This window comes from Brassica napus, unplaced genomic scaffold (genome assembly GCF_020379485.1).
Source record: "Brassica napus cultivar Da-Ae unplaced genomic scaffold, Da-Ae ScsIHWf_2276;HRSCAF=2934, whole genome shotgun sequence".
NCBI lineage: Eukaryota > Viridiplantae > Streptophyta > Magnoliopsida > Brassicales > Brassicaceae > Brassica > Brassica napus.
This window is the reverse complement of record NW_026015668.1, coordinates 229346-301434: the sequence shown is the minus strand read 5'-3', so window position 1 is coordinate 301434 and position 72089 is coordinate 229346. Positions and strand designations below refer to the sequence as shown.

General features: G+C 35.5%; 7 protein-coding genes and 2 non-coding genes across 11 annotated transcripts; 7 read left to right on the top strand and 2 right to left on the bottom strand.

Moving 5' to 3' along the window:
- The first annotated feature begins 8113 nt into the window (after nucleotides 1–8113).
- Nucleotides 8114–8220, top strand: LOC125600477. Its single transcript, XR_007333812.1, has one exon. It is a non-coding gene; the product is annotated as a small nucleolar RNA R71 (small nucleolar RNA).
- An 11430-nt stretch (nucleotides 8221–19650) lies between these two features.
- On the top strand, nucleotides 19651–19757 carry LOC125600476. The gene has a single exon (XR_007333811.1). It is a non-coding gene; the product is annotated as a small nucleolar RNA R71 (small nucleolar RNA).
- Nucleotides 19758–22414: 2657 nt separating this feature from the next.
- LOC106377337 lies at nucleotides 22415–23786 on the top strand. Its single transcript, XM_013817555.3, has 2 exons — nucleotides 22415–23030; nucleotides 23322–23786. Exons 1-2 carry the CDS (start codon nucleotides 22652–22654, stop codon nucleotides 23747–23749), a joined length of 807 nt encoding a protein of 268 aa, XP_013673009.3. The 5' UTR covers nucleotides 22415–22651; the 3' UTR covers nucleotides 23750–23786.
- Nucleotides 23787–37563: 13777 nt separating this feature from the next.
- Nucleotides 37564–38347, bottom strand: LOC106359673 (CLAVATA3/ESR (CLE)-related protein 2). The gene has a single exon (XM_013799330.3). The coding sequence runs from the start codon at nucleotides 37985–37987 to the stop codon at nucleotides 37748–37750; it is 240 nt and encodes a 79-aa protein (XP_013654784.2). The 5' UTR covers nucleotides 37988–38347; the 3' UTR covers nucleotides 37564–37747.
- Nucleotides 38348–39209: 862 nt separating this feature from the next.
- On the top strand, nucleotides 39210–42702 carry LOC125600460 (the record flags this gene model as incomplete). The annotated part of the gene is given in 2 exon segments (XM_048773167.1): nucleotides 39210–39249; nucleotides 42569–42702. Coding segments are annotated over 2 exon segments (174 nt in total), but the record flags the coding sequence as incomplete, so codon positions are not given.
- Nucleotides 42157–42595, bottom strand: LOC111213608. Its single transcript, XM_022715399.2, has one exon. It carries the CDS (start codon nucleotides 42535–42537, stop codon nucleotides 42235–42237), a length of 303 nt encoding a protein of 100 aa, XP_022571120.1. The 5' UTR covers nucleotides 42538–42595; the 3' UTR covers nucleotides 42157–42234.
- Nucleotides 42703–48294: 5592 nt separating the features above from the next.
- On the top strand, nucleotides 48295–50911 carry LOC106407082 (adenylosuccinate lyase-like). Of its 2 annotated transcripts, none has more exons than XM_048773177.1 (9): nucleotides 48295–48648; nucleotides 48721–48873; nucleotides 48961–49176; nucleotides 49257–49439; nucleotides 49534–49755; nucleotides 49844–50104; nucleotides 50180–50281; nucleotides 50358–50426; nucleotides 50494–50911. In XM_048773177.1, exons 1-9 carry the CDS (start codon nucleotides 48481–48483, stop codon nucleotides 50704–50706), a joined length of 1587 nt encoding a protein of 528 aa, XP_048629134.1. In that variant the 5' UTR covers nucleotides 48295–48480; the 3' UTR covers nucleotides 50707–50911. The 2 variants fall into 2 exon arrangements, with proteins under 2 accessions (XP_048629134.1, XP_048629135.1); XM_048773178.1 differs by having other exon boundaries at nucleotides 48296–48648; nucleotides 50358–50367.
- Nucleotides 50912–54500: 3589 nt separating this feature from the next.
- On the top strand, nucleotides 54501–56003 carry LOC125600464 (ras-related protein RABA1e-like). Of its 2 annotated transcripts, none has more exons than XM_048773170.1 (3): nucleotides 54501–54580; nucleotides 54858–55064; nucleotides 55298–56003. In XM_048773170.1, the coding sequence occupies exons 1-3, from the start codon at nucleotides 54540–54542 to the stop codon at nucleotides 55728–55730; spliced, it is 681 nt and encodes a 226-aa protein (XP_048629127.1). In that variant the 5' UTR covers nucleotides 54501–54539; the 3' UTR covers nucleotides 55731–56003. The 2 variants fall into 2 exon arrangements, with proteins under 2 accessions (XP_048629127.1, XP_048629128.1); XM_048773171.1 differs by having other exon boundaries at nucleotides 54521–54580; nucleotides 54948–55064.
- Nucleotides 56004–63301: 7298 nt separating this feature from the next.
- On the top strand, nucleotides 63302–64111 carry LOC106359674 (protein DMP4-like). Its single transcript, XM_013799332.3, has one exon. The coding sequence runs from the start codon at nucleotides 63404–63406 to the stop codon at nucleotides 64046–64048; it is 645 nt and encodes a 214-aa protein (XP_013654786.2). The 5' UTR covers nucleotides 63302–63403; the 3' UTR covers nucleotides 64049–64111.
- The last annotated feature ends 7978 nt before the right edge of the window (nucleotides 64112–72089 follow it).

Genomic DNA, 72089 nt, shown 5'->3' with positions numbered 1-72089 from the left:
CAAACAGATCAATACAACAAGGTTTTAATCAATTTAGACAAGTGAATCCATGGGTATTGGGAATTGACTTCAAGTAACTAAGATCCAATCTAGGTGACAAGCTTTCAATCAGAGTAATCTCTTAAGTCTAAACACAATTTTAGACAAGTCCTATGTCTAGGTAAATGTCCATTTGCTTAGAAATCATTAAACATCAAATGTCTTTGGCTTAATTCAATCAAGCAATCTTTAAGTTCAAGTTTAATAACTATCTAGCAATTTTAACATCAAGTGTCCTTGGCTAATCTCACTAGAGCTTAGTTGAGTTGATTCAAACACTTCATCTAATCATGTCTGATGAGAAGTGTTTAGAAATCAGGTTTAGAGTGATCAAGACTAAACAAGCATTAAAAATACTCAACAAGCAAGTTCATACAAGGATCTAATACAATAACACCATAGATCTTCACTAAGTTACTCTAATCTCCCTAACCCATGAATTCTTAAGGAAACTACTCACTACTCTTCATGATAAACCCAAGAATCAAAGATGATTTGGTGTTAATCATGATTGGTGATCAATCAAACAAATACAAGAAAATAAGAAGAAAAGATACTAAAGATTCAAGCTTTTCTCTTGGTAGAGTTTTTGTGTTCTTTTTCAAAAAACAAGATAGATCCCCAATTTTTGTCTGAAAAGTAGTTATAGAAGACTAAAACTCGAGCTGGGTTAACCCAACAAGCCTGGGTTGACCCATAAAAACAGATATTTTTCTCCGTAGTGACCATAAAAGGTCGCTACCATAGGTCACTACGCTCTGTAGCGACTTGTCATGCCCGCTACGTGTGGCCGCTAGGATACTTAGACGATTTTATTTCGCATTCTTGAACTCGTAGCGACCTCATGAAGCCGCTACGCCTGGCCGCTGTAGAAGGCGCTTGAAGTCCTGAACTCGTAGCGACCTCATGAAGCCGCTACGCCTGGCCGCTGTAGAAGGCGCTTGAAGTCCTGAACTCGTAGCGACCTCATGAAGCCGCTACGCCTGGCCGCTAGGATACTTAGACGACTCATCTTCATTCTTTGGACTCAAAATCCCTCCAATGGTCCTCTAACTCATCCATGGTGCTCTCCAACACCTGATATGTACAAATGCAATGATATGCAACCTAAATGTGCCTAAATGATGCTCTAAATGACCAAACCATGCAAGAATAAGAAGTTAAAAACATGTAAATTCACAAGATATCAACTCCCCCACACTAGTCCTTTACTTGTCCTCAAGTAAACTTTCAAGTCCTAAGAAGGAAGAAGTTTGAAAAAGGGAGCTCATAGCCAAAAGACACACATCCTAGCTCTTCTACAACATTCCAAATGATCATAGCAAACAATCATTGGTCATTTTTCTATCAGTCTAGCTTCTCAATGCCTATTAAACTCTTTTTATTTCTTTATACAAAGTGCAATGCTCATCAATCAACAAGTAACTTCAACCAATTCTCACATTCATTCACACACACACACACAAGGTGGATTCTCACAAATGGGCACATGATCTCAATCACTTGGCTTGGTAGATTAATGGTCTTTTATGAATGAAAAGAAAGGTTCAAATACAATCTTTTTAATGGTGGTAATCACTCAAGAACAAGGAGCATGATCATTATGCAAAATTTATCTAAGACTAGGAGCAATTCATGCATACATAGCTCATTCTCATCATTCTACTCTTCTTCCTAAGTGATTACAAATTCTACCCATCTTTTATATTTCAAAACCCAAGTATATACACTTCACTCACATTTCTCACCAAGTGAACTCTCTTTTTTTTTTTTATTTACATGATCAACCAACTAAGAACTTGACACTCTTTTTCTTTCCCCATTATGATCTTTCATTCATTTTTTTTTTTACTTTGGGGAATTCTAATTGACACACTTAAGAGTTTTTCTTCTTTTATTTTCTTGGTTCCTATTGGTTTTCTTTTCTTATTGACACTCTTTGATCTTTTTTTTTTTTTTTTTCTCAAACCCAAGATATAACAACTTAAAAACACACAAACTCACTCACCATCCTAGATGCTAGTTCAAATGAGGATCTTATGCTAGCAATAGATGAGAACAAACATATGTCGCTCCCAATACTCTCAAGATTTTGCACATGACAAGCTATCAATAAGAGACCTCACTCAACAAATCAATATTGGTTTCAAAGAATGGCAAGGGTTCAAGGGTAGGGGAGTGCCATTTGGGTTAATCAAAGGATAATACATGGAATAAGATAACCCAAATGTGTATGAAATCCATGATCAAGTATGCAAGTGCCCATATGCAAGAGAGATTAAATTCATTATGCCCAAGTTCAGTTTGTAATTGGTTTCAAGAACAATGTCAATATCATATGAGCCACATGTTTCAAAAAGAGTTTTCAAGGCTCAAGAGATGCTTGTAGATATGTTCTTTTCATGGCAATTTCAATCATGGCTCCCTATGCATAATTCAAAACACACAACTTTATTTTTTTTTTTTTTTTTTTTTTTTTTTTTTTAATTTTTTTTTAATCAAAATTAAAATCACAACAAAATCCAAAATGCAAAGTGCTAGATATGTCAAATGCAAATCATCCAAATAAAAACAAGCAAAATGATCAGTTTTTATAGTACCTCCACCACACCCGAATCACACAGTCTCTTGTGTGACTTTGAATTTGGAGTGGTTTACATGATAGGTAAAATAAAAATTACTAGAGATGTGGAGAGATTTTAAACCGGATTAGAGTAGTTACCTTGTGATGAGCATGTCACTATGGATATGTCGCTACGGTCCTTAGCCAAATATTGCATTCTCCTCGTTTGGTCGTAGCAACATGAGTATGTCGCTATGCACGTCGCTAAGGTTGTCCGTAAAGGGTTATAGCGACATGTGTGGGTCGCTATGAGCATGTCTCCACAGCACTTGTGTTTCTTTCCTAGCCTCTTTTGAAACCTTTCCTTTTCCTGAGCACCTTCCAAACTGAAATCACACACAATTCACACAAACAAACACACAAACAAGGATAGTTCACACAATTTATTAAAAACATTCACACATATATACAAAGGATACTCTTGGGATTTCCTCCCAAGTGAGCTTGTTTTAAGTCTCTAGCTTGACTTTGCCTCCTTTAGGTTAGACTGTGGTTGGATCGGAAAGTGGAACTGAAGTTCCCAGGTCTTCCGATTTGGTTCCCAAGTAAAGCTTAGCCCTTTGTCCATTGATGGTGAACTCTCTTCCATCAGAACTCCACAAAACTATTGCTCCATAAGGTTTAACCTCTTTAACCTTGAAAGGACCAGACCACCTTGACTTGAGCTTGCCTGGAAACAACTTCAGTCTGGAGTTGTAGAGAAGAACTTGATCTCCTTCTTTAAAGTCTCTTTTCAGGATATGTTTGTCATGGAGAGCCTTTGTTTTCTCTTTGTAGATCTTTGAACTTTCAAAAGCTTCAAGTCTTATCTCATCAAGTTCGTTCAGCTGGATCAATCTCTTCTCCTTGGCACTCTTGATGTCAAAGTTCAGCAACTTGACTGCCCATAGTGCCTTGTACTCAAGCTCAACTGGTAGATGGCAAGACTTTCCATAGAGAAGGTTGAAAGGTGTAGTTCCCAAAGGTGTCTTGTAAGCTGTCCTATAAGCCCACAATGCATCATCAAGCTTGATGGACCAATCTTTTCTTGTAACCCCCACAATCTTCTCCAGAATGGACTTGATCTCCCTGTTGGAAATCTCAACTTGACCACTTGTTTGGGGGTGGTAAGGAGTTGCAACCTTGTGCTTCACACCATTCTTCTTAAGGAGGTTTGCAAACAGTTTGTTGATGAAGTGAGACCCTCCATCACTGATCACAACTCTTGGAATCCCAAACCTTGGAAAGATTATGCTCTTGAACATTTTTAGAACCACCTTTGCATCATTGGTTGGACTTGCAATTGCTTCAACCCACTTAGAGACATAATCTACAGCCACCAGTATGTACTTGTTGCTATAAGATGAAGGAAAAGGCCCCATGAAGTCAATACCCCAGACATCAAACACTTCAACTTCTAGGATGGGGTTTTGAGGCATTTCATTCCTCTTGGTGATGTTTCCTCTTCTTTGACAAGAGTCACACCTTGAGACAAAGTCTTGGGTGTCTTTAAACATGTGAGGCCACCAAAATCCAGCTTGTAGCACCTTTGCAACTGTCTTAAATGTAGCAAAGTGGCCTCCATAGGATGATCCATGACAATGTGTAAGGATCCCATCAATTTCTTCTTCAGCCACTGCCCTTCTATAGAGTTGATCTCTACAAAGTATGTAGAGGTAAGGCTCATCCCAATAATATCTCTTCACATCCTTATAGAACTTCTTCTTGGCATAACCTTCAAGGTTCAATGGCTCTTTTCCACTAGCTAAGTAGTTGACTATATCAGCATACCAAGGACCCTTCTCATCAGCGCCTTCACCTCTTCAAGTTTCTTTCCTGTCTCACAAACAGCTACCACTGCATGAATAGCCATCATTTGCTCTTCTGGAAGTCTGTCATCAATAGGGATTCCACACTCCACCTTCAACCTGGACAGGTGATCAGCTACTCCATTCTCAACTCCAGGCCTGTCCTTGATCTCAAGATCAAACTCTTGTAGCAGCAGAATCCACCTCAACAGTCTTGGTTTTGCATCTTTCTTGGCTAAGAGGTGTCTCAATGCAGCATGATCAGTGTAGACAGTCACCTTTGACCCAACCAAGTAGCTTCTGAACTTCTCAAATGCAAAGACAATGGCCAATAGCTCCTTCTCAGTTGTAGAGTATTTAGCTTGAGCTTCATCAAGGGTTCTACTTGCATAGTAGATCACATGTGACTTCTTGTCTCTCTTCTGGCCTAGGACTGCTCCTACAGCAAAGTCACTTGCATCACACATGATCTCAAAGGGGAGATCCCAATCTGGCGGTTGAACTATGGGTGCACTGATGAGTGCATTCTTCAGGTTTTTGAAAGCTTCCATACATTCCCCATCGAAGTGAAATGCAGCTTCTTTGCATAACAGCCTGGTCAATGGTCTAGCTATCTTAGAGAAATCCATGATGAATCTTCTATAGAAACCGGCATGACCCAGAAAGCTTCTTATATCCTTCACTGTTCTTGGTGGAGCTAGACCAACCATGACATCTATCTTGGCTTTGTCCACTTCAATTCCTTTCTCAGAAACTTTGTGTCCAAGAACAATCCCTTCCTTGACCATGAAGTGACACTTCTCCCAATTGAGCACCAGGTTAGTGTCCTCACATCTCTGTAATACCCTGCAAAGATTTGACAAACAAGTAGCAAACGAAGAACCGTATACAGAAAAATCATCCATAAACACCTCCATTACATCCTCAATAAGATCAGAGAAAATTGACATCATTGCTCTTTGGAATGTTGCTGGTGCATTGCACAGTCCAAATGGCATCCTTCGATATGCAAAGGTACCATAAGGACAAGTGAATGTCGTTTTCTCTTGGTCATTTGGGTGTATAGGGATTTGGAAAAATCCAGAGTATCCATCAAGGAAACAATAATAAGGATGGTTAGCTAGCCTCTCTAACATCTGATCAATGAATGGTAAAGGGAAATGATCCTTTCTAGAGGCTGCATTCAGTTTTCGATAGTCAATGCACATCCTATGTCCAGTTATTGTTCTTGTTGGTATTAACTCATCATTTTCGTTCTTAACAACTGTTATGCCACCTTTTTTAGGAACTACATGCACAGGTGAAACCCAATTGCTATCAGAGATAGGATAGATCACACCAGCATCTAACAATTTGATTATCTCTTTTTTAACAACATCTTTCAAATTAGGATTTAATCTTCTTTGGTGTTCAATTGAAGTTTTAGATTCATCCTCTAGATGTATCCTATGCATGCACAAAGATGGTGAGATTCCTTTAATGTCATCAAGTGAGTATCCTAGTGCTTTTCTATACTTTTTAAGTTCATTTAAAAGCATAGACAATTCATTCTCAGTCAGCTCACTACTCACAATGACAGGATATGTCTCATTAGGTCCAAGGAAAGCGTACCTTACACCATGGGGAAGAGGTTTAAGCTCCACTTTTGGTGCCTTGAGCTCACTCCAATCAGCTTCATGGAGGTTCTCTTGAATGTCTGCTGAGGCAGCATGTTGAGTCATTTGTGGCAACTCCATGAACTCATCTTTCCATCCTCCTCAAGGTGAACATCTAGCCTTCTTACTAGCTCATCACTCTCTTTGTTTTCAATCATTTGGGTCTCTCTTTCAATGGTCAGGGCATGTTGAAGAGAGTCCTCAATCGCTAACTCCTCAAGGAAATCATCAGCCAAGGCATCCATCTCATCAATGTAGAATATTTCTCCTTGAGTTGTGGGCTTCTTCATCATCTCCTTGATATCAAAATGGAGAATGTGATCTTTTCCAAGGTGGAGATCAATTGTGCCATCTCTCACATTCACCATTGCTCCAGCAGTTGCCAAGAAAGGTCTTCCAAAGATCAAAGGATCTCTAGGCTCTTCATCCATCTCAAGCACTACAAAGTCAGTAGGCACTTCACAATTTCCTATCTTGACAGGAAGATCTTCTAGGATGCCAATGGGGAGCTTGACAGATCGATCAGCTAGCACCAAAGAGATCTTGCACTTTTTATATTGTGTAAACCCAAGCTTCTTGGCAATGGATAGTGGCATGAGGCTGACACTTGCTCCCAAATCACATAGACATTTCTCAAATGTCAAAGGTCCAATGGCGCATGGCAGGGTGAAACTACCAGGGTCTTCTAGCTTCCTTGGGACAGTCAGTCTCTGAATAATGGCACTGCACTCATGAGTAAGAATCACCATCCCTTCCATCTCTTTCTTCTTTTGTTCTACAGCATCTTTCAAGAACTTGCTGTATTGTGGAACCAGCATAAATGCATCAATTATGGGCATGGTGAGCTGAACTTCACTCATTTGCTTGTCAAACAAGGCTTTGTACTTCTCTAGGAGTTGCTTCTTGAATCTTCCAGGAAAGGGAAGCTTTGGCTCATAGGGAGGAGGAGTGAACAATTTCTCCTTTGTTGATGTAGCAGCCTCATTTTTGTTCTCAACTTTCTCCTCTCCCATCTTTCTCTTGCCCTTAGCTTCAACTATCTTCTCCAAGATTTCCTCATTAGTCTTCTCATCCACAATCACCACATCATCATCTACATTGATGACCACCTCCCCACCTTGTTTCTCATTATCCTTAATGAGAACTTTAGGAGGCAACTCTCTTCCACTCCTTAGGGTGATTGCCTTCATTGTCTCCTTTGGGTTTTGTTCAGGCTTTCCAGGTAGGGAACCTTGTTGGCGACTTGAGCTGGCTGTCATAGAGACAAACTGGTTCTCCAAGGCTTTGAACTTGTTGTTTAGATCATGGTAATTCCCATCAATCTTGTTGTGGAGATTTTTCAGCTCATACCCTAATTGTTTCTCACTTCTTGTTTGTCCCTCCAATAATTGTTTCAGCATAGCTTCAGTACTACTCTCTTGTGGAGGTTGTGTTGATGATCCAGCTTGGTCTTGTGCAGGTTGACTTGGTTTTGGTGAGAATCCAGGAGGGAAGTTCTGTTTGGGTTGGTAACCACCTTGGTTGTTGTTGTAAATGGCTTAGGCTGATTGTTGTAGAATGGTCTTGGCTGGTAGTTGTTGAATGGCTTCTGTTGGTTGTTGTAGAAGGGTTTCTGTTGGTAGTTGTTCTGGTATTGATAGTCAGGCTCCTTCTTGTACCATGTACCCTGAGCATTGACATAGTACATATCTTCTTGGCATTCTACTCCATCAACTTCAGCAACCATATGTAACTCCTCTTTCTTGGTCTTTTCTGATAGTAGCATGTCAATCTTGTCTTGAAGTGCTTTCAGCTCTCTCTTTGTGGTCATATCTTCTCCTCCACCACCTCTGTCTCTTCTATCATATTCATCATTGTAGACAGAGTCACTCTGTGCCATGTTCTCCAAGAGTTCTAAAGCATCTTCGACAGTCCTCCCCAAGAAGTTTCCATTGCTTGCAGTGTCAAGCTGGCTTTTGAATTTAGGCAAGACTCCTCTGTAGAAAGTGCTTAGCAAGCTCTCATTGTTGAAGCCATGGTGGGGACATTGAGACAAGTAGCTTCTGAATCTCTCCCATGCCTCTGAAAATCCTTCAAGTCCTCTTTGTTGAAAACCAGAGATCTGATTTCTAAGGTTGGCAGTCCTTGTAGCAGAGAAGAACTTGTTGAGGAAGGCCTTCTTGCATTCATCCCAAGTGGTGATAGTATCACTTGAGATGTTTTTCTCCCAAGTGTGAGCCTTGTCTCCCAAAGAGAAGGGAAACAATCTGAGCTTGAAAGCATCCTCTGAAACTCCATTTGTTTTTGACAAGCCACAGTACTTATCAAATCTGTCAAGGTGATCTAGTGGGTCTTCCAAGGCAAGTCCATGGTACTTGTTGTTTTCAATCATGTTGATGAGGCTGGACTTGATCTCGAAATTATTGTTGGCAACTGGGGGTGCCCTAATGCCCAACCTATTCCCATTTATGTTCGGTTGATCATATGTACCGATGGCTCTAGCTTGGCGTTGTGGTTGTCTAGGTCGAAGGTTGGCAGCTCCTTGACCATTGCCCTCTTCAGCTTGAGGTTGTTCTGGAACTGGTTCCATCATAAATCCCAATCTGTGTAGGTGAGCCTGTTGCTCTTCTTCTCTTCTTCTCCTTGCGATCTGCCTTTCAAGTGCTTTAATGTCTTCAACTGGTGGAACTAGGTTTGTTGGGCCTCTGCTCCTCAAGTTCATGCACCTGAGATACAAATGGCTAGGATAGAGTATCAGTAACTAGATATAATAAAAGTAAGACTTAGTCTCAAGTAAAGGCCAAACTCAATGTCACAATCAGACTAGGATTGGCAACGGCGCCAATTTGGTAATAGGGTTTTTGCCTATTGCAAATGTTGTAGTATAGTGGGGTGAATGTCGAACCAGTCCTAGTGATGTGAATCAGTGAGAATACAAGTCATTTCTTAAGCTAAGCAGATTCAATAGTGGTGAGTGTGTGACAAGTAGCAATAGCAAACAGAGCAATACAACAAGGTTTTAATCAATTTAGACAAGTGAATCCATGGGTATTGGGAATTGACTTCAAGTAACTAAGATCCAATCTAGGTGACAAGCTTTCAATCAGAGTAATCTTTTAAGTCTAAACACAATTTTAGACAAGTCCTATGTCTAGGTAAATGTCCATTTGCTTAGAAATCATTAAACATCAAATGTCTTTGGCTTAATTCAATCAAGCAATCTTTAAGTTCAAGTTTAATAACTATCTAGCAATTTTAACATCAAGTGTCCTTGGCTAATCTCACTAGAGCTTAGTTGAGATGATTCAAACACTTCATCTAATCATGTCTGATGAGAAGTGTTTAGAAATCAGGTTTAGAGTGATCAAGACTAAACAAGCATTAAAAATACTCAACAAGCAAGTTTATACAAGGATCTAATACAATAACACCATAGATCTTCACTAAGTTACTCTAATCTCCCTAACCCATGAATTCTTAAGGAAACTACTCACTACTCTTCATGATAAACCCAAGAATCAAAGATGATTTGGTGTTAATCATGATTGGTGATCAATCAAACAAATACAAGAAAATAAGAAGAAAAGATACTAAAGATTCAAGCTTTTCTCTTGGTAGAGTTTTTGTGTTCTTTTTCTGGAAAAACAAGATAGATCCCCAATTTTTTGTCTGAAAAGTAGTTATAGAAGACTAAAACTCGAGCTGGGTTAACCCAACAAGCCTGGGTTGACCCATAAAAACAGATATTTTTCTCCGTAGTGACCATAAAAGGTCGCTACCATAGGTCACTACGCTCTGTAGCGACTTGTCATGCCCGCTACGTGTGGCCGCTAGGATACTTAGACGATTTTATTTCGCATTCTTGAACTCGTAGCGACCTCATGAAGCCGCTACGCCTGGCCGCTGTAGAAGGCGCTTGAAGTCCTGAACTCGTAGCGACCTCATGAAGCCGCTACGCCTGGCCGCTGTAGAAGGCGCTTGAAGTCCTGAACTCGTAGCGACCTCATGAAGCCGCTACGCCTGGCCGCTAGGATACTTAGACGACTCATCTTCATTCTTTGGACTCAAAATCCCTCCAATGGTCCTCTAACTCATCCATGGTGCTCTCCAACACCTGATATGTACAAATGCAATGATATGCAACCTAAATGTGCCTAAATGATGCTCTAAATGACCAAACCATGCAAGAATAAGAAGTTAAAAACATGTAAATTCACAAGATATCAAAAGGCTCATCCATTTGGTGCTTTGTCGCCTCTGCTTGTGATGCCGAACTTCGGATTGTTAAAGCTGCTTCTGTTGCGGTTTCAATCCCGGGCGTTAGACCAGTACTTGTGCTCTCCAATTCCCAAAGCTTCATTTCACTTCTTAGCACGATTGGAGTTGAGTTTCGAGGACTGCTCAGCGACATTATGTGTTGTTTATGTGTTATGTTTGCTCCTATCTTATGGTGTTATATCTCATTGCTTTGCTTTGCTATGGTAGCAGCATATGTTTTAGCCGGTTTGGCTTTGTTATTGCTTAATGTAAACAATTTCTCCAGCAATGGGGACTAATGATTTATAAAGCTGTTGTTTGATCAAAAAAAAAAAACCCTCTATACTTTAGAATAGGAGGCCCATCGATGTTTGCTGGACAACCAATCTTTGCTCTGAGGCTTGGGACGACACTGTATTCCCATACTTGTAGAGCTTGAACAAACCCATCTAATGTGTATGAGTTAGCATTCAAGTTTACACGCTTCACTGAAGCAATCAACCGCTTGAAAGCCTCTCTTCCCCAAGGATGTTTCTCAAATTTTGGCAAGTCAAAAACCATTCGAGAAAGTTCAAGCGGAAGCTTCTTTTTATCATCTTCACCTATAATAATAGTTGCTAAAATAGACAAATACGTAAAACGGATTTTGTCTTCTGTTGACCAAGAAAAAACATCTTCCAAGGCTCCTTTCAACTCTTTCTTGCAAGGGCTTTTCCTCTTTACTTTTAACTTCTTCCACAATCCTTTATGCACCTTTGTTTCAACGACATCTTCATTCTCAACAAAAGGTGCACAGTTCAAGCAGTTATGTTTTCGAACTCTGACAAAGAGAACCGAGCCGGTGTATTTCCAAACAAGCACCACATCTCAAGCTTTTTCTTGCAAACAAGTTGGTTCACCATAAGATGCTCGACGACCTTAGACGACCAAGTGACTTTATTTTCTACAAACCGTATAATTACTCCATGAGGTGAACCACGAACAATATTCCACACTTCTTCTCCAACAGAATTTTCCACATCTTCTAAAAACTCAGTCTTACTATGGTGGTTGATACTTTTCTTGAGTTTTGGCTCACAACCAAGTGAAAACAATCGTAATGGAAATCCTAAATCCACATTTGTTTGAATTGACATCCTGTAAAAAGAATATGAGTCTAATAGATTAAATGAAAAAACTCTAGCAAAGAATTATTCAACTTTAACTAAAGACTCTCAAGATAATAAAAGAAAACAATCTTGTACACATGCTCAAATATAACTATAGGAAGATTTACGACAGAGTCATTGGCTGAGAGTGAAGGTAAAATTAGAGAATGATGTTACTAACCTGTTTTTAAAACCACGCCTCGCTCACGATCTGAGATTCACTGGTTACAAAGTATTTTTGCCAATAGAATTGGTGCAGCAAGAGGAAGACAAAAAAAGAGATTTTGTCGATAAAATTGGTGAATTACTAGAATTTTGTCGCTGAAATTTATTTGATTTAGAGTCAATATTCTTGTATATTCTAACTTTCCTTATTTTACAATAAATGTAATGAGATAATTAGTATTAAAATAATTATTTGATTAAAACAATATTAAAAGGGTAGTTTAGGTATTAAGGAATTACTTTGATGATTAGTAGGTTATCTTAGTAATATTAAATTTTATGAGTTATTCAAACAATTTCTGTAAAAAGATAGGTTATTGTAGGTAATTTTCTCAATATATAATTATTTATTCCACATCGAAAAGTAGACTACATGTTTATCATTGAAAAGTTAGAGAAATTATTAATCAGTTAGTTTCATCTCCATTCATTTTGTTAATCCGCCCAGTTTAGTAAAAGTAAATCTGATTAGTCAATCCATTCGGGTCTATCGAACTAAAACATAAAACAGAAAAGTCCAAACATCATAAATTTTATTTAGTATAATTAAAGTTAGATTGTACCGTTCCGGGAATAAAAAATACTTCATCCGCTTCAAAATGTTATATATTTTAGAATTTTCATACATTTTAATAAAATGCATTAGCATATTTTTTGTGATTTTCTTTTTTCATAATTTTAAACCAATAAAAATCTAATAAGTGCAATTAATAAAGTTTACAATTAGTTAATAAAGCATGCATTGAAAATGCAAAAAATAAATATTTTTGAAATAATTTTTTTCTCTAGAATATGTAACTTTATGAAACGGCGAGAGTAATTATTAGCTATAACAATTTTTAGATGTTTTTTTTTAAATTCTGTATGAACATAAAAAATAGAAAGTATCAAAATGCGGCACAATTTTTTTAGAAAATTCCTCCAATTCAACTGCTAATAAATATTAAAGGAAGACGAAAATCGAAGATGGCCATCAAACACTTCAATCATTAGCTTCATTTCCTTTTTTTTCCATACACCTTTAGTCTGAATTTTGATACAATCAGGTTTTGAAAGTATATTTTATGCGCACAATGAATCACATTAGTATTTCATGAATCGAATCCACTAGGACCAAAGCTATATATATTACAAATCTTCGAGAAAAGAGCTAAGCTAAGACAAAATATGTTTTGTGTGTTTTCAATTTCAACTAGTAAGAAGCTAAAAAACAGAAAATAAAACGATGTAAAATAAATGGATTAAAGTGTTAGCCAGGCAGGGAATGCATTAAGTATCGTTCTCAAACTCAAACAATGCCATTAGATTAACCTACTTTCGCAGCGTTAAACCATATGATTAAAATCCTAAAGATTAACTTCTGTTAAATTTCATATTCTAAACATGCAATACGATCGAGTTTGTTAAGTTCACGGAACTCTCTAAAATCAACTTCCATTGGTTAAGAATATTTCGATTCTAGGTTCATTCAGGCATTTAATCAAACAGTTTCGATGCGTTAAACAACCAAAAATCTAAAACAAGGTCATAAATCTAGTTTCAACAATAAGAATAACCTAGATAAAGAACGGAGTGCATAAATTCCTAGTCTAAAAAATAAGTTTCAACAATCCATGAATTCCTTTGAACACCCCTAAGCCTAACTAATTGACTACTCAGTCATTGATGTAAGCCTAAGCTGACAAAGGTTCACAAGACTCTGATGGACAGATATCTTCAGCGGCGGATGGATAGAGGTGATTGACTCTCTCAATCTATGGGGTGATTGACTCTCTCAATCCTTGATGAACCAGACTTGTTTGAATCTCACAAACAATCCTAATCCAGAATTCTATAGAGCCAAATGAATCTAAAGACAAGAACAACTCAAAGACACATTTCTTTGAAAAGAAAACAATACTTTCTGATTAATACTTAGATAAAACGTGCCTCTACAGTGGTGATGCTAATGAGCTTATATAATGCCCAGAATAAAAGAAATAAAACAGAAAACTTGCAAAACTAAGAAACTAGCTGTTGGAGTAGTTTGGGGGATTTGGCTGAATGGGTGGGGTTGCTTGAGTCTTGACAGCTTAGGCATGAATTGATGATGCCTGGGAATGTCCTGATTCACTGAATGTATCTTCAAAGCTCCACAGAATGATGGAAAGAGCCGTTGGAGATCTTTGACAAAAATGCTTCTTGAATCCAAATACGGTAAACTGCTCCATATTCTTCTCCTCTCGATATTCTGCGTTTTGAATGCTCTCATTATGTCTTCAGGCTCTTCTGGTAAATGCAGTGTTTTGAAACCCGACCCGGACCTGCGGTTGAACCGGTAAACTCGGTGACCCAGAAAAAATCCGCTTTGAGTTTTGTAAAAAACTCAATATTTAGAAACCCGTAAAAACCCAGTAAAACCCAGAACCCGATACTGGTTGAACCACCAGTTGAACCAATAAATAACTTTTACTTCTTCTTTTTTTAGCTTTTAGTTATGTTTTTATTTTATGTTTTATATTTCTAATTTACCAATTAAGAAGTTAGGTGCTGACAAAAAAAAGTTAGGTTTTCTCTTTTCAGTTTTATATTTATGATTTTTAGATTTTGATGAAAATTTCACTATGCCACCTAAAGAAAATGAAATAAACGATGGTAGACCGAACCAATATTAGTTGATGGATTTGGTGTTAGTTTATTTCCGTTATTGACAATTTATTACAATGATATTTTATTTTTAGTTTATTTTGTATTTGAAATTTAATTTATTATTCACATTGGACATTTAAATATTTATAAATTTTATGTCTTGATTTTTTTTCTAGTTGTCATAACTCTTATCTTATTACAAAACATTTTAAATAGTCTAAACTATTTTTTTGATATTGTGTATGTCAAATGAAAATAAAAATATAAAAACTAAAGTTAAGTATTTTCTAAAGTTTTTAAACATAAAATATATACATATCCAAACTATTATTTAATGTTTTAATTTTTTTAAAGAAAATATTAAACTTTAGATTCTATATTTTTATTTACATAGCTAATATATTATTATATAATAAAATTAATTCATTTATTAACCCGCAGTTCACTCGCGGTCGACCCAGTGACCCCGCAACCAAGTAAGTCATCCGGTTCAGTGTCTGAGTCGGGTTTAAAAACATTGGGTAAATGTAAGATGTCTCCTGGTCGCCATATCTTGGTTTGGTAATGATCAAACCAATTATTTGTTCAACTTTCCATATTTAGCTCCGGCTTGATTTGATTGTATTCTTCAAGGATCCGCCTGATCCAGTGTGTGCTGGTGCTTCTTAAAGGGCTGTGGAGTGCTTCTAGAAGTAGCACAAAGTATCCTGGACGCCAACATTGAGTTTGAGTATATGCTCCTGATCTTCTAAATAAGGCATGTCGAGCCACCTTTGACTTGAAAATGGCATATCTTCGAAACCATTAATCCTTTTGATGTGAAACCAATTCGCTGCATGCTCTTGTTGAGTGTAGAATCCAAAAAAAATCGGTTTCATGAATAAATTCCTCATGGTTTGTAAGATATGGCGTTTTGATTGTACATATGTCCTGGTTGGCTTCTTTAGCTCTTCTCAATTTCATGTTCTCCAATGATTTGCTCCTGGTTCCTTTCTCATTTTCTGATGATGACTTGATGTCCTCATCAGTAATTGAAGAAGAAACACAATAAATCACTGACTAAATCATGATAACAATGAATATCAATAATAAAGGGGATTCGGAAAGCTTCTTCGAAGCAGAGTATGAAGTCATCTCTCCGATAGAAAAAATCTCAAGAGGGATGTAAAATCTAATGTCAAATAAATATTAAGCCTAAAAATGGCTGAGAAATATCCAATATAGGTCAAAACTCGTCAGACTCAAGTTCCTAGGCGAAAACCGGACCAAAAATAAAAGAAAACCAAAATTTTCTAATTTTCCGTGCAGACCAGAGTTGGGATCGACCAGAAGATCAACCAGAGTGGAAAGAGATCAACCGATCTCCTGGGATCGAGCATAGGATCGACCGATCTTGGCCAAAAAACGTCCAAATTGCTTCATTTTGCTCAAATCCTTGTTCATTGTGCCCAAAGCTCCATTCGAACATGTTTTAACCTGAAAATAATCAACAGACTCCAAAAATACTCTATGAATAACTTAAAACAATGGTTAGAAATCCAAAAAAGACAACGTTTATCAGATTTTCAGAACCTTCTCATTAAACTTATAAAAAAACAGTAACGTGAACCATACAAACGTGGTTGAGTGGTATAGTGAACTTGGAAAAATGCTAATAACTCCGAGTTTGAAACTTACCATCTCATATATTTCCGTTGATGTGATTAGATGATATGGATCTCTAATTTGTGATCAACCGGGTATGTATACCACTAGTGAACAGACTCTCAGAAGACTAGTCGGTTTGGCTTCGCCCCACCAAATATCCTCAGAGTTAAAAAAAAAAAACAGTTATGTGAAATCCCATATTCTCCACTTCAACCAACTTTGAAGTTCAAGATAAATGCTAAACAAGAGATGACAACGGTATTTAAAACATTTCCAACCCATTTTTATATTTCTTTCTATATTTTTTCTACAGATAGAAAAATTCTATTCTAAAGATGAATTTTCTACAATGTAGTTTAATATAATAAAGTTTTTCATTTTTAAGAAAACATATAGAGAAATGTTATTTTTTCTCTAATTTTTTTCATAATATAGTAGAACCAAAACCATATCTTAGTAGATGGTTGATTTGTAAGTATTTAATTATCATGTTGTCACTAGTATTTATAAATGATGACCAATTTTTTGCTTAAGAAAATATTAGGGGTGGTGGTAAGTTAATTATTCATACTATTCAATGTTTTGAAGTTAGAACCTAGTTCCAATGGACTTTTCTACATATATGGGTATGTGCAAAATCTCTTTAGCTTTACTAAAATCCCTTGTCATAATATGATTTAGGTCTGAGTCTGACCATTCCAGTATTGGTTCGAATTCAGATTGATTTTTCATATTTTAAATATTTTGTTACCGCAAGTGCATCTCCTATTCAGATATTTCTGATAAAGTTTAATTCGGGTCTGATCGGATTCAAGTCGATTAAGATATTTGCTTGATTGCTAGTAACTACCTATATATCTATTGGATATACTTTATCGGATAGATAACCAAATATAAATTTGGTCTATTTTGTATTCAAATACTTAATTTTATTCAAAGTATCAAAAACTAATATATTTGGATAGCTGAGTTTTTATAAGTATAATAAAAATTAGTTTTTATACCTATATTTTGAAAAACAAATTGGATACTCGTTCGATTATTAGTTCTGATCGAGTTTGGTAACGGTTTTTAAGTATAGTAGTCTACCCATATTTATTCAAATATTTACACCGATTCTGTTTGGTATCTTCATGTTAAGAGTTTTCTCTAAGCAAGCTCTATGTCTAGATGAATGCTCATTTGCTAACATATCTCAAACATCAAATGTCTTTGGTTGAATAATGTGAAAGCAATCATAACTAACAAGTCTATTAGCTATCTTACCACCTTTAACAACAAATGTCTTTGGCAAAGTATACTAAAAGCCTAGGAGAGTTGTCTCAGGCATTTCAGCAAACACCTTTTGGATGGAAAATGCCTATTGATCAACTTTTGAGTGACCAACTCAGAAGATGCATTATGAATACTCTACTAGCAAGGAACAAGAATGATCTACACTAAAACATCCTAGAACTAACCTAATCACCTTTGATCTCCCTAACCCATGAATTCAAAAGTTGATTACTCATTAATCTCCATGATTCCTCTTAAACCCATATTGGATTTCAGATTAATCATGTAGAGAAATATATAAGAAATCAACAAGAACACAAGATGAAAGCAATGAAATATGAATCCAAAAGAAGTTTTACTAGTTGTTCTTTTCAAAAAGAGATATCTTGCCTGCTGTGGCTTACAAAAGTACTTAACTTAGGTTTTTGGCAATGTAAAACGTGCATAATGAAATGACCAAAAGGCCCTTAGAAAAACATGAGTTCGACAGGCAAATAGACGCGGAGCGACCTCGGCATGTCGCTCCGACAAGTCACTCCGGCCTTCGGGAGCGACCTCAGTGGGTCGCTCTGAGAGGTCGCTCCGGGCTTCATTTTGTGTCGTCTCGCCATGGAAACGCGAGCGACCTCGGAGCGTTGCTCTGGCAAGTCGCTCTGGGAGAGGTGTCTCGCGATAGAAACGCGAGCGACCTCTCCATGTCGCTCCGGGAAGGTCGCTCTGGGAGGGGTGTCACAGAGACTTCATGTAGTCGCTCCGGGAAGTCGCTCCAGGCAGTGCTCGTCCAAAGATCACTCTAATCACCTCCCTTGAGCTCCAAATGCACCCAAATGTCTCCAGGAACTCAATGTGGTACTCCAATACCTAATAGAGACATATGTATGCAAAATGCAACCTAGACATGATTAAATCCTAATCTATATGATGAAAATGCACATGAATAAATGGATAAAACAATGTGAATATGCAAGATATCAACTCCCCCAAACTTATTCTTTTACTTGTCCTCAAGTGAACTTTCTAGAACTCATAGGGAGAGAAGTTTGAAGGTGGGAGCTCATAGCCAAAATAAACACACAAAGCACTCAAATCAACATCTAAATTCGGCATTAGTACACCCTCTCTTATTATACTCTAATTTCTCTAGGCCTATCTCAACTCTTTTCATCCCTATACTCATCATCATGCATTCACACATGCAAATCAGCCAACTCTCAAGTTCATTAAGCATAGCATCAAGTGAATTCTTGCAAATGGTCAATTGGTCCAAATCATTTGGGTAAGGGGAGGCTTTTTAACCAAGTGAGTCAAGGGGTTCAAGATATATGACATTTAGGGTGGTATACTCTCAAAACAAGTAGCCTTGCCATTGCACATAATATATCTAAGAAAGTGATCAACTCATGCATACAATGCTCAATCTCCATTGTTCTACCATTTTCCCAAACATATATGATACACATTTATTTCCCCATTCCAAACCCAACTCACATCTCTCACCCAAGGACTTCAAAAGCATTTCCCAACATAAAACTCTCTTTTTTTTTTACAAGGGATTTCTTACACTTTTTGAACACCTCTTAACTCATACTAATTTTGCTAGCCCCCTTTCTTTATTCTTTCTCTTCTTTTTTTTTTTTTTTTTTTTTTTATGTTTGGAGGCCAAGACTTTTCACAAATTTAGCTAGAAGTTTCTCTACTTATCCCATAAAGACTGGTCAATTAAGCACAAGAGTTCACTCTTTTCCTTCAACTTTCTCATACTCCCAAATCAAACTTTACAACACTCACCCCCATCCTATGGCTAGACAATAATGTGTCTAATCTAGCAAGAATGAAGATCAAGCATTGTCGTTCCCGATACTCTCAACATTATGTGCATGGAAGACTTTCCGAAAAAGACCTCACTCATCAATAATGAAAGCTCAAAAGGAGGGAAGGGTTTTGGGAATGGTGTACCACTAGAGTTTGTCAAAAAAAGATTGGCATAAAGGATGTGACAACTCAAGTGTGTATATCCATGACTCAGTACACAAGGGACCATAAGCAAGAAGCATTAAGTTCGTTCAGTTCAAACAAGGTTGTAGTTGGCTTCAAAGGTTGAGTTTCAGCAATCAACAAGTTGCTCTTGGGTAACTTTTTCAGCAATGAGTAGGTCGATCTTGTCTTCCAAAGCTTTGATCTCTTTCCTCGTCTGCTTATCATCACCCCTACTGCCTCTGTCATGGTCTGCACTGCAGACTGCATCACTTTTCACCATGTTGTCAACCAGCTCTTCTGCATCGTCTTCAGTTCTTCCCAAGAAGAACTCATTGCTAGCTGTATCCAGTCTGACCCTGTACTTAGGAAGAGCACCACGGTAGAATGTGCTCAGCAAGCTCTCTTTAGAGAAACCATGGTGTGGGCATTGAGCTTGGTGGCCCTTGAATCTCTCCCAGGCTTCACTGAATCCTTCCAAGTTCTTCTGTTGAAAACTGGAAATCTCATTTCTCAGCTTAGCAGTTCTTGAAGTAGAGAAGAACTTCTCCAAAAATGCTCTCTTGCAGTCATCCCAGGTGGTTATAGAGTCGCTGGGTAGAGACTTCTCCCACTGACGTGTCTTATCCCCCAAAGAGAAAGGGAATAACTTTAGCTTTAAGGCATCCTCTGACACACCATTGGTTTTTGACAACTCACAGTAGCTGTCGAACCTGTCCAAGTGATCGAATGGGTCCTCTAAAGCCAAGCCATGATATTTGTTGTTCTCGATCACGTTGAGGAGTCCTGACTTGAATTCAAAGTTGTTGGCTGCCACAGCCGGTGCTCAGATTCCTAGTCTATGACCATGAATGTTGGGCCGGTCATAAGTACCAATGGGTCGAGCTGCCCGCGGTTGGTGTTCTGCCCCTTGCGGTGGATCTGCCATATCAATATCCAATCTCTGCAAGTGGGCTTGTTGTTCTTCTTCTCTTCTAGCTCTAGCACACTCCCTCTCTAAAGCTCTGTTGTCTGCTACTATTGGAACTAGGTTTGATGGACCCCTGCTCCTCAAGTTCATACACCTGAAAGTTAAAGGTAGGTGAAGAAGAAGAATCAGTAACAAAACAAAATTAAAATGACTTAGTCTCAAGCAAGTGACTAAATCTCAATGTTCAAATCTAATCAGAATTTGGCAACGGCGCCAATTTGATGTTATGAGTTTTCAGGCTCCTAAGACAAATGTTGTAGTATGAGTGAATGTCGAACCAGTTCAGAGGGATATCAAAGCACTGAGAATGCAAGTACTCACTTAATCTAAGTGCAACCAATGATTTAGATGGGTTTTAAACTACTACTAATACTAGAAAGCAATTACAGAATGATACTTTCTTGACTAAGGGAAAAGATAACTCATGGGCATAGGGATTAGACCTTGGGTGATCAAGTATCGAACTAAGGATGGCAAATGATCAATCAAACTATCGACCTTAAACCTAGACACAATTCTAAGCAAGCTCTATGTCTAGATGAATGCTCATTTGCTAACATATCTTAAACATCAAATGTCTTTGGTTGAATAATGTGAAAGCAATCACTACTAACAAGTCTATTAGCTATCTTAGCACCTTTAACAACAAATGTCTTTGGCAAAGTATACTAAAAGCCTAGGAGAGTTGTCTCAGGCATTTCATCAAACACCTTTTGGGTGGGAAATGCCTATTGATCAACTTTTGAGTGGCCAACTCAGAAGATGCATTATGAATACTCTACTAGCAAGGAACAAGAATGATCTACACTAAAACATCCTATAACTAACCTAATCACCCTTGATCTCCCTAACCCATGAATTCAAAAAGTGATTACTCATTAATCTCCATGATTCCTCTTAAACCCATATTGGATTTCAGATTAATCATGTAGAGAAATAGATAAGAAATCAACAAGAACACAAGATGAAAGCAATGAAATACGAATCCAAAAGAAGTTTTACTAGTTGTTCTTTTCAAAAAGAGATATCTTGCCTGCTGTGGCGTACAAAAGTACTTAACTTAGGTTTTTATCAATGTAAAACGTGCATAATGAAATGACCAAAAGGCCCTTAGAAAAACATGAGTTCGACAGGCAAATAGACGCGGAGCGACCTCGGCATGTCGCTCCGACAAGTCGCTCCGGCCTTCGGGAGCGACCTCAGTGGGTCGCTCCGGGCTTCGTTTTGTGTCGTCTCGCCATGGAAACGTGAGCGACCTCGGAGCGTCGCTCTGGCAAGTCGCTCTGGGAGGGGTGTCTCGTGATAGAAACGCGAGCGACCTCTCCATGTCACTCCGGGAAGGTCGCTCTGGGAGGGGTGTCACAGCGACTTCATGTAGTCGCTCCGGGAAGTCACTCCAGGCAGTGCTCGTCCAAAGATCACTCTAATCACCACTCTTGAGCTCCAAATGCACCTAAATGTCTCCAGGAACTCCATGTGGTAATACAATACCTAATAGAGACATATGTATGCAAAATGCAACCTAGACATGGTTAAATCCTAATCTATATGATGAAAATGCACATGAATAAATGGATAAAACAATGTGAATATGCAAGATATCATATCTCCCAATTTATATCGGTTTTGGTTTGGTTCTTGGGTCCAAGTATTTGTCTATATATAATATGATTTGCAACTAAAATATATGATTCAGTTGAGGAGCCAATAAAGTGAAAACTGAAAAAAAAAACATTATAAAGTTAAATCTCGTTTAATAATAATTTGAATCCACTATGGATTAATTGTTTAACTAATCCTTTAAGCGGAATCTTTAATAAACATTTTCTTAATGATATATGATGTGCTATATCATATGTGGAAGCCCGGGTCTAGTATGTTTTAGGGTCTGCTAGTATCATTTTTAATTGAATTATGAATGCAGAGTTTATTGAAAATTAGATATTATGCTACATATTGACAGATAAAATTGCTGGTCTTAGAATATCTTATACAAACAAAAGTTGTTTATCATTAATATGCCGTAATGCAAAACCCTTTGTGAACTCGTGTCTACTAAGAAAAGTATCGTCCGTTGTACACTTTTCATAAACAGTTCTTCAGAATCTTATATGCTATAAATAGTTAGATTCAGTTGATATATCACCACTGATAAATAGAATACACAGGGGGGGAAACTACAATATGCTATATATATATAGTAGAGAATCAAATGTTCCAAAGGAAATAATTAATAATCGATACTCAACTTAAATGAGATGTGCATTATACGGTCCCCACTTTGACACCGATTATGGCTTTTAAGCAAAATTACTTACAAAAAAGGTTCTCTCTCCATGAGACTCCAAAGCGATTAGGGTTTTGAACCTTCATTTGCCGCCGCCGGTCTGGCCTCTTGCCTTCCGGTGAGAAACTCTTCTTTCTCCCTCCTCTTTTTTTCTTCCATGGGGTTAATGGTGACTTCTCCAGTCTCAGAGTCATTGTTGCTCCTTCCTCCACCTCCTGAACCGCCGCCGTCTGCTCTTCCTCTAGACCTTTTTGGTGGGATCCCTGCCCCCGACCCTCCTGATCCTCCTGACCCTCCGGACATGTTCGGTGAATCAGATCTGTCGTCTCTCCCCTGTCTCTGTTTCACACTAACAGCTGCAAAGTCTCATCTGTTTAATTGTACGACAACAGCTTGCTCAGTCTGTTTGTTGCTCGTACCTCTTAGAGTGAAGCTTGTTAGGCATCTCCTTCTCCCTACTGCCGGTTGCAGATCTTGGATCTATGATTTTGTCTGGGGAAACGATTTCTCCATGTTCTTGAGCTTATTTTCGAAAGGTATGGTTTTTGCGATCCGTTTAAATGATTCTAATTGGGATGGAACCTACCTTAGATTCGGATTGCTTGCCCTCAGTTTAAGGAACCAGTCACAACAATTACCTCAGTATGAGGATTTTAAGCTTCATGTTAGTCATTGTTTAACTCAGTATGAAGAGTTTAGGCACTTGGTTTGCCTTACCTTACCTCAGTATGAGGTTCTTTTACCTCAGTATGAGGTTGTTGTTCAGAATCTCTCTTTGCCCTCAATACAATATTTTTGTATGTTGGTAGTGTTCTCTGACGTTTCAGGTATACTACTACTCAGAAAGATAGGAGATGGATTCAAAAAAGCCAACCTTGGCTCTTTACTTTCAGACTTGTTTGTCTGTCCGTGGTGGTTCTTGCAACTCCACACCCTTTTATGGTTGAGGATCTCCTCACAATTCCAAGGCTCATCAAAAAGGTGCATGATCACCTTTGTAGCCAAGCTTCTTGCTGTTTTCTATGCATTTGTTGCGGCAGCATGTTCGGGTAGCAGCTCACCGAGTGTGGCTTCTGATTCCCGTGGCATCATCTCACCGATTAGCACTAGGGGTTCACTCTTAAGTTGCTTGTGTGTTATGTTTGCTTATATCTATGTTTATGTTACCTGCTTTGCATGTGATGCAGCAGTTTCTTTAGCTAGTCTAGCTCTGTTATATTACTTGTTGAACGATTACTCTTTTGATGGAGTCTAAGCTTAGTTTATGAAAGTTGGTTTGAACAAAAAAAAAAGGCTATGAAGCAGCGCAGATCCCAAAATGCAGATAAAAAATAAAAAACAGAGCAAACAAAATAAATACAAATTAATAGTTTGTAGATTAAATGCAGATCAATTGTATAGCTTTTTTTCTTTCTTATTTGCAGATCAAATAATTTATCACTAACATTGATATGTATGCAGTTTATTTATTATTTTAATATATACTCCCTCCGTTTCTAATTGTAAGTAATTTTGCCTAAAATCACGAATATTTAGAAAATTGTTATTTAAAAGAATATATCATTTGACCAATTAATTGAACCAATTATTAAAAACCTATCATTATTTCATTGGTCACACAATATCCAATAAATGAAAAAGATGCATAGAAATATGTAAACTACTTATATTGTGAAACAAACTCTTTTTGCTAAAACTACTTACATTTAGAAACGGAGGGAGTACTAGATTGTTTTCTACGCTACGCGCGGATAATTTCTATTTAAATTTTAGTAATAATTTTGCTATGTTATAATCAAATATTATAAAATCTTCCTGTGTTTATATTCTATCTAGTGTGTAAGATATATTAAAAGAGGAAAGACATATTCGGATTTTTGTTGTTTGAATATTACATATACTTTTATCTTACAATGGTCATGACCTAACGATCGTTTTCAAATTAAAATATTCTTAAAATATATAGTAAAATGTGTGTACAATCATATATATTATTGTAGATCGATAAAATATTTTAAAAGAATTTTAATGACAGTTTTAAAATTTTATTGCAGATCGAAAAAATATTTTTTATATTATAGATATTTTAACAAAAAAGTATAATATTTCTAGAATTGTTTCATTTTTGAATTCAAAGAAACCACAAAATTCTATCATGCTTTGACAAAACAGCGACGGATACGTAACAGGATTGTTGGGTTACATGATGCAGATGGGAATTGGATTACCGAGGAAAATGGGGTAGAAAGGGTGGCTGTTAGTTATTTTGAGGATTTATTTACCTCTTCTTCACCATCGGAGTTTGATGATTTTCTGATGGAAATTCCTTTGACTATCACCCCTCAAATAAATCAACGATTGTTGAGAATAGCTACGGAGGAGGAGGTTAAAGAGGCTCTTTTTATGATGCACCCAGAAAAGGCACCTGGACCGGACGGTATGACAGCATTATTTTCCCAACACTCCTGGCACATTATTAAGGCAGATTTGGTGGAGCTGGTGAACGATTTTTTGGTTTCCAGAGAAATGGATGTTAGATTAAATATTACTAATATATGTATGATTCCAAAAACTGAGAGACCTACAAGGATGACGGAATTGAGACCAATAAGTCTTGTAATGTGGGATACAAGATTATTTCAAAGGTATTATGCCCGAGATTGAAATTATATCTCCCCAGGCTCATCTCAGAAACTCAATCGGCATTTGTAGCTGGACGGTTGATTTCGGATAATATTCCTATAGCGCAGGAAATGTTTCATGGGCTGCGAACTAATAAAGCATGCAAAGGAAAGTATATGGCAATAAAAACGGATATGAGTAAGGCATATGATAGAGTGGAATGAGATTTTATTAAGGCTTTACTTCGAAAGATGGGTTTTGATTCTCACTCGATCAAGTTAATGATGGAATGTATAACCTCAGTTCAATATCGAGTTCTACTAAATGGACAACTGCGCGGCCTCATTGTTCCACATAGAGGATTACGCCAGGGGGATCCTCTGTCTCCCTACTTATTTATTCTTTGCACAGAGGCTTTGATCGCAAATATACGAAAGGTAGAGGCAGAGAAACAGTTAACGGGAATGAAGGTGGCAAGAGCATGTCCATCAATATCTCATTTGCTTTTTGCGGATGACAGTCTTTTCTTTTGTAAGGATCAAAAAGAAGAATGTCGAACCATTCTTAGGATTTTAACGGAATATGAACATGTATCTGGTCAGCTTATAAATTTTGATAAGTCATCAATTCAATTTGGACATGAGATTGAGGAAGTGACCAGACAGAAATTACGGGATATTCTGGGGATTCAAAATTTAGGCGGAATGGGTTCTTATCTGGGGCTGCCTGAAAATTTGAGGGGGATCTAAGATACAAGTTTTCAGCTTTGTACAGGAGAGATTAAATTGTAGAGTTACCGGATGGGCTTTTCGGTTTTTCACAAAAGGAGGAAAAGAGGTGATTATTAAATCAGTGGTCACAGCTCTCCCTTATCATGTGATGTCATGTTATCGACTACCTAAGGCAACTGCAAAGAAGTTGACGAGTGCGGTAGCACAATTCTGGTGGAGTCCAGGGGGAAGTACTAGGGGTTTGCATTGGAAATCGTGGGACAAAGTATGTCTTGATAAGGAAGAAGGGGGTTTGGGTTTTAAAGACATCACTGATTTTAATACAGCGATGCTTGGCAAACAACTTTGGCGTCTCATAGAGAAACCAAACTCGTTATTTGCCAGAGTTTTTAAAGGTCGGTACTACAGGAATGCTTCACCCCTGGAACCGATTCGCTCATATTCTCCATCCTATGGATGGCGGAGTATTGTCTCTGCTAGATCTCTGTTAAGCAAAGGACTAATCAAAAGGGTGGGAACAGGCTCTTCTATATCTGTATGGAATGATCCATGGCTCTCAACCACTCGCCCGAGACCAGCTAATAAAAATCAACATAATTTATATCCGGACCTCACAGTGGACTCACTCATTAACTCCACTTCGTGTACTTGGAATTCTCAGGCAATTCGGGCTTTGGTGGAACCACAGGATGCAAAACTTATAGAAAGTCTACCACTGAGTAGAACTCAGAGGATATATCGGGATGGATGGCATTTTACCAAAAATGGAAAATATACAGTTAAATCAGGATATCAGGTGGAGAGGATTTACCCAGATAGGGCACGACCACTCTCTATGCTTGGGCCCACGGTTAATGTCTTAAAGGCTTATTGCTGGAAAATAAAATGTCCACCAAAGTTAAAACATTTCCTCTGGCAGCTCGAGTCAGGAAGTATAGCAGTTAGGAAAAATTTACAAGGGAGGGATTAAAGGAGATATCTGTTGTGCCAGGTGTGGAGCCGATGAGGAATCGATAAATCATGTTTTTTTTTAATGTCCTCCAGTGCTTCAGGTTTGGGCTCTTTCGAAGATACCGTCGAACCCAGATGTTTTTCCAACAAAGTCGCTTTTCACAAATATAGATCATCTCTTTTGGAGAGTTTTACCACAAATGGAGGATCATCAGTTTGCCTGGATTTTATGGTACATATGGAAAGGGCGTAATAACAAAGTGTTTAGTAATTTGGATATTGACCCTATGGATACACTCAAGTTGGCAGAAACAGAATCTAAATTATGGGCGGAGGCCCAGGTTTTAAACGAGCAGAGAACAGAACCACGACCTATGGTTACGTCTTTGCCGAGAATTCCGGGTAGATGGTGTTTTATAGATGGTTCTTGGAAAGATAATGATATCTTTTCAGGGCAAGGATGGCTTAGTACACTAGTGGGTTTTAATGGTTTATTGGGGGCGAGGAATGTTCGGGCTAGTCTCTCTCCTCTTCATGCGGAGATGGAAGCGCTACTCTGGGCAATGGAATGTATGAGGAACCTACGTCAATTTCAGGTCACATTTGCAACGGATTGTTCTCAATTGGTGAAGATGGTTTCGGAACCAGAAGAATGACCAGCTTTTGCAGATTATTTGGACGATTACAAGATCCTGAAGGAGAGTTTCACAAGATCAGACATCATCCATGTTCCACGAACGCTAAACACTATGGCGGATAGTCTAGCCCGTAAAGATAGGATGCAGCTGTCGTATGTTGTTCATATGGATGTAGATCACCCAGTTTGGTTTACAGAGTCAATATGAGTCTGTAAAAGTTGATGACAAAAAAAAAAAAAAAAAAAAAAAAACCACATAACTACTATATATTAAAAATTAAAAATTTCTTCATATTGATTATATTTTGCTAAAGTTTTAAATATTTACAACAAAATGTTCACTTAGATTATATTTTTAAATTAGAAAATATTTGCATACATCGTAGATTAAACTCTTGTTCTTAAGAAGCGGAATGAGTTTTTTTTTTTTTGTCAACGGAATGAGCCTTTAATTAAACCTTTCTCTTACTTATTTGTTTAATCTCTACTTTAAAAAAAAAATATTGTATAAATAAATAATTTTAGTTTATTTTTTTCACCAGATCACGGAGATAAAGTTTTTGTTAAACCTATTTCCATTATATAAAATAAAAAGTGAAGGAGGCAGAGTTCGTTGTTTTTTTTTTTGCTGTTTCGTCTACTACTTCATCTTAGTCGGAAAGAAGCGATATTTCGTCACAATTACATGCATGAGAAGAAAATGTTTTCCAATAATGCACTTAACAATATTTACATTGTCAAAGTCAAACTGCCAACAGCCTATAGACCACAACCCGGGGTGGATTTAGAAATGTTTCTAATCGGGGCACAATATTAGAAACAGTAAAAAAAGTTTTGATGGAAGCACATTTTCAATTTTCTTCACTAAACTAACAATAGTTCATCAAATTAATTTATGTTACTTAAGAAAAAATAAAAATCAGTAGGGGCACGTGACCCCGTACTATTGTTAGTGCGTCCGCCCGTGACCACAACTAAAATAAATCAGAAAAGAATTTCATTCATATTGCAACAGCGTATTCACCTATTTATGTAAATATCTTATTTTACACCAATTTTGGAAAATAGTAAGTAAAATGTATTTTTATGAAATATCCAGTCCATCACCCATCAACAAAAAAAAGCTTTTTTATTTTTAACCAGAGGTTTAAAAAATGAAAAAAGCAAAACATAATTTACATTATAAACTTAATAAATTAATTAACACTATAAATTAATAAATTTATTCAAAATAGAACGCAATTTAGTATACTAATAAGGTAGCAATTAACTAAGAAATCATATACAAATATATTTCTATAATTCTATTAAAATGATAAATAAATAGTTATGAATATAAAATTTATACGTATAAGAAATTCTATTGTTTGTTTTCTTCTCAATGTGCTCTATCATCAATTTTTAATATTTTAGTGTTATTTTAATAGTTTAATGCTACATCTAAAACATATCTACATTCTAATATATATATATATATATATAATTCGATTAATAACTAAATATATGAAATAAAATATTATTATTAGTATTTGACGTAAAACATATTTAGAAGTAAATAAATATGAAAATATTTAATTAAACTAATTTTTCATATAAATTAATAAAATATCATGATTTTATAACAATGGATTTAAAGAGTTTTGACTGTTTTTTTTTTTTTTTGGAAAACATGAACCAAGTGATGTGTTAACATATTTCCTATTTATCTCAGCAATATATTTTTCTTTGTGAGTCTCTCTAAAGAACTATCCTTTATAATGCTTCATGGTAGCTTTATAGAAGATTAGCACAATTTAAAAAAAAAAGTATAATCAAAAAAGCATAATTTTTTTTTGAAAACAGAAACAGAGATAAATCTATGAAATTTCTTAAGGTAATATTAATTATTTTCAAAATTTAAGTTAATTGCTTCTCAAATATAATAAAATTCCTGCAAGAGTTTACAATACCGATAACCATGGATAACAAATCGGAGATATTCTTATTAGCAAATCTTCATACACACTCACTTGGCATAAAATGAATGTGAAATCGCAAATTGTACAATAGTTTCTTTGTAAAAAGGCACAACGAAGAAAACCAAAAGCAACCAAATGAGTTTTTATTCCACCTCCAATTTTCAGACATGGCACTCTTCTTTATTGTTTTTCACTCTTCGTCAGAGTAAGAACATGTAGACAACACTGTGTGAATCCACGACTTCTGGATCTGTGCAATACATTCACATATCCGCATTAGGTTCATGTTCTCCTGCTTCATCAAACTCATTTAATTAAAGAACACTGCATAGTTGAACTGTAAAACTCAGCCACGATTAGTATTATGAGTTCAGAAACAACTATAACAACACATCACTGACGTACACCAAATGGTTGTGTCCGCATCAACTTCCTCAAAGATAAAGAGAGACCTAAAGAGTTAACACATGATAAAACTTACCATCCAACCTTCAAAGTTCTAGGATTTGTATATCCAGGAATTCTTCTTCGCTCTATCCCGAGCTTATTTTCTGGAAAATAAAACAGTAGCTAACGTTAACAAATGTCTGTCTCGAAACAAATATCATTAGTCGTGACAAACTCATTGTCTCTCAGTCGTGTAGCAGTTAATACCTAATTAACAAATAAAGTCAATATTCAACCAATACGGGTTTATAACCAAATGATTTAAATAGTAACTCAGTGAGTGTAGTGGTGACTTGTAAAACACTGATGACAAAAGCAATCACTTTACCCAGAATCTAAGTGGAAGCAATGCGCCAGCGGTTTGTGATAAAGTATTGAAATCTTACCTCTTCGAAATGTGTGAGCTTGAAATGTTTTGTTCCCAATCTCTGTCCACTTGACCCGATCACAGCCTTCACCGTTTTTCTAGAAACCTGGAGCAGAAAACATAAACACTGAGCCTGGAAACAGTGTTCAAGGTTTACACTTACAGGAAAGCTTAGTATCTCTAGTAGCAGAGATTGTACATAAGACAACTCAACATTGTTGGTGTTGCCTCGGAATCAATCCGGTATCGGCCATCTGTCTTTGCAAAAGAATTAATAGGCATTGAAACTATTGCACCACCACAGCTTGTAGTTAAAACCGAATGGAACAAAAAAAATAATATAAAGTCAGATAGTCATCTTTCTTTATATGAGGAAAGACGCCATCTCCAGTTGGCACCATCCATAGAAACCAGATTATATCTTTGAGACATTCCACATCTATATATATCTTCACATATAGCAAGCTCCTCATGACCATATAGATAGCCGTAATAAAAATATCAAAACTATGGTGATGAAAATTAGTTTAGAATGTTCTGATACCACTGAGTGTAATTATCAGTTGATTGTAGAATGCTACTTACATGAGACCAATTTTATAGTAGAGTTTCTTAATGTCCTCTCTTGTGAGTTCAGTGTCAATGCGGCATAGTAAAATGAACCAATTATCAGTAGCTTCATTCTCCATTCTTCTTCGAGCTGATATTTGTTTATTCAATTGTCCTTCTGCTCATCGTCTGAGAGAACTCCTCGATTTGAAATCTCCCCTTGAAAGCCTAAAGGTTCCTAATCATGTTTCCAGAAATCTTCATGTCTATAAACTGAGCTACCAAAGAGGCCTCAAGACAATAAGAAGCTAAACTATCAAACCTGTTCCGTTGTGCCAGATCTATCTAAACCCAATATCAATATATACAATTATTTCAAAGCATGATGATCAGTGGATATGACACCACGCTGTTATGCTTGAGACCTAAACCAAGATTCATATTTATCTCTTTAATCGCATTTGCGAGGAGAGGAACTCGTATTCACATGAGAGTGAGTAAGACCAACATATGTGTTGTAACTGCTTGTTTGACAAAGTGAAAGTCTTAAGGTTTCCTGAAAAGCAGAACATAGTTTAGATAGTATTTGAACTTAAATCTGGAGCATAATTAATTGCAGACTAAAAACCCATATATTAGTAGTGTAATCATTACCGTTTGTTTATACATAGCAACGAATCAAGATCCATGTCTTGTTTTTACATTTTTCTCCAATCTTCACGGGAAAGACGATGAACTAATCACCATAGCCGCATCCTATGGCACCTGGATACTCCTCTTCTTCACCCTCCTCACAATCACAACATCATGGCTTTCTTCATTTGTGGCTTCAGCTGATGGGAACCTTCTAAACTTCTGTATGACAGTGCCCCTGTCCATGTATGAGATTAGTGAGTATACATGAATTGACAGACTAAAACATGGGAATATAAAACTTTGGCGTACCTGTTCATCAATCAAAGGGTTAGACGGAGGTTGTTGAAGCCAAGCGGTGGAATGTGTTTAGGTGGTGGATGGAATAGGCGAGCAATAAAAGCGGTGAGGATATTATAATGGTGAGCTTGAGGGAATATGAAGAGTTGTACCCATTGAAGTGTTAATTTTGACGAGTTAGTGTAGACGACGGTGGGTCATTGTCACGAGGAGATTCTTAATGGCTTTAGGTTTTTGGGTGATAATGGGGAAGGGGAAGAGCTAGGAAGATGAAAAGATATATCATCGTAGATGTAGAAAGAAATGTGAATATGTTTTCTGGGCTTTTTGGGCTTTGACGGGAATTAAAAAGTACAGTATTTAATCTATTTCGAGTTTCGACTTAAGCCGGCCTGACGTGGCAAAAAAAACCTTTCTATTGGTTGATTTTTTGATTATATGTGGACATTCTCTCCTTTAAGCATATCTCTCTTTTAGTATTGTTAGACTTTTATTCTGCATATTTTAAAGTGAATGACAAAAAATCATAAAAAACTGCATTTGTTCTGCATTTGTTCTTCTCATTCAATATATTTTCATTAGTAAAGTCTAACACTATCACTGTTTCACATCTTTTTTTTGACGGGACACGGTGTCACATCTTGATGCTTAGATAATCTTAACTACCGAATAAGATCCTTTTAATGTTGTATGTCAAATAAAAGCTCCTCTTAATGTATGCTGATTCATTTATAACTCCTGCAGCTGGTTTGGCCTAGCGAATTGAGAAAAAATTAGAGATTATTTGGGAATTAATCAGAGATTAATTTTTAATGTTTTTACTATATATATATATTAATATTTGTAAAATATTGTAGTTGTAGTGTAGTCTAGTGGTTTGTGTGCTTTACTTGAGCTATGAAGTCGTGGGTTCGAGTAGAGGACAAGTTGTTTTTGCTTTATTTTTCTATTTTTATCTTTAATGACTGGAAAATTATGGATATGCCATTATCTTCAACTTCACCACTTCGACCTGTAAACCCTAATTTCCGCATCATACCATTTTTCAAGATTCACGCCACTTTGACCTCTTTTCTTGTAGATTTGTTCAATTTTAATACGGTTTCAACCATACACATGATTTTAACCTCGAAACTTAGTAAAAACAATTATTATTTTTTTGGAAAATCCAATTTTTTGAGTGAGTTGGTTCAATCCGCCACGGTTCACTGCCAAACAACGTTTAAGCATAAAGTAATCGGCCGATTTCCCGGCATTTTAGAACATGGTTTATAACTATATTATTAAAATTGAAATATTTTTTTGCAATAAACTTACTTACATCCTGATAATTACGACATGTGCACCGAAATAATATTTTTTCATCTTAATCTATATTATAATAGTTGAGTTTTTGTTCACTCATCAGCGCGCCACGTCAGTGTTTTGTGGGCCTCAATTTTAAAAAATGTGAAAAAGTATCAAGTCCATGGCTCGAACCCGAATTATTGAGATATAAACACCAACATTTATACCACTAAGCTAAATGATATTTTGTACATTGATGGCCGAACCGAATATATATTTATGAAGGTCAGAAGCCCTTGCTTCTTCGGCTTCCTCTTGAGGGTCGGGCCTACAAGTGTGTTATGGGTTTCATTTTTAAATGGGATTCAACACGTTATATGAAAAAAACTCAAGTTTGCAACAATTATAGTTTTCTCATATTGTAAACTGTTGTGGTTTCTTTTCATCATTGTCTCAAACAAGTCTAGTTACAGAGTTGCGTCGTGTGTCTGTTCGTAATCTATTTTTTCACCTGTGAACTCTTCATGTCCACATCTTAAACCGCTTGATCATAAATATTTCTGATTTGTATCCCCTTTGTAAACCCTATATATATATGATTCTCGTCTTTGATGAACTCAATATTCATCTCTACAAAACTCATTGATTCCTCTTAGATTTAACCATCTTCTAGAAAATGTTTCTCTCTGCCTCTCCAGTTCATTAAACCGGCATCCCGACGTCCGTCACTCAACCTTCGAGTCTCTTCGTCTTGTTCGTAGTAGTCATAGCATAGCCTCTGGCTTCCTCCGCTTCTGGGATTCCCTGAACTTCAAGAAAGACAGGGAGTTTGTGGGAATCACAGTTCTCTTCCTTGATGAAAAGGTAAGTTAATCTTCGATCTATTACACTTATTTAACATAATTGTTTAATTGATTTCATTATTCTTTGTTGAATGATATTATTTACAGATTCTGTGATTCATGGGTTTACTCTCGTCGGATGTGCTAATCATTACATGCCATCTTTGAAAGCAAGTTCCATTGTGAAAGTCGATCGTTTTGAGGTTGCTAGGTGCTCAAGCATGTACAAGATAACTGATCATCCATTCCTCATTGGTTTCATCTCACTAACCATTATTGATGAAGTCATCATGGGTGCTCCTGAGATCAATCTCCGGTCAAGATTAGACTGTTTGACAATCTCCAAGTGATTGCGAACACAAACCTAGAACTCTCATGTATATTAGCATATTGCATCTGAGTTTATATTATGTTTCAATATCATAACTGATATTTAAACTTGCAGATGTCGTTGGGCAAATCCGTTCTGTCTAGGGCTCTGACCTCACCAATGAAAAAACTCGAGTCGTTATCCGTCTCCTCATTGATTAGTAAGAAACAATCAACACATAATTTCCTTTATATTACTGTCTATATTGTAGTAACATCAATAATCAAAAATATTTCATACCCAAGATTTGTGGTCGTCTATTTATCTCCGTTACTTATCAATCTAATTTTACACAAATCTTTATTTTACAGCTTAAAAGAAACCACAATAACCCAAACAATCAAAACACCAAAAACTAGAATCCCAAAAAAGACGAATCATTAATGATCACCTCTCTTTTTGTCTAATCTTACAAATAAACTTCAAAACAAATATACCAAGCCAATCAAGTCAACTAAAACTCAACGATACATACATTGAACCAGCTAAACAAATACAACTACACTGCCAGCTATTTAAAAATTTACAAACTTACTTTCGCAGATGCTTACGAAGAAGACGAAGACGACAACCAAGATGAGTGAATTAATAACTATCTATATTATTAAAACTGAATTAATTTTTGAAATAACCATTTTCATCCTTATAATTACAATATGTGCACTGAATTAATAACTATCAATTAATTAATTAATTAATTATTCTGTTAGATTCTTCTATATCTAAACTTATCAAACTTAGTTAATTAACCAAAATTATCTATTTTGTTAAATTATTCTCTAACCAAGCTTACCAAATTTATGAATATTCTCAAACCTTATTATTCTCTAAAATAAATAAAAAATTTAAAATGTGACTACAAACTTTAAATGTTATATATTCGTGTATATTATTATATCATTAATTTCACATAAAAGAATAACTATAAATGTTTTTGTTAAAACATATGAAGTTATTTTCAAATATATGTTAAATAGTTTAATGGTAAATATAATACATATATATATATATGAATAATAAAAATACAACAAATAAATTTCAATTTAATATTTTTGTCAAAAATAAACATAAAAGTAGAATTTATTTGGCATATACAAAATTTAGAGACATATTTATCTATCTTATTAAAGCATAAATACATTTTATTTTGGAATACATTTATTAATATGCATAAATATAATAATTTATTTTTGTTTATAAATAAATATATCAAAAATGGTTAATATAGTTAAAAATTATTGACTGGCGAATATGTTATATAATATATCATTTTGATTGATTTTATATACAACCGCAATATAACCAATTAAAAAATTATACACAATTAAAAACCGTTGATCTATACTGTCATATATTCAAACAAAGATAGATGCACATTTGTTCAAGCGTTACAATTTTGTACTATGAAGCATTTCATATGTCTATTATATTAAAACAAACACCCTCAATACACATGTCAAACTCTAGTTCTATTTAAAAATGAATCACCATATGGTGAGAACATTCCGTCTTTCAAAAGATGTAAATTCTTAAACTATGTAATTCATATGTTTTGTTCTGCAGTGTTTTTATGATAGTATAAACAAGTTTATGCCCCCTGTAAAGTAATACTATAAAGGCGTCTAGTAATCTTTGTGCTCAATACTATATTTGAGTTCTACTTAAAACGAAAGCTACTAATTGTTGTGAACACTATCATTTATAATATAACATTTAGAATTCTTAAGATTTATATATGATCCAAATCGTGCGTATGTTTACAATATGATAAGAAGGGTCGCCAATACTCACCATGTTTCTAAAAGAAAATTACTACAATTTATAACGGGGGTCCATTCGGGTTGTGTGATGTGTCACTAGTTTTTGGCGTTACGTAAAAATACGACTTGCTTTTAAGTTTTAAGAAAACAAAAAAGAATGCTTCACGTTCGCCGTCTTTTGTTCGTCGAAAAAGAAACTTTATTATATGATGCCATTTTCAGCCGATAATCCCTTTTTGGTTTTCACGTTCGTCAACTTTTAGGTCCAATGCTTTTTTCAATTTTAATAAAATATAGTTATAAGATAGTGATTTATCTCTTTATACGTGTGAAATGTTCGGTTACTCTTAATTAATTTCTTTCATCGGAATCTGTCTTTTTCACTTATGACCCATCATCCATGGGAGATCATAGTATTAGGTGTTTGGTTTACTGTAAAGCATGATTTACATATGATTTACGTACATAGGAATCTGTCTTTTCCACTCATGATCCAGCATCCATGGGTGATCATAATATTAGGTGTTTGGTTAACTGTAAAGCATGATTTATCAAGATAAACAGACCTTTCGATAAATATTATTTTTTAAATCTATTTTTTAATAACTGATGGACCAAATGCTCAGAAAAATGATGGACAGAACTTAAAGTCTGTATATAGACAATATAGAATATTAATTAAAATATACATGTTTTTTTTTTGAGAAGTAAAAATACATGTTGTATTCTAAAAAGTTTATTCTTGCACTGAAAAAAACTGCATTGATCTTTATGTAAATCAATTTTCATATAATGTGTAAAAATTTTAGGAAAGAAAAATCTAACTGAAGCAATAACAACAAAATAACATGGTTTTGTATGGTGTTCTCTGGTTTCATATCTTTCTTATTTTTGAAATGTGGTTATACTACGTGCAGGCCGTCTAATAGCATGAGCAACTGGAGCGGTCGAACATGACCCAAATTTAAAAGTAAAAAAAAAAATTAAAAATAAATATATAAAATATAAATTATGGTTTAAGGCTTTAAATTTTCAGGTAAACTACTAAATTTAGAGTTTATCATTTCAAAAGAGACATCAAATATATAAAATTAGAACTATAAACTTTTAAACTATTCTATTACATTGTTTAATATACCAATAATAGTTTTTGAACAGAGCCAAAAATAATTTGAGACGGCCTGACTACATGCATATTCAAAAACTCTGCAACGAATGTTCAGATTTTTTTTTATTATTAATATGTACTGGGAATTAGTTTTTTTTTAACATTGTAATGGGAATTAGTTATACTATATATTCCAAACGTCTTTATTTTTCAATAAATCTAACAAAAATCTCAGTCACTACATGAAATCCATTGTTATTAACTTTGTTTTTTTAACATACTAGTCATAATCGACGTAAACACGATGTAATCATACGACAGCATCCTACATGCATGACCATTTAAATCAACCTCATACCTTGCGTTTGCTATATACTAAATGCACAAAATAGTAGTAGTAAAATAAAGACGGAAACTCTTTTTTATAAATTGTGGATACTGGATAATAATACGGTCCTTGTTTAGTCAAAAAGGTAAAATAACGAAATTTAGATATCCAACGTACGATAACGAAACTTCAAATATTATATCAACAGAACTGTTATACTTTGTAATAATCTTACAAACCCAAATTCATAATTCTATTATAAAAGAAAAAAACAGATTCATTGCAACCAAATTATTGATAAGAAATACAAATCTCAAAGAAATTGAGAACAACTCACTTGATTATAAAGGAAATCCTAAATAACTAATGATGTTGCGGGTCGGGTCCTCCAGGGCTTAACCGCTCTGGAGTTTTTCCATGGCTGCTGTTGCTGCTACCTGAAGCTTGAACATCCAGTGCAGTCGCGCTCTTAGCCTTAATAGAAGGGTTTAGACCTCTCACCTTCACCCCTATTGGAGCCCGCTCAAGAGGACGGCTTCCCATGGCGACTGAGGCTAGCAGAAGAAACAACAAGAAGCATAAGGAGAAGCTCAACTTAGCCATTACAGTTACAGTATGTTGCAACTAGTTTCTATGTATAGAAAGGCAATAGAAAGGGAGAGAGATGAGTTGCAATTGTGTAGTAGATAACGCGGTGTGTAAGAGTGTATATGAGGAAAGAAGAGATCCAAGGAGGGTTTCTATTTATAGAGTTTTACTGGATGGGTTTCTAGTAATGGTAGTGGAGATGGGTTAAGTTAGCTAAGGACTTGAGTGCTTATGGCAAGTGCAAGCGTGCGTTGTCACTGACGACGGTTTTTCTCGTTGCCTTCATTTTTCTTCATTACCAAAAACATCTATAATAATCATATCAATGCTGCAACCATCTTAGCAAGTGACTCTTGCGACTTTCAAAGTGCAAATTAGTGCTTTGAATAATATAAAATGACAAAGATTGCCGCATTACGGTATAGTACACATATTTAATACGAACGACATCTTAATATATACTTATTGTGTTGGGGCCTATGACTGGTCAAGCCCTTTATAGACTCATGTGCGATCCATTTGTAAACACTCATTGATTTTGTAGGTGGCCTTGTCTCTAGGATGGATTTTTATACCCCAAAAATTGTGTGGATAATCGCGCTTGGTGGTTAAAATGCATCAAGTGAGAATCGATTTCCTCATTTCCATGTAAATCAGTAGAGTAAAACAACTGGTACTTACTTACAATCAATATGATAAATTTATTTTAAGCATTTACGTAGGAGTTCCGAATTGAATTAAGATCTTTTCACGGTGTGTCAATATTTGTTAAGTAATCACCTATGAATATGATCATAAATACTCGCTATGTTGTTATCATGTTATGTCACTGCGACTAACAAGTAGTTACAAAACCAAAAGTAATTAAGTAAACAAAACTAAACAATGAATTAATGGAATGTTGATTATTCGAAATAACCTTGGAGATAAAAGTCTATCCATTTATCCAATCGTTTTCCGTAATTACATCATCAAAGTAAGAAATATATCATGAATCTTATTTTACCAGAAAAAAGATATGAATTTATAATATAGTTACATTGGTCTATCAAAAAGAGCGATAAGAGCCGGCTTCGAGCGCTAATTATAATAACAATTATATATGTCCATAAAGCAGAAATCTATAATAACAAAACTTACACCATCTCTAACTCGACCGTCCCTATCCATCCAGCGACAGTACATATAAAATATGCATGCGCACTATGTATGTGTGTGTGTGAGAGAGAGAGATAGAGAGAGAGAGAGAGAGAGAGAGAGAGAGAGAGAGAGAGAGAGTTAATAATAATACGAGGTAGTGGCAAATTGACAATGGACGAGGAGAGTGATTCATGAAAATCCAATAAGATAGAAAAGAAAAAGGAAAGGAGTAAAATATGAAAATAAAGTCAAAGGCTAAGAGCACTTAAGGGTTTGTATTAGTTTTGGATTGGGGAGTCGGAGATTTTCGATATTTATATTCATTCATTTGATTCATCAGGAGATTTCATTACAAGGTAGTGACAAATTGACAATGGACGAGGTAGTGACAAATTGACAATGGACGAGAAGAGTGATTCATGAAAATCCAATAAGATAGAAAAGAAAAAGGAAAGGAGTAAAATATGAAAATGAAGTCAAAGGCTAAGAGCACTTCAGGGTTTGTATTAGTTTTGGATTGGGGAGTCGGAGATTTTCGATATTTATATTCATTCATTTGATTCATCAGGAGATTTCATTACAAGGAAGAATATTCAAAAAAGTTTCAGCCAAAATAATCGAGAAAATGTATTATAATGTTTATTGCATTTGTCAGGGGATGGTAAGTGTAGCTTACGATTCCACAAGGTGAGGTTGAGTAATTTAATTGAAGGATAAGTTTCCAACTAATCACACTTGTTATACTGTAATACGTTTTTGTTAACTGAAGCATTTTCTTATCCAAATCCAGGTTTCAACAAAAACGGTGTCAGCAAAATGTCTGACCAAAATACTATGCAACACATCAGTAAATCACTACATCATGTTAGTGACATTTACATATGAAATAGGCTCACTATCTGACAAAAAATGATTTATATATGTATATTTCTTTAAAATAGAGCAAAATCTGACAGAAAATACAAATAACATAACCACGCGTTAATGGTCTATTAGCAAATAGAAAAGTCACACTTTAGGGTTTTACCCGACATGTGTATAGTTCGAAACACGGCTGCTGATAGATTTGTGGTGATTATCTTGAGGAATCTTTGGGTCCAATACGAAGAAGTCCATGTCTAAGCTGTGTGTGACCACTGGTGGATTAACACGGGGTGATCACCAGCTCCTCTGGATGCCTTCGGCGGACTCCTCGACAGGCTATACCCAGATTTCCGGTGGACGGTGGTCATTAGTCGATAGTCAGATCTCTTTTGAAGACATCTGGATACCATAATCATCAAAAAATACAAATAACACGTTCATTAGTAAATCTACAACATGTATACTACATAAACAAACAAAAAAATTTAAAAATAAATCTACCAGCTGAAAATAAGTCTACTACTCTTAAGCATTGAAAAGGTTAAAATAAGTATATAACTCATATAAAATTATTGAATAATAATAATAATTCATTTTAAAGTAAATATATCTATATATATATATGTTTTATCTACTGAAAAAGTTAACGACATATTAATTTACAGTTGAATTCGGTTGACTTCTCAGTTGGGTTGAAATTACAGTCACTAACTTTATCTCTATCTCAAATATTCCTAGTTAAAAAAACAAAGCATATCACAATTCACATGTAAATACAGTTCCATCTATCGAAGTTAGAAACATAATTATTCTGATGCTGTAAAATAAATTCTGCAAAAATAGTAAACCAGTATACTCATATGTAAGAGGTGGGCATGAAGCAAATAATAGCAAAATTCTCATTATTTGTGATTTGATTTGTATTTAAAGGATATATAAACTTCTGAATTGCTTTGCTCCGAAAAGCTATGAATATCCAGAAAACCAGATATTCAAAAAGTTATAGATATTTGCAAATATTTAAAGATATTTACAAATATTTAAAGATATTTCATTCACGATACTTAATACAAGTAAATCTAAAAGTCGTTTTCAAAACATATTTTTATAAAATATAAAATAACAAGTATAAATTAATGGAGGTATATGATCCGTTAATTTCAAAAACTAATCAATTATTTATAAAACATACAAAATTTATGAAAATTGTAGTTTTATATTATTGTCTTAATTTAATAATTTTATAAGTAATTTTGTGAATAAAATTAATATAAATTATATGTTAAAATAATAATCATATAAAATTTTAAATTTTAAACTCTATATTTAATTATAGATATTCATTTATTTGTAAATAAGACGAAGCGGAGCGGATATCCGCCTCCTAAAATTTATTATTTTCGATTTGTTCCGGTATTTTTTTTTTTGGTTTAAATGTTAAGATTTATACCAAGATTTTCAGTTTTTTAGAATTGTGGCAAACCACTTATTACAAGAAAATAAGAGAGAGCAAAGACAACAGAGCAAGAATTACAGACCCGCTGGCAACAAAGAGAGATAGAGCAGGAGCAACGAAGGCGATGGCGGAGGTTGGGCGTGACGACTGATGGCAAGCAGGCGGTCCTTGATGAGACGGTCCACCCGAGAGAAGACTTCAGCAACTGATGTAGAGACTTGCTGGAAGATGCGCACGTTACGCTCCTGCCAGATGCAATACACAATTACCTGCAATATAAGCTTCAGCACAGCATCCATACCAGCAACTCCAGCGAGTTGGGGATGAGCAATAACACCAGCAAGCGCTTGGATAGAGACTGGAGCAAGCAGAACTGGACTGGCAGAGAACTTAGCCCAAATTGCTGCAACAAAAGGACATTGAAAGAAAAGATGAGAATGAGACTCTGTTCCGAAGAGACAAAGAACACACTGCGTTGGAACGTTCATGCCCCACGAAGCAAGCCGATCCCTGGTGGGAAGCCTAGCGAGAGCCACCATCCAAGTAACAAAAGAACATCTCGGTATTTTCTTCCTTGAACATCTCGGGCGTGACAATTTGTTCCGGTATTGATTCTTAATATTTGTTTTTGCTCCGGATAAGTATAGATATCTAGATTTTTCGAATCGAAACGAATAAGAAATAATATCAAATTTAAAGAATAAAATACCCAGAAAGACTTATATGGAACTATATCTTGTGTGTTGGGTACATGAATGTTAATGGCATGGTATCGATAGATACCAATTACAAAATAAGAAAATCATCTAAAATTTCTACAAGATAATTTAGAAGAAGTAGCAGCAGTCTTGAGACCAACACCAGATCTTCCCTTAATGCACTTGGGATCAAATGATAGAGTGGGCGAAGAGGGCAATGGTGATGCTGAGACAAAGAGATTTGTGATGTCTTTCAGAGGCTGTCTTCTTCTGATTCTAATTTGGATTTTGTCTTTGTCAATGGATGAAGAAGAATCAAGAGGGACTTTGACAGATATGGTGTTCATCTTTGAGTGTGAGACATTCTCTTTGTTGTTGTTTTGAGGTTTTGGATTTAGAACCGCCATTAATGTAAGAACTAGAGAGAGAAAGAAAGAGGAGAAAGATGGAATTGAGGAAGAACTGAAGAAGTTTATATGAAGTGTGTGAATAGGAGGGACTTTGAACTTGATTTGGAAGTGATGTATCTGAGATTTTTTAGAAGACTAGCTTTTTACGCGCCATTTGATTGAGAGTGTGCGGCAAGAAGAGGAGGGAACCACCACCAGGTTTTGTTTTTTTCTAACAGAAATTCAATTTTTCAAAGTTGGCCTATAATTACTAATTATATTGGGTATTATCTTCGAGCCCAAATTGTTTTTTCAGGTAATGTACACTAATTGGTGGGACCCTAAATACATACATAGTGTGTTTGATGTATTTATTTGTGCGTGTACTTTACATTCAAACCCATTTCTTTTTTGGCATGACACTAATAAAACTCGTGATTGTGGTGGTGCGAAAATAAGCCCTCATCTCAAGTCTCTTGTTCTGCATCTAGACCCGGCTCAAAAGAATGTTGGGCCCTTGGCAACATGGAGTAATTTTTTTTTCTACGTATATCTATGGTAAAAATGGAAAATTTGCCAAAATAAGAAGAAAACAGCATCTGTGTTTCTTTGGTATAATTTTTTTTTTGTCAATTTTATCCTTTCTATTTTTTCAAACTTGATGAAATAAATAGTTTTATGATTCAAAAAATTATAAAAACAATAAAAACAATCATGAAATACCTATATACACAAACTCATATTTTTTTGGCTGAAAACCTTGTTAAATTAAAATTTTAAATTATGTTCTACGAAAATTAGATTTCATCTTCTACGAAAAAATGATTTGATAGAAATCGAATTTCAAGTTAGACAAGTTAATCTACTTTCTCTATAACTAATATTCTACTTTTAGATAAAATTCTAAATATGAAGAATGTAAAGTCTACGCATTGTAAAGGTATCTACGTTTTTTCTGAATGCAGCTTACATTTGTGAACAATTCTAAAATTCCAGGAATACGAAATTTGCACACAATTCAAAAGGCTACATATATTAGAATCTGCTTACGAAATTGTTGTTTGGTTTCTACGCAGAGTAGAAAGTACATTCAACGGATAAAAAAAATCAAATTTCCAAAATTTTTGAAAGTTTAGTTATAAAAATATTTTAAAACTAATCTTAAAAATATTTTAAAACTAATCTTAAAAATATTTTAACACTAATCTTCTAACTTTCCTAAAATATGTAGAGACCGATTTCTTTGTCAAAAAAATAATTAAAAATTGATTTAACTTTTTCTTCTTTATCAAACCATAATTTTTCTATAGCGTTTCTTGTAATTTTCACAATCTTCTTCTATTATGCATATCTATACCACATGTGGTTTATGGGAACCGTAAGACTCTTCTTCTTATATTAATACACGTATTGTTACAGGCTGAGCATTGATTAATCAAATCATAACGAAATTCCCAAAAAAGATCATTCCCCAAAATTAACAATTTGCTCGAGAAAACAGATGAGCCATATTCTTAACACTGTTCATATTCATACTCATACACATCCATGTTACTTCAATTAAACTTGTTCAAGAACCAAGGAATCAACGAATAAAATTACGGTTAGGTTTAATTTGGAGATTTTCTCCCGTTAGTCGTGGGAGAGAGAGGCGGAGTTTCCGATTAAAATTAAGATTATGTTTAATTTAGGAATTTTAGTTTATTACCTTTATTATATATATATTTTTTGGTTTACCTTAATAGGTTTAGATTAATTTAAAATGTAAATATAATTATAAACTAATTTAAACAAGGGTTAATCTTAGGATTAAGAAATAAATTATACTATAAGAACAACTTCATGGCGGACAGTCTTGCACGCAGTGCACGAAAGTGATCTTCTATTGTTCTCCGTATAGATGCGGAGCAACCAGTTTAGTTTGGAGGATCTACGTGATTTTTTTTAAGTTGCCGACAAAAAAAAAAATACTAAAAGGATAAATATACTTTTTTTTTTCATTTTATTTTGGCAAGTTTCTCTTTAAAATTTTTTGGGCCCTTCTCTTTAATTTTTTTTTTACAAAGATCGGTCCCTTTATCAGTAAAATTGATACAAAAAAAATTGGGCCCTAGGTCCACGCCCAGTGAAAATAAGATAGTTCTCTCACTATCATCCGCTTTTAACTTTTTCCATTCGACTAAATGTTAACTAATTGTATTTTATGTTCAAAATAATAATAAAACACAATTCACTAGCAGTCCAAATCTACATACAATATTCCGTTTACTTATAACAGTAAAATTTCATCATTTTTGAAGTGTATCAAGCAGTCCTATATATATATCAATTCAGTTATTATTTATTAACCATACCAACAAAATAATGTTCAATATAATTTTGTATTACTAATAAATTATGGATATATAAAATATATTGATTCTTTTTTGTATAATTCAAATCGTTTATATATATATTTATAACTATTTTTTTTACAATGATATATTTTATTTGTTTTTATCAATTAAATATATATTTTGAATATATATTTTTAAAATTATGATTATTTTTTTAAATTACTAAAACCTCTAGTTATCAAATAGAAGTTATGAAATAAATAGTAATATATATAAATTTTTATATAAATTATTTTAAATTTTATAGTATTTGGACCTTTTTTATTTAATTTTACCATATTTTTTAAACTGTTAGACCCGATAAAATGGTATTTGTATTGTTATATCCGCTTGATCCACTAGATTCGTAACGGATATCCAATAGATTTGCAATCTGCTTTTCCAATTTATAGTCTAAATTTATTTTCATTAAAATAATAAAATAAGTGAAAAGATGACAGAGGAAAACAAAATAAGAGAGACGTTTTACATCCGAGAAAGTAAAAACAAATATAGGAAAAATACCCAAAACAGAGCAAAAATTTAACATGGTTGTCCTTTTAGTATGATACCATCATTAAGTTGTCCTTTTAATATAATTTCTTTTTAATCCCAAAACTAACCCTTGATAAATCAAATAAATACATTTCAAAAGTATTTAAATATTAAAAATGAATTAAAATAAAAATTTAATTAAAAATTTATATATATATATATAATTTTAAGTCAACATTTTAGAATATATTAAGAAAAATTAATAAAAATAATATATTTAAGTTTGTATATTAATATAAAAAATTTGATATAAACATTTGAATTAAAAATAAATAAATAAATAAATATATTAATAAAAATAAATGAACATATTAACAAAAATTTAATTAACATAAAGAGCACACAAATTTATTTAATATTTATTTTCTTATAAATTGTACATTTAAATTTACAAACAGATATTTCTAAAATATCGACTAAAAGTTTTTAGTCGATATTCGACAATTTTTAGTATATGTTAACTATTTTATAAATTATTAAATATCTCAAACTTTTATTAAATATTTTAAATGTTTAATCACATTTGATAAATAATTTTATACTTTAAACAGTTATAATAAGTATCACTTATATACTAATAATTTTACGATACTTATATACTTAAATTCGATTATTACTTTTAATATATAATGTTAATTAAAAATAAAATATTTTCATGCATAGCATGGACGATAACAGGAAAATCTTCAAACTTCGGGCCAAAGGCTTCTAAATTTCTTAGAGGAATATGTTTACTTGGTGGGAAAGGATTCCATTTCCAGGTTGTGCAAACTTGAAGGGTTTCTATTAAACAAATCGGTATAATCATTGGCGTCTTGGGGACACGAAATGAGGACACGGACGATCTTCATTGGCGTCTTGAGTGTCCTTAACGCTGGTGGAATTAAGCATTGGCGCTACATGTGTTTATCCTTCGCTTCTTTGGACATCTTCTTTTTTCCTTATCCACTAATTTTTTAACCCAAAATTACATATGAGAGAGATTCAAAGAGTCCGAGCACCCACAACCATAAGTCCTTAATAGAAAATCCTTAACAACACTTTTTAGAATATTTTATTATTTTATTATTTTTTCTTTTTTTGTCTGAATTTTTTTTTTTTAAAAGACTGGCTGGGCTCCCACGCGGCAGTGGAGTCCATGCACAGTGAAGAGATCATCAGAAATGGGATCCGTAAATAAAGACTGGAAGAGTCAATTGTAGCATAATCCTTAATAAAATGAGAGACCCACTAAATATTTTAATATTACTTTGCTAAGGATTTTGGCAAAAAATCCGCTGTTGCTGTTGGTCTAATAATCAAAAGAAGATTCACAAAAAGTTATCTCCGATGCCGCTATTAAAACCCGGGTCTTTCGCGTGAGAGCCAAGTATCCTAACCAGCTAGAATAAAACGGAATAGATGACCGCTTGTGTTCCGGGTTTATACTTTATACCTAACTCTTATTATCTTATTTGATGACAGGTCAAAGGAAATGAGTCATGCGATCTTAATTCAAATTCTCAGGTCTAAACACAACCAAATAGTTAGTTTTTATACATAAATTTATAATATTGTTCTTTTATAAAGTTAATGGTTTTTTTTTTGATCAAATAAAGTTAATGGTTTATAATGGTTGTTTTTATACATATATTTATAATATTGCGTTATATGGGTAAGGTTCTGTATGTGGAGTTACAAATTTTGAAAAAAAAAAATTAAAATTAAAATTTTCAAAATAAAAAAAAGGACTATTTTCGTGACAAAAAATTAAAAATGCTATTTGAGAAAATTTCCCTATATTTTTTCGTGACTATAATTTTTCTGTGACTATAATTTGATATTTTTAAATATTCTTTCGACTATTTTTGAAGAATTTTAGTGTTAAACTAAGTCTGATAAAGATGGCAAAGAGAAAACGAGAGACATGGCTAATATTTTTCCCTCTCCTTTCCCTTATACTTCCCTTCTGATATGCTAACGTCTCTGGTTTCGTCGGAACTCAAAACCCTAGATCTGCTCGCGAGGATCGAAGGTTGTCAGTTTCTGGTGCTTCTTGGAGCTGCCGCGAGATTGGTGGAGTGTTTGGCTTAGAGAGGGTCGGTTTTTAGGATTGAAAGCTTCTTCAGATTTGATTTTTTTCTTTCCAAATATCTGGTGATGCTTTCACGACGGTGGCGCGTGACATCAGGAAGCGCTTCGTCTACCATGGATCTACCTTCTGCTAAGGCGGCGTGGTCTTTTTCTATTGGTGTGAGATGGTGTTATGGGTGGTGTCTCCGATTTGGTGTTTCGAGGGTGACCATTCACTTTTGTCTGAGAAAATTTTCGTGAACTGTGGTCCTATGAGGAGGGTGCATGTGCTCTCCATCTTCGTGTGTTGGTGGAGTCTCCTGATGACGGCGCGTGTAGTCTAGTCGCTTAACAAGAGCAGACGATTCGTCTATGGTCCACTGCTGTTCAGATAAGTAACTTCACTTTTTCTGTGCTCTCCAGTCACGACATTACCATGTCAATACAATTGAAGAGCCATTTTGACGATGTTTAAAGTGTATAAGTGTACGAGGACCCGAATGCCCATGCCTATATTGGTCCATGAATTTTATTCTAATTTTGTGGTGACTGTAGCAATGTTGTGAAATGGTACGCTCGTTTAGGCTTTATTTTTCTATAGAGTGCTGGTCTCTTGTAACAGTATGGTTTAGTAGTAGAATTAAGTGGTTCAAGAGACTGTTCATCTCGTGGGATGAACTTGTTTTTGTTGCGGTGAAAATACAATGTTGGTTTAAATTTTATGCGAGGTTAAAATTTTTGTATTCACAAATTTGGTTAATGAAAGACGTAGTTGAGACAAAAAAAAACTAAGCATGATAAATATTCCCAAGTCCCAACTTGTAATCGTAATAAGTAGATAACACAGGGGTAAATATGGAATTTAGAAAAAAGCGCCTGAACTTTAATCGGAATCCTCTAAAACCCTAAAGCGCCAAGCTTTCACTCTCTTCCCTGGTCGTCCTCCTAAGCTTCGATTCTGGAGCTCACTCTTTCTTCAATGGCGTTAACCAGCAACAAAGTCCCTTCTTTACGCCTTATACCCACCACCGGAAAACTCTTAAACCCATCAAAATCGCTCTCGTTGGCTTCTTATCATCATCCGCTTCCCAGAGTTTCATTATCTCTCTCTTCCGCTGCTTCTCTGAAGCTCACGACTTCAAGAAAGGTAAGGCCTTTTCTAATGGGTTTGTCTCGAAAATGCAAATTTAACTGTTCCGATGGCGAATCGATACTCTAGGTGGTAGCAATGGCAGTGGAAGGTTCGAGAGATTTGGAGATGTCGAACTTAACGGCGTTATCGCCTTTGGACGGACGTTACTGGGGGAAAGTTAAGGACTTGGCTTCCTCAATGAGCGAGTTTGGTTTGATTTACTTCAGAGTACTTGTTGAGGTATATAAGGGAAATGTTTATGTTCTGCTTCATTGATTGATTGATGTTTGTGTTGTTCTAATTCGCACGTGCTTATGTTTGGTTTAGATTAAATGGCTTATTAAGCTTTCAAAGATTCCTGAAGTCTCTGAAGTTCCAAGCTTTAGTAAAGAAGCTGAGGTTTACTTGCAAGGGATTATCGATGGGTTTAGCGTGGATGATGCGTTGGAAGTTAAGAAGATTGAGAGAGTAACGAATCATGACGTGAAGGCTGTGGAGTATTTCTTGAAACAAAAGTGTGAATCTCATCCAGAGATTGCTAAGGTTACAAGCCTCTCTCTTTCTCTCTTGGTCCAAGTTCTTACGGTTTGGGTTAAGTTTCTCTGTCTTTTGAATCATTTCAGGTTCTTGAGTTTTTTCATTTTGCTTGCACGTCTGAGGACATCAACAATCTATCACATGGTTTGATGCTTCAAGAAGCACTTAGCTCGGTTATACTTCCAGCCATGGATGACCTGATCAAGTCAATCTCTCTGATGGCTAAGGAGTTTGCATATGTCCCCATGCTTTCAAGAACTCATGGCCAGGTCAATCTCCAAAGATAAATACACCATTTTTTTCTACAGTAATTCGTTTTTATCCATCCCTTTGTTAAAGCAATGGTCAAAACTAAAATTGCAGCCAGCTTCACCTACAACACTAGGGAAAGAAATGGCGATATTCGCTGTGAGGTTAAGCGAAGAGAGAAGATATCTTTCAGAAACTAAGATCAAGGGCAAATTTGCTGGTGCCGTTGGGAACTACAACGCTCACATTTCAGCATATCCTAATATCGACTGGCCTCATGTTGCAGAGGAGTTTGTTACTTCTCTCGGATTGACCTTTAACCCATACGTCACTCAGGTATATACTTACTATATAGTTTTTATCTTTATTACATTTTTCCGCATATATCATTGACTGAGTGATTGTTCTCATTGTTTTTTTGCAGATTGAGCCTCATGACTATATGGCTAGACTCTTTAATACAATCAGCCAGTTCAACAATATCTTAATTGATTTCGACAGAGATATATGGAGCTACATATCTCTAGGTTACTTTAAGCAGATAACTAAAGCTGGTGAGATCGGATCATCCACAATGCCTCACAAAGTGAATCCTATTGACTTTGATAACAGTGAAGGGAACCTAGGTAAAGCTAACGCTGAGCTTATTTTCCTCAGCATGAAGCTTCCCGTTTCTCGAATGCAGGTTTGAGCATTGTATCCTTATGTATATCTCTCTTAGAGCAATGGGAGCCTGATAACAAAATGTACAAATGTGCAGCGTGACTTAACCGATTCGACTGTATTGAGAAACATGGGTGGAGCTTTAGGACACTCTCTTCTTGCTTACAAGAGCGCCATACAGGGAATCAGGAAGCTTCAGGTATTATTATTACCGTATCCCCTAAGAAAGGTTTTCACTTGTCATAATTGGCTAAAAAATGTTTCTTGGTGTATAGATTAATGAAGGTCGGTTAAAAGAAGATTTGGATCAAACTTGGGAAGTTCTCGCTGAACCCATACAAACTGTAAATCTCTCTCGATTCTTTTGTAACGATCTAGCTATCTCACTGATTCACGGTATTGTCTTTAAAGGTTATGAGGAGATATGGAGTTCCGGAGCCGTATGAGAAGCTGAAGGAGCTGACAAGAGGGAGAGCTGTGAATGAAGAAAGTATAAGAGAGTTTATAAAAGGTTTGGATTTGCCTGCAGAAGCAAAATCTCAACTTTTGAAGTTAACTCCACACACCTATGTTGGTACTGCTGCTGCGTTGGCTTTGGCCGTCGATGAAGCTCTGCACTTGTGACAGTGATGATGATCAGTGATCATATCGGTGAGAAGGTTGTGCTGTTGTACTATTACTCTTCTCCAGATGAAATAGGAAGAAGTAGCGAAGAACAAAGAGTCAGATTGATGAGTTCTACGTTGTCGTTTTGAGTTACATGTCATATGAAAATAATTTTTTTACATTGGAGTTAAATAATAAAGAATTTCAAATTATTTTCTTTTCATTTGACTGGTTTAGATTTTTTATAATCAAGTGTTTGTTAATCAAAATCCAGGCAAATGTAAAATGCAAAGAGTAGTTAAGTACATTGTCCCATAAACAAAATTGATTAGGAATTTTTGTCTTATTCAGAGTTTATAGTCATTCAGAATTATAACCAAACCATACCTAAAACTCGAACTGACCCAACCAAATTTTAAAGTGAAATAACTGAACTAACCGAAATAAACCGAATTTATTTGAAATTTCAAGAAAATTAAACTAAATTTAACCGAAATCAAAATTTTCATCAAAATTTTCAAATTTTGGACTAACCGAATACCGAACCAAACTTGATTTCAGATTAATTTGGTAAAACTTATGTTGAACCGAATTAACAGAAAATCAAACTATCCGAGCTAACCGAACTCACATGCCTAATTCTATTTATTGTTACCATTTACATGAACACATACGTTTTACCATGTCTCATGTCAAATAAAGTTTACAAGATCTACGTAGATCTATTTATTGTTACCATTTTTACATGTACACATATGTTTATCATGTCCTACGTTGCACGGAAGCTTCATCGGACGTCCGCTTCCCGCTTCGGAACCGGAATCGGAATCAGAACCTTGTGGAAGCTTACGGAATCTCGCTTCCAGAACGCTTCCAAAATATTCTTTTTAAAAACACGTTGGAAACTTATGATTCCGTTTTGAAATCACGCTTCCGTTCTTTAAAAAAAATACAAGGTTGAATATCAATAAAAATATAATCGTAGTTATTAATTTCTGTAAAATCAAAATTTTAATAGTAATGAATAGAGAGGATATAAATATATAAATATTAAAATTAATACTATAAATTATCTTTATGTATTGAGGTTTTTTCTAAACATATATCATATATTCAAATATATTGTGTCAATTATTTATGAAGCATTAACAATAATTAATATAATAATTTCTTTTAAACTTAATTTATGTCTATTTTCATAGTTTTAATATGAAATCATTACAAAATTATTACAAATGAATAAATAATTTATTTAAATTTATAACTTATAATTTTTAGTCCTAATTTTTTTAAAGAAAATCTTATATTTTAATATATATATACATACATATGGATATACGCTTCCAATACGTACCCGCTTCCTAATTTTTCAAAAAATCTCGTTTCTGCGCTTCCATACGCTTCCGCTTCCGCGTACCCGCTTCCGTTTCCATGTAACATAGATCATGTCTTCTTTTTTTTTGTAACACTATCATGTCTAGTCTCAGAAAAAAAAATCATTAGGTTTATTTTAGAGTTGGTAAGATGTATATTAGGTCTCAATCCCTTCAATATTTTTAACAACAGTATTGTTATTTATTCATAAAAAGTACAAACAATAACCAGAAATACATTGAACATAATTAATCTGAAAGAACAAAAACATTTAGAAAGTAAAAACTGAATAATACTTCTCTATAAGAGGTCTTGTTATCTGAGCTTCAAACAAATTAACTTGTTAGTTTGCTTCTGCATATTCACTCTTGATCCCATACGATTTTCAAGTTCGGCTATCACCCATAAGATGAAACTCCAAACTTTATATCATAACATAATCACTACAATACCAATTTTTTTTGTTGTATAACATTGGCCCACTCCAAATTTAGATCTAAAAGTGTCTTTCTATAAAGAACCCAATGTATTAGTTCTTTTGAAAAGAATAAAAATTGAAGTTACCAATTTTCAATGGCTGTAGAAACATCACCGTACAACAAAAGTAGTACATCTTCAGTTACGAACCGTTGTCTCCTCCATAGAAGTTTCCATAGTTTCATCAATAAATCAGTTTTGCTCATATTCATATACCACATATATTGTATCCAAATATGAGCATTAACCGATTCTTCCTTTCGTGTTGCAAGTCTCTTCGCTTGGCTATCAAACTTTCGTCATCAAACTTTAATAGCCAAAAGTAACAAGCCATCTTCAAATCATCATATAATTTTTCTGACGGATTATCTTCCACCAGTAGAAGGAAGATGAAAACACGTTTAAGATAGCATCTCATAAGATTTGGAATCGATTTTCTTAAAATCTGATCCAAAAACCATAGAAATTGGCCATCGGTCATGGGTATAAAGACCACGTCGGAGATAGAAGATGCATAATGGATGCAACCGTGCAACATCTCACAAACCTAAGCCCGCGCGCAAGTAACGCGCAAGTAAAACGTTCATTCAAGAGTCATAAATCGGCAAAGCAAAAATTGGCCCCTAGAAACAAGAAAGGTACATCTCACCCGAATCAAAGATTTAGCGTTTCCAAATGGAGATCGGAATAGATCTAGAATGATCAATTTACAAAACGGATCAAAAGACATCTCCAGGATCATCAACGGTGTAGAATCAACCAAAGAAACAATGTTGTATTCTTCATTAAACAATTCCGGTGAAGAAACAAAAATTAATAGGAAAGACTGGTTCGTACGGAGTTGTTGGTACATACTCCCTCATTCATTTGTCTTCTTCCTCATCGCTTAAGACTAGGCATTCATTAAATGACGCAAATGGTAGAAAATCAGTGAGAAAGGCATGAATTGAGGCATAATAAAATCATTGCCTTTCTGATTGCAGGGCCTTCGGGTAGCCGTTCGGATTCGGATAGGGCATTCCGGATTTTCGGGTATTTCGGTATAGAGGCGTAGAACCCGTTCGGGTATTTTTGAACGTCGGGTCGGGTTCGGATATTTTTAGTTCGGATTCGGTTATTTCAGATCGGGTTTGGATATTTAGATTTTGAAAAAAAAAATTAAAATTTTCATTTCTCAAATTCTTGTATTTAAAATTATAACTTTCACTTAACTATTTTTATTTTATTTCTAATAGATTGAATGGTTAATAGATTTGGACATAATATTTTAAAACTAAAAAGACGTTAATTTGATTATTGTTTTTAAATTTTGGATGTAACTTTTTATTAATTCTTGAAATAAAAAGTTTGACATGCATTTTAAGTGAGTAGCAAATCATTTTTTCCGTAATGGTATGTATATCATATGAACTTAAAGTATGTGTAGTATCAATATAAATATTTTATATAAAATGAGAGATGTAAACTAGAAATATAAGGTTAATTATACATATGTTCGGTTTTCTTCGGATATCCATTCGGGTTCGGATATTACCTGTTCGGGTTCGGATATTACCCGTTCGGGTTCGGATATCCAATCTCTTCTAATTTAATACCCGTTCGGATATTTTGCTACTTTGGTTCGGATTTCGGTTCGGATTTTTCGGATCGGGTTCGGGTGCGGCTTCGGATATCGAGTAAAGTGTCCACCCCTAGTCTCAATCCCTTCAATTATTCAACTAAAACACCAAAAGTCTAAAAACATGTGGCTATCAATAATCTCACATCTACTCCATAGTTCCTAAAACATTAACTGAAAATGTCATAAAATTAAAACGACAATTTATTAGTACCATAAGTAACATTTTACAAAATATCTTCCTACATATTGCTATCATTTTATTTATGGAAAGTTTCCTAGTTATTTGATTTGACCAAAGCTATCAATTAAATTGAAAAAAATATTCGATACAACCATAATATATATTCTGCAAGTGTATTTGTTCTGCGTTTACCAATTCATGGCGGCCACAAACCTCGAGACATCGTCAAACTCAAACATGTTTGTTCTCTAATCTTTCCAACGACTTTCAAAATATATATGCTTAGTCATTGCATTTTAGTAAATAACAAATCATTTCAATAAGGTTTTCGTCGCTACCCACCATCCCCGTGTTATCATTTCATTTCATTACAAAACACAACTACACATCAATCATCATATCGTATCATCTTTACAACATCTCTCTAAGGTTTTTATTACATCGATCAAAGATTTCAGTTTTCTTATTTATTTCATTTCTGTGTTTCACAAATAAATAAAAAATGGGAGGGTACAGAGCCGACGATGACTATGATTACCTCTTTAAACTAGTCTTGATCGGAGATTCTGGCGTCGGAAAAACTAACCTCTTATCTCGGTTCACTAGAAATGAATTCAGTATCGAGTCAAAGTCAACCATCGGTGTCGAATTCGCTACGAAAAGCGTTCACGTCGACGAGAAAATCATCAAAGCTCAGCTTTGGGATACCGCCGGTCAAGAAAGGTAAATGTTTTGTTTTTTCTTTTTGTTCTCGTTATCAGAATCGGATTTGAGATTTATGAGACCATGATCAGTTTTAAGTTAATTTTAATAAATATAAGTTCTATAATTTGGAGACCATGCAACTTATATATAATATTTATTTAAAATTCGCAAACTATTGTGAATGTTACATCCGATTGTGCTCAAAAACCGTCTTGTTTGTTATTGAGAAATAATGTTTTGTTGATAAATAGATACAGAGCTATCACGAGTGCATATTACAGAGGAGCAGTAGGGGCTCTTCTAGTATACGACATAACTCGACACATAACGTTCGAGAACGTCGAACGATGGCTCAAGGAGCTTCGAGACCATACTGATGCCAATATTGTGATCATGCTTGTTGGAAACAAAGCTGATCTTCGTCACCTTCGTGCTGTTCCCACAGAAGAAGCTAGATCGTTTTCTGAAAGAGAGAACATGTTCTTCATGGAGACTTCTGCTCTTGATGCTACAAATGTTGAGCAAGCTTTCACTCATGTCTTGACTCAGATCTATCGTGTTATGAGCCGTAAGGCTCTTGATGGTACTGGAGACCCAACGTATTTGCCTAAAGGACAGAGTATTGATATTGTAAGCAAGGATGATGTTACTGCTGTTAAATCCTCTGGTTGTTGCTCAGGTTGAGATTATGGTTTAAGGTTGGTTTTGGTACACAAATCGCATTTGTCTGGAATTAAACATCGGTCTGGTTAGTAAGGCCGTTTTAGTCTGAACGTAAACTGAACTGAACCGAAATATCGCGGTTAGACTTCAGTTATAGTTTACCGAAAAACTTTGAAATGTGTATCCCTAAACATGTTACTTAAATTTGTACTAATGATTCTTTTTATATGCTTGGCAGTACTTTGTTTAGCAATTGAGATCTTGTTTTCTATATAGTTTTGTATCTTTTGATTATGAGATTTTGTTGCAAACAAATGCTTTACGTAGTTACCACTCAATCTTAATTATTAGTCTAACGAACCACGTATACTCATTTTATATTTTATCAAATGTTATGCATGCATTGCAAAATAAAAGAGATAACCAAACCAAAGTGTAACCGAACTAATTCCGACCGATCTGAACCAAACCTGAAAAGAACCAATTCTGGTGACTAGCTCTTGGACTAAACATTCTGGTGTAACATGTGGTTATGATTTCTCATCCCACATGAACAGTCGACTTGAAATGAAGTTGAAACCAAGAGTTTGGTAGTAAGAAAACAAGATACCAAGATACCTAATCGTAATGTAATGGGACATTATTGACTCGTCCATCAGGAACTCTGGACATTTTTTTTTTGAAACACATTCATTTCACTAAATACACTCGCCAATGTTTGTTGGGGCCATTAATATAATTTCAGCACATAAAATCTGCTCGGACATTTTTTTTTTTTTTTTTTTTTGAAACACATGCTTTCATTCATTCAATGCTCTAAACATTGTTTGGTGAGGCCATTAAGGCTAGCTCAGCAGACAAAACCTGCTTAGCCAAAGAGTCTGTTCGGATATTACCCGCGGTAAAATATAAGTAAAATAAATTTCTTACATATGCTTGCGGAATCTCAAATTCTACAATCCTAGATTTTTGGGGAAGATCATCTACGAGCTTCTAGCTACATTAAGTGAACATATTAAAAAAAGAAGTAAAAAGTGAACATAATAATTTGCCAAACCCCGAAAAAAAGAAAGAAAAGTTACCTTGTTCCACACGGGGCCAAGTTAGTAGGTCCACCGTTATGACAAGATCTTTCCTTCCAAGTCTCATCAATGACATTGGGATGTTTATTGTGTTGAAAAACTGGACCGGATAGAGCAAGGTCGCAGCTAATAATTTGAGAAATAGTGTAATAAATATAACACCGGATTTAACTTGGAAAACCCCAAAAGGTAAAAACCACGGACAAGGTAGAAAAATTTATTACGAGAAAAATAATAGGAGTTACAATCTCTCAATTATAACGGAGAAATCGATTAATAATTTTCTCGTTATAATAGGAGAAAATACCCAAACTCTCTAAATAATTTTCTCTCAACCCGATCCCAAATACCCGTAAGAGATTGTAGAATTTTTTTTTCTCTCTCTCTCTCTCTCACGTTCTTCTTCTTCTTCACTTCTCTTTGTAATTTTGATTTTGGGATGAATGTGAGGTGATGGCATGGCTTGGTATTTATAGAGATTATGAGGATTGGTAGGTGCCTACAAGAGTTGATAAACTCATTTCCATTTACGGCCACCGTCCAAGCCGTAATCACCGTCCAAGCCGTAATCACCGTCCAAGCCGTGATCACCGACCATCATTTTGTAAATGTGTTTTAACAATCTCCCACTTGAAGATTTGATTGAGGATCAATCGGATCTTCACACCATTCTTTCTACCTTGTCATTCCATGTTGCTTACGTCTCCTTCAGGCCACAAGAGGATCGACACCAAATAAACTTGTCAGTAGTGACTGCTTTTGTCATAAAGTCTGCTACGTTTTCTTTTGTATGAATCTTCTGCATATCCACCGTGCCCTCTTCCACTTTCTCACGAACGAAGTGATACTGGACTCTTATGTGCTTGGTTTTTGAATGAAAGGCTGGATTCCTTGCAAGATGCACGGCACTCTGACTGTCACAAAAAAGAGAAATTTTCTCTTGTTTGTGCCCGAGTTCCTCCATTACCATCTTCAACCACATCGCCTCTTTACTAGCTTGTGTAGCTGCTACATACTCTGCTTCAGTTGTCGATGTAGCCACAATTGACTGTAGTTTTGAAACCCAACTTACAGTTCCACTAGCGAGTGCAAACACATAACCGGTTATGGATTTGCTTTTATCTAGATCGCCTGCATAATCTGAATCAACATAGCCTCTGACAACAAAGTCTGATCCTCCATAACATAATGCAACATCCGAGGTTCCTTTAATGTACCGTAAAATCCTTTTTACGGCATTCCAATGCTCTTTGCCAGGATTCGCCATGTACCGACTTACTACTCCCACTGCTTGTGCAATGTCTGCTCGTGTACAAATCATTGCGAACATTAAGCTCCCCACTACTGATGCATACGGTACTCGAGACATTTGCATCCTTCCTTCTTCACTGCTAGGACTCATACCGGAGGATAACTTGAAATTAATAGGAAGTGGGGTAGAGATTGGCTTACAATCTTGCATGTTGAACCTCCGCAAGATTTTCTTCAAATAATTCTTCTGTGACAGCCAAATCTTCCTATTATTTCTGTTTCGGTGAATTTGCATCCCTAGAATCTTGTTTGCTGGTCCCAAGTCCTTCATCTCGAACTCCCTAGCCAACTGTGCCTTCAATTCATTGATACGATCATTGTTGGGGCCTGCTATCAACATGTCGTCTACATATAACAGCAGAGTAATGAACTCTGTTTCACTAAACCTCTTGAAATATGCACAAGGTTCTGCATGTAGTCTGTTATATCCAAGGCTCATGATGAAGGAATCAAATCTCTTGTACCAACATCTTGGCGCCTGCTTTAGACCGTACAAAGATTTGTTTAACCTGCAAACCAAGTTGTCCTTTTCTTTTTCTTCAAAACCTTCTGGTTGGAGCATATAGATTTCTTCCTCAAGATCTCCATGAAGAAACGTTGTTTTCACATCTAGTTGCTCTAGATGTAAGTCAAATGTAGCACACATTGCCAACAGTATCCGAACTGTAGTAAGTCGAACCACAGGTGAAAAAATTTCATTGAAGTCATTGCCTTCTTTCTGAGCATATCCTTTCACCAGCAATCTAGCACGATACCGCTCCACTTGGTCATCACCATTTCGCTTGATCTTATAGACCCATTTGTTTCCAATGGCTTTTCTTCCTTGCGGTAATGGTACGAGCTCCCAAGTTTTATTTTTATGTAGAGCTTCAATTTCTTCTTGCATTGCTTCCACCCACTGAGAAACATCTGGACTGCTCATTGCTTCTTGGATATTTGATGGCTCTCCGTCCTCAGTTAAAAGACAATATGCAACATTGCAGCTCAGATCATAATCCTTGTGCCAAGCTGGTGTAGTTCTTACACGTTTTCCTTTACCAAGTTCTTCTTCCAACTCGGCAGGTTCGGCTTCCTCGTGTTCTGGTGTTGCTCTAGAAGAATTCTCCTTTTCCACTTGTACTGCTACAGTCTCGGACCTTTCTTTTGAACTGCTTCTTTCTTCTTCGATCTTCTTATCTTCTGTGAAGATAACATCTCTGCTGATTATAACCTTGTGGGCAGTGGGATCCCACAGGCGATACCCCTTTACTCCATCAGCATATCCCAAGAACACACACTTTCTAGACTTTGGATCTAGCTTTGTAGTTTCTTGGTTATTGTACATTACGTACACTGGACTCCCAAATATATGGAGGTCTGAATAGTCGACGGGCTTTCCTGTCCACATCTCCATCGGTGTTTTCAACTCAATTGCAGTTGATGGCGACCGATTTATCACATAACAGGCGGTGTTGACTGCTTCTGCCCAGAATTTCTTCTCTAAGCTTGCAGCTCCCATCATTGCTCTTGTTCTTTCTAACAGAGTCCTGTTCATCCGCTCTGCCACTCCATTTTGTTGAGGAGTGTATGATGTAGTGAACTGCCTTTTGATGCCTTCTACTTTGCAGAATTGGCTAAATACATCACCAGTATATTCACCTCCATTATCTGTCCTCAAACACTTGATCTTCTTCTCAGATTCAAGTTCCACCCGTGCTTTGAAAACTTTGAAAACTGAAAACACATCTGCCTTACTCTTGATAGGATACACCCAACATCTTCTGGAGTAGTCATCGATGAAGGACACGAAGTACTTCGCTCCTCCTAGTGATATAACTGGTGCTTGCCACACATCGGAGTGAACCAATTCTAGAATAACTTTACTTCTAGAATTTGACGTGCTAAACTTCAACCGATGCTGCTTGCTTGTCACACAATGCTCACAAAAGGATAGTGATACCATTGTGAGACCCGGAAGTAACTTCTTCTCTGCAAGAATTTTCATGCCTTTTTCAGACATATGCCCAAGTTTCTGATGCCACACCATAGTAGCTTTCTCACTGGAACTGCTTGAAGCAACAGATGCTTCTGATTCTGACAGAGTTTCTCCTCTTAACATGTATAACTTCGCAGCTATCTTCTCTCCTTTCATAAGCACAAGTGCTCCTCTAATTACTTTTAAAGTGCCATTTTCAACTTCAACTTTGCAACCAAGATCATCAAGTTGCCCCACAGATAGTAAATTCTTTTTCAGGCCTTCCACGTGTCGCACCTCATGAATAGTACAAACTGTACCATCATACATCTTCAGTTGAATGGATCCAGTGCCAACAATCTTAAGTTCGTGATCATTGCAACTGTACACAGATCCTCCTGAGATGGGTTCATAATGATGGAACCATTCTCTTCTAGACGTCATGTGATATGTAGCTCCTGAGTCGAACAACCATATATCAGCGAACCTTCTTCTATTTTCGCTTGAAATTGCTGCTTCACAACATAGCGCGATTCCATTATCTGAAGTGTTTGCGACATTTCCTTGAGGGTTGGAATTCCTTAATTCCCAACAATCCTTCTTCAAGTGACCCTTCTTGCCACAGTGGTAGCATTTAAAAGTCTTCTTACTTCTTGACTTTGATCTACCATGTTTGTGACTCCCACTTGAGTTGTGTTCCATTGATCTTCCTCTCATCACCGTTAATGCCTCTACTTGTGAATTTTCTCGTCTGTCTTCCTTACTTTTGCGCCGACTTTCTTCTTCTAGAACCGCAGCTGCAACATCGTCAAAGACTAGACTGTCGGTGGAGACATTATTTGTTAAGTTGATGATGAGTTGATCATATGAATCCGGTAGACTTTGAAGTAGAAGCTCAGCACGTTCTTGTGATTCTACTTTATAACTCAACGAAGTGAGTTGAGAAAATAAAGTATTCAAGGTGTTGATGTGCTCCGTCACTGAAGTAGATTCTCCCATTCGAAGGGTATAAAGCTTCCTCTTGAGGAAAATTTTATTGTGGAGCGAATTGGCCTCGTACAATTTTGCAAGGTGATCCCATATCTCCTTTGCAGTCTTCATCTCCTCTATGCTTGACAACACTCCATCTGCAAGGGCAAGATGAAGATTTGCCATAGCATTCCCATCCATCTCGTTCCATTTATCATCATCTGTGTATGTAGCCGGTCTTGCACTAATGGCCGCTAAACAACCATCTTTTCTCAAGATAGCCTTCATCTTCAACTTCCACAGCGCAAAGTTACTGCCGTTAAATTTTTCGATCTCAAATTTTGCCGCCATTGCTTCTTCCAGAACCTATGCTCTGATACCACTTGTTGAAAAACTGGACCGGATAGAGCAGGGTCGCAGCTAATAATTTGAGAAATAGTGTAATAAATAGAACACCAGATTTAACGTGGAAAACCCCAAAGGGTAAAAACCACGGACAAGGTAGAAGAATTTATTACGAGAAAAATAATAGGAGTTACAATCTCTCAATTATAACGGAGAAATCGATTAATAATTTTCTCGTTATAATAGGAGAAAATACCCAAACTCTCTAAATAATTTTCTCTCAACCCGATCCCAAATACCCGTAAGAGATTATAGAATTTTTTTTTTTTCCTCTCTCTCTCTCACGTTCTTCTTCTTCTTCTTCTTCACTTCTCTTTGTGATTTTGATTTTGGGATGAATGTGAGGTGATGACATGGCTTGGTATTTATAGAGATTATGAGGATTGGTAGGTGCCTACAAGAGTTGATAAACTCATTTCCATTTACGGCCACCGTCCAAGCCGTAATCACCGTCCAAACCGTAATCACCATCCAAGCCGTAATCACCGTCCAAGCCGTGATCACCGACCATCATTTTGTAAACGTGTTTTAACATATTGTTTCGTACACTAGACAATTCCCATTTTCATAATATTCTGCTTTATATTCTTCTTCTTTTTTCTTGTTTTTTCTTTTTTGAGAAATGCTTTATATTCATGCGGATTTATTATTTCTTATGAAATGCAGCAAAGCGATAAATCAAGCAAAGATTAAATTATTATGGACATCCAAATAATGTGAAAGTTGAAAGTAAATGTCAGAATTAAAATTACTCAAATCGGTAGAATAATACGAGCAAAATATGTGACGTGCAGGTCTCAATGCGTGTCTTATATGACTTTCGTCTTTCGTAATCTGCGTTAGTTATAAACTATGCAACAATTATCTAATAATTTATTTGTTTCTACAGGGAGTTACACTTTGCGTTACCAAACAGTTTTTTTGGTGCAACGTTACCAAACAGTTTCAACCGAGTAATAATTTATCTAAATTTTGTTACCCAGACGGCTAGACCTTACTTGACCTCCACGATGTAACTATCAGTCTTATTAAAAGAAATTATGAGATACTCGAAAGATTCTCAAGTCACACAAGCAAATATGATCATGATCGAAGTTATTAATATAATTTGAACCATGCGTCGGGTGGTAGCATGGCGTTTCAGCGTCGCAAAGCGAACTGAGTTCGAATCCGACTACATTCAGATATTCCTAACACGTGGCCATCGGTGATTTAACATTCTCTCGGGAAACGGTTTACCATTTTTTTATTAATATAAACAGTAGAATATATATTACTATAGGACGCTCGCCTCATTGACATTTGACACAGTCCAAATAAGAATTGTTGGGGTTTGTTAAAGCTCATGTTCAACTCTATATTATCCGATTAGTACAATATTGTCCACTTTGGACCTAATTGACAAGCACAAATAAATTTACTTTTGGTTTCCTTCCCAAAAGGCCTTGTACTATTAGACTTGGACATCTCTTTATTATATATTAGACACTTTTTGTCTAATTTTCCAATGTGAGATTTAGTTTGTTATCTCACAAGAATCTCATTATGGTTTTATGAAATCAATTAATCTGAACATGAAAAGATATAAAAGATTTAGAAACAACATGGAGGATTGTTAATGCGATAGTTGTATTCATCACACATGTCAGGAAGCTCCATGGAAACTCAAAATATTATATTCAAATACACGTATCAGAATACTAAATGATTATCTAAAACACGAATACTAGTCTCATCTTAAATAAAAAAGGTTGTGCCAGATAAACATACTTCACTTATTAAACGAAGACTTTGTTTAGTCTCAAAGGTTACTTGCAAGGCATAAGAAAAAAAATGCAAAGTAGCTTCTCGCACCTCTCTTATATATCCTCTACGAACTTAAATTTCATCATTATTCCTTTTTCCATCCGAAAATCATTTCCCAAGGACAAAGAAAAACATAGAGAATTAGAAAAGCAAAAAGTTTTGAAGATATGGAGATCAAAGTTGTTGAAGATCATCAACTAAGTACTAAAGAAGATATCGAAACGCCACTTCTAGAAGAAAACAAAGACTTTCCCGATGTAGAAAGAACAACATGGATACAAAAGGCAATAGGACAAACATTTCAAACCACAGCCCATTTAGCTAATCTCTTACCAACAGGAACAGTTCTCGCGTTTCAGCTCTTATCTCCAATTTTTTCAAACGGTGGTCAATGCGATTTAGCTTGCAAGATCATGACATCAAGCCTAGTGGCGATATGTGGATTCTCTTGCTTCATACTTAGCTTCACAGATTCTTACAAAGACAAAAACGGTACAATTTGCTACGGATTTGCAACAATCCATGGGTTTTGGATCATTGATGGATCCGCAACGCTTCCTCAAGAGTTAGCTAAAAACTATAAACTAAGGTTTATAGATTTTGCTCATGCATTCATGTCGTTATTGGTGTTTGGTGCAGTGGTTGTATTCGATCGGAATACGGTGAATTGTTTTTATCCGGCACCGTCAGCGGAAGAGTTGGAGGTTCTCACGGCGTTGCCGGTAGGCGTTGGGGTGTTTTGTAGTATGTTGTTTGCAACATTTCCTACAACACGCAATGGTATTGGTTTTCCAGTTCCTGGTAATAAATGATAACAGCAACGTGTTTATTTATTTGTAATTTGTTTGATTCTTTCTTTAATGATCTCTTTACATTACAAGGACGCTTCTAAGTTCTAACAGAGATGTACTCAAGCTATTTAGAAATAATTTATGCTACAAATAACATTTATTGATTTTGAATATGCATAACTGAACAAAATAAAATAAAAAAGAGGTAATTTAGATTACCTCATTTGGGGCCTCAACAATGGTTGAGACAAGGTCACCAGAAAGTTCTGGGAATAAATCTTTCCATACGAGAAAGAAGAAGCCGCACAGAGTTAACTCCGGCGCAGAATCACCAGATCATACTGAGAAGGATCACGAGACTTGTTGCTCGGAACTTGGTACCAATATGGTATCGAACCCTGGTGGGAGTTGTTACTCAAGTGAGCCTCTACCACTTTGAACGGGCTCGAATTGGTGTCATTAGTTGTATTTTAAGTTTACTTATACCTTACCTTATATTCAATCGATAATTGCTTTTCTCGGTTTAGAATGGTTCGCTTATTATTTTGCTTTAACCTGAAAATTTTTGAGGTAAAAAATGTCATATAAATTTTTCTTTATTTCACAAAAAATATATTAAACAAACACATCGCGAGTTATATAATTGATTTTCTTATCCGCATAATGTTGATTCCTAAATCCGATAACAGGGACCTTAGAACGTTTCTAATCAAGTAATCTAAGAGATTTAGGTGCCAAAGATTTCGTTAATATGAAGTGTAAGCTAAAACCGAAAGGAGATACAAAGGATAATGAACTCGTCGTTGTAAAGACTAACTCGTCGTTAAAGCTATTTCTCTCTCCATCTCTCTCTCTTTTTCTGTGTGTTTTTTTTCACCTGGCTTCCTCTTCTTTTATAGGCGCTTCCTTGCGTGGAAACTGCTCGACTTCCTCATTACTGTCTGACTTGGAACAGTGATCAGCGGAGCAGTTGATACCTACGTTCAGCGCCATCGTCGGGAATGTGGCTCTTCTCCTTTCTGACACTCGATTGCGTGTATCAGATTGTCTTGAAGGTTTGGTAGGTCGGCTATCGTGACGCGACCGGGTTTGTAATGGGCCACATTTCTTTTCTGGGTTTCTTAGAGCTGTGGGCCGAGTCGACTCCTGGACCATGATAGTAATCGGGGCCGTATTCAACACATAAAATAAATCTTTTGCAAATTTTAATTTAGTTTCTTAAATTTTATCTTTAAAGATATGTTTGCTTCTTTTAGGGATCAAATGATAAATTTGTTTGAAGTTGAAAAAAATATTTTATTCTTTCTATAGAAATTGAATGAAAAGAAAATAATTATAGAAGTGTAAAAAGATTATATTAACTGTAGCCAAACTTTAATTGAAAATATGGTAAGTATCACGTAATTTTAGTTATTAATTCATTCCAATATCAAACTATTGTAGAAATTCTATACACAAATATCCGATGAATTAATAAATACGGTAAACTAATAAATTTTATTGGTTTTTTATAAAAAGTTTTTTTATTAAATATTTTTGTTTTTAAAGGTGCATAAAAGAAAAACATAAAACCAAATAGAAAATTACAGAAGGCCCAAAATAATTAAAAAGCAGATAAATTACAAATGCCCAAAATAATTACAAAAACATAAAAAAGAAAGAAAATGCATCGGTTCTGAAATGAACGGAGGATATGACATAAACCAATAAATAATCAAATAATATTTTTAAAGAGAGTCTATGTAAATATATCGACCTATTAAATTATAAGTTAATAATTTATAGACACTATAAATTAATAATTTATAGACATGTTGTAAGTATAAACAAAACATTGTGTTGTTTGTTTTGTATTCACAATGAATTATATCTCTATTTTTTGTAACACTTCAAAGTATTCTTATATACAGTATATTAAATAATAAAATAATATAAAATTTATTTTACAAAGTTTAATTAATATACACTCTAAAATGAACTATTTTCTTATTTAAAAAATCTAAAAATATATATATCTAAAATGATTTTTGTAAACAAATAAAATATCAGTATTACTAATTTATAGAGTTCTTATTTATTAGAGTCAAATAAGATCGAATTCTTTGTGATCCTATGGAAACAAGAAGCAAGACAGTCAAAAATATTAAAAATAGTATTTTATAAATTTCTAATATCATGAGTAATTGAGTATAACATTGAAAGTATAAACCATAAGTCTAGTAGTCTCACTACAAGAAAACAGCGGTATTTTGACGGACATTCCGACGGAAAATGATATCCTCAGAATATCCCGAGGAATTTCCGAGGATATTCCGAGGAAACACAAAATTTGGGTTCTTCGGAATTTCCTCGGAATATACCGACGGAATTCCAAGGAAATATAAATCCGTCGGAATATTCTTATGGAATATCGAGGAAAAATGTGTTCCTCGGAAAAAACCGATGAATTCCGAGGATATATTATAGCCGTTGGGGTATTTTAATAATTCCGAGGAAATTCCGACGAACTAGCCGTGGGCGTCGGAATTCCGTCGGAATTTCCTCGGTCTGTCGGCAGGATTTCAACTATAAATACAAGCACCTCTCTTCCTCTTCATTCACTCCATATCTTCATCCTCCCTCCTACTTTCTTTACACACGAATTTGATTCATAAAAAACATGTCTTCTTCAAATTATTTTCGTTCTTGGATCGATCGACCTCATTTGGATCCGAACACGAGATTGCTTACGGAAGAATACCAACGAGGTATAACCGAATTCATGGGGTTAGTTCACCGACAACCGGAAGCAAAAACAAGTATGTTAAAATGTCCTTGCTCTAATTGTAAAAATAGAAAGGTTATTAAAGAGTGGGATGTTTGGACTCATCTATATTTGAGTGGGTTTACACGAAGTTACAAAATTTGGTATCATCATGGGGAAACTGATTATGAACATGGTAGTACTAGCGAACCTCAGCCAGCGGTTAGATTAGAAGAACCAATTAGAACGGATGTAGATTATGGTGTAGGTACTGAGCAGATGGTAAATGATCATTTTAGAGGGGAAGATTTACCCAATGCACAAGCTAGGAGATTTTATGATATGTTGGATGCTGGAAAGCAACCATTGTACGAAGGTTGCAGAGATGGTCATTCAGCTTTATCATCTGCTACAAGATTGATGGGCATTAAAACAGATTATAATTTGGCTGAAGACTGTGTGGATGCGATTGCTGATTTTGTAAAAGGTATTCTACCCGAGGATAATGTAGCTCTTGGTTCATACTACGAGGTTCAGAAACTCGTAGCTGGTCTTGGTTTATCGTATCAGGTAATAGATGTATGCAGCGACAACTGCATGATTTATTGGAGGGCGGATGAACAGCGGGTTACATGCAAATTTTGTGGAACGCCTCGTTATAAAGATACGAGTGGAAGAGTTCCAGTGCCATATAAAAGGATGTGGTATTTACCTTTGACAGAAAGGTTGCAGAGGTTGTATCTGTCTGAACGCACAGCGCAACCAATGAGATGGCATGCGGAGCACTCAACAGATGGTGAGATCAGACATCCTTCAGATGCAAAAGCGTGGAAGCATTTCCAATCAAAGTATCCCGACTTTGCGTATGAGAGAAGAAATGTCTACCTTGGATTATGTACTGATGGTTTCAGCCCGTTTGGCAAGAGTGGAAGACAGTATTCTCTATGGCCAGTCATTCTTACACCATACAACCTACCCCCAAACTTGTGCTTGCGACGAGAGTTTTTGTTTCTCTCGATTCTCGTTCCCGGACCAGAGCATCCTAAGAGATCACTTGATGTGTTTCTTCAGCCACTAATATATGAGTTGCAACAACTATGGGCTCAAGGTGCTGAAACATACGATGTTTCGTGTAAAGAAAACTTTCAAATGCGGGCAGTACTAATGTGGACAATAAGTGATTTTCCAGCATATGGTATGTTATCTGGATGGACAACGCATGGAAGGCTATCATGTCCATATTGTCAAGATAACACTGATGCTTTCCAACTAAAACACGGAAGGAAAACGTGTTGGTTTGACTGTCACAGGAGATTCCTACCACCTGATCATCCATATCGTAGGAGTAGGAATTTGTTTACGAAGAACAAGAGGGTGTTTGACAGTCCACCTCCTGAAATTTTTGGGAAAGAATTGAAGACACAACTAAGAGATTTTGGTGCAGAAAGGACGCCAGACGTCGGTGGACATGAGCGTTTTCCGGTAGATGCTGTTGGAGACCTACATAACTGGCACAAAAAAGTATTTTCTGGGATCTGCCATACTGGGAGGATCATCTGCTAAGGCATAATTTAGATGTCATGCATATTGAGAAGAACTTTTTTGACAATCTCATGAACACGATCCTTAATGTTCAAGGTAAAACAAAGGATAATTTGAAGTCAAGACTGGATTTAGTCGATATATGTGCTCGTTCAGAACTTCATGTTGATGAGAATGGTAGGGCTCCTTTTCCCATATACCGACTTGATGCAGAGGGAAAAGATGCGTTCTTTGATTGGATTTCAAACGATGTGGAATTTCCAGACGGTTACGCATCTAATTTGCGTAACTGTATCGACAGAAAGGAAGGAAAGTTTACTGGCTTGAAAAGCCACGATTGCCATGTAATGATGCAGCGCCTCCTTCCGTTTGCCTTCAAGGAACTATTACCACGAAATGTTCATGAAGCAATTGCAGGGATAAGTGGTTTCTTCCGCGATTTATGCACGAGATCAGTGACTCTTGAAGGTATTGAAAATTTGAAGACTAACATAGCCGTGATTCAGTGCAACCTTGAGAAGATATTTCCTCCCTCATTTTTTGATGTTATGGAGCATCTTGTTATTCACCTGGCAAGAGAATTGGAACTTGGTGGTCCTGTGCAGTATAGATGGATGTATCTGTATGAGCGGTATATGTTCCATTTGAAGAAGATGGTGAAAAATTTAAGTAGGGTGGAAGGTTCTATAGTCGCACAGATGATCAATGAAGAAACTTCAAACTTTGACGAGTACTACTTTCCAGCAGAAGTTCAGAAAAAAAACAGAAGACCTGCTCGGCATGATGATAGAGGCGAACGGGCAACATATCATGTTACGGTTCCAGACATTTTCACAGACGTTGGGCGACTTAGCGGAAAACCAATGGACCGTCGACTTACTGAGCAGGAGCGCAGTCATTTGCAAACATATTTGCTCACCAACTGCGAAGATGTTCTTCAATATGAGAGGTAAATAAATTAGCTTACAAATTTTTATTTTAACAAGTTGAAATTTAAATCTTAATTAATTACATTATTGTCATCATATGTACAGGATTTTCATGGCAGAAAAGCGGTTCAAATATAGATACGCTACAGAGGACGAACTAGAAGAAATGAAGCAGAGAGAATTTGCTAGATGGATGTTTATTTATGTGAGTGCTTTAAACAAATTAAAATATCATTTATCACATATTTACAATAATTCACATTTATTGATATAACATATATATGTGCTATTAATAGGTGTCTGTTGGTTTGGCCAGAGGTGAAATATTTGACGATTGGATACGCGAGATGGTCGTTGGACCAAACTTTGTTGTGAAGTCATATCCGAGATTTTGTACTCGAGGATATGCATTCACAACTCAGAAGAGGAGACGTTCGAGTACGACTTATGATGCTGGCGTTTGTTCTGCATCAGGAGATGATGTATACTACGGACAGATACATGAGATTTTGGAAATCAAGTATCTGGGCATGGTTGGATTGCGCTGTACTGTTTTCTATTGTGATTGGCACGACAACATTCTAGATCGAGGTGTGAGAACAGATGCATTTGGTGTTACATCTGTAAATTCGAGGCGAAAGCTGCAATATTATGATCCTTTCATTCTTGCTTCTCAGGCCGATCAGGTAATTAAATTTTAATTATTCAGAATGATTCATCATCATGTGTATTAATTTATAATTTTACTAATAATTTTTTTAATGATACAGGTTTGTTATATCAAGTACCCTCGGGTAAGGAACAGAGATGATCCATGGGTTACTGTTACAAGACTCAACCCGAGAGGCCGAGTTCAGGGAAGTTCTGAGCTGGAAGACCCACTACAAACAAGCACATCCGGCAACTTAAGTGCAACAGAAGATTTAGCTGGAGTTGGCCTTGTAGTCGATTTAACCGACTTCGGAGAGGAAGCTGTCGTTCACGTAGAGGATGAACCAGTGATTGGAGAGTTTCACCAAGATCCAGATTCAGATTCATCTGGTGATGATGACTCGGAAACAGACTAGCATCGACTTTTTTTTTTTAATAGAAATACCGAGTAAATTCCGAGGGAAGATAGGTTTTCCTCGGAATAGACTAGTATTTTTTTTATTTTATATAAATACCGAGGAAATACCGACGGAAGTTAGGTTTCCCTCGGTATTTCCTCGGAATAGACCTTGTCGATTTAGGGATTTGATTATAGAGTCTATTTCTTCGGAATTTCCTCAGAATATTCCGACGGAATTCCGAGGAAGATAAGGGTTTCCTCGGAATTCCCTCGGTATATTCCGAGGAAATTCTGAGGAAGTAGGGTTTTAAACTGAAAACAACGTTTTGCGGTTTGAATAACACTTATATAACCCTTATTAAGTGTCGTAGACTGATTATGAAGTCAAAAATTTGTTCCTTACCCTATAATAAACACTTTTCCGATTGTATGAACTAAATCCTCACAACATAAGAGAAACACTTATACACTTTAATGAACGGTAAAAGGAATACTTACAATTCATTTTGAAATTTTGTTATATCATGGTTTATGATCATCTATACAAAGAAACCTCAATGGTATGCATTACAATTGTATAAGAAATGAAATACGGCAAAAAAATCGATGTTTTGAAACCCCAAACACTAGTTCCTCGGTATTTCCTCGGAATATTCTGAGGGAATTCCGACGGATATTTAAGTATCCGTCGGAATGTCCTCGGAATATTTTCATTTAACCGGGCAAATATTTCGCGAAAATTGAAATTGGAATTCCGAGGAAATTCCGATGGAAACTATCCGTCGGACCATAGGTTTTATAACCGCGAGCCGCTTCTTCTTCCCCATTTCTCTCTTCTTCCTCTGCGGCTCCTCTCCCTCCTCTCCGGCGATCTCCCCCTTCTCTCCGACGATATCTCCGGCGATCTCCCCCTTCTCTTACACAAATCATGTAAGGATCCTATCCCACTCTCTTAGGTTCTATTTGTTAGGTTTTTGTGTAGATTTGATAGATTTTTGTTAGGGTGATTGGTTAGGATTGTGATTTGGTTGTATAATAGGTTTAGAATTGTGATTTGGTTGAATAATTTGTTTTGTTGAATTGATTTAGAATTTTTTTATAAATTTTGTAATTTTTTTGTATTTATAAAATCGATTTTTGTATATAAATTCGATTTTTGTGTATAAATTCGATTTTTGTATTTTACAAAACAATTTTTGTATATAAATTCGATTTTTTGGAATTTACAAAACGTTTTTTGTATATAAATTCGATTGTTTGGATTTTACAAAACATTTTTAATGTCTATAAAACTTTTTTTGTGATTAAAAACTATTATTTGGGATTTTTTTTAAAAAAAATATATATATATATTTATATTATATAAATTTCTATATTTATTAAACATTTTTAATATTATTAAAACTATTTTTTTGTAATTATTAAACTATTTTTTATTTATTAAAACTATTTTTTGTTTATTAGAACTATTTTTATATATTTATTAAACATTTTTAATATCTATTAAACTTTTTTTGTGATTAAAAACTATTATTTGGGATTTTGTTTAAAAAAAAAAATTAATTTATATATTTCTATATTTATTAAATATTTTTTTTTTAATTTACGGGTCTCATGATTATCAGACCCGGCCTCGACAGCGTCGTGGTCGTGGTGGTACGGGGACCCAGTCTCAGGATTCCCCTTCGCCCCACAGCTCCTACCATACATCTCCCTCTGTTGCACCCGCTCCTGCTCCTCTCGCTGCAGCATCCGCTCCTGGTCCTCCGGGAGTGATGAGTGTTGCGGAGTTGGTTC

Coding starts and splice junctions, on each gene's coding strand:
- LOC106359673 (XM_013799330.3), bottom strand. CDS start 37,987: ATGGCTAAGTTGAGCTTCTCCTTATGCTTCTTGTTGTTTCTTCTGCTA.
- LOC106407082 (XM_048773177.1), top strand. CDS start 48,481: ATGGCGTTAACCAGCAACAAAGTCCCTTCTTTACGCCTTATACCCACC. Junction 48,649..48,720: donor AGCTCACGACTTCAAGAAAG/GTAAGGCCTTTT, acceptor TCGATACTCTAG/GTGGTAGCAATGGCAGTGGA. Junction 50,105..50,179: donor TTCCCGTTTCTCGAATGCAG/GTTTGAGCATTG, acceptor ACAAATGTGCAG/CGTGACTTAACCGATTCGAC.
- LOC125600464 (XM_048773170.1), top strand. CDS start 54,540: ATGGCGGCCACAAACCTCGAGACATCGTCAAACTCAAACAT. Junction 54,581..54,857: donor ACATCGTCAAACTCAAACAT/GTTTGTTCTCTA, acceptor GGGAGGGTACAG/AGCCGACGATGACTATGATT. Junction 55,065..55,297: donor GATACCGCCGGTCAAGAAAG/GTAAATGTTTTG, acceptor GTTGATAAATAG/ATACAGAGCTATCACGAGTG.
- LOC111213608 (XM_022715399.2), bottom strand. CDS start 42,537: ATGGCGGTTCTAAATCCAAAACCTCAAAACAACAACAAAGAGAATGTC.
- LOC106377337 (XM_013817555.3), top strand. CDS start 22,652: ATGGGGTTAATGGTGACTTCTCCAGTCTCAGAGTCATTGTTGCTCCTT. Junction 23,031..23,321: donor CTTGAGCTTATTTTCGAAAG/GTATGGTTTTTG, acceptor CTGACGTTTCAG/GTATACTACTACTCAGAAAG.
- LOC106359674 (XM_013799332.3), top strand. CDS start 63,404: ATGGAGATCAAAGTTGTTGAAGATCATCAACTAAGTACTAAAGAAGAT.